Source organism: Phasianus colchicus, chromosome 8, assembly GCF_987193195.1.
Source record: "Phasianus colchicus chromosome 8, bPhaCol1.hap1.1, whole genome shotgun sequence".
Classification (NCBI taxonomy): domain Eukaryota; kingdom Metazoa; phylum Chordata; class Aves; order Galliformes; family Phasianidae; genus Phasianus; species Phasianus colchicus.
Genome location: NC_143443.1, coordinates 20,100,215 through 20,171,132, shown reverse-complemented (window position 1 = coordinate 20,171,132; position 70,918 = coordinate 20,100,215). Strand labels below are relative to the sequence as shown.

Below are 70,918 nucleotides of genomic sequence, written 5' to 3'. Positions count from 1 at the left end.
GTACTGATTGCATACTAATGTTTGTTTTTTGTCTGGGATAACATTTCTGTCTGTGGCTAATAGTTCATTAGTCTCCTTATGCTTCACAATCCATACTCCACTAATTCACTTACATGTATCAACTCTCTATATAGGCTGAATTTATGCAATTTTTGCTTTATGTCAAGATGAAATTGGCATGTCCTTACACAGTGATTAGCGCTCTGTATTTCAAATCCTGTCAGTAGGCAGTGGAAACCATCAGCTCATAAAGAAACCTGTCAGGCTGCTATTTGCTCCTGCACAAGGATGCGCCTTGTGGTCTGTGACAGAAAATTCCTGATAAATGCTGAAACTAAACAATTCCTGTGTTCAGAGTGGACTTTCCGTTACCTCTCAGGTACCTCTCAAAATAGATTTTATTCCTCAGCAGTTTGGGGAAGAATGAGAGTCCAGATTTGAGTTCAGCCTGTAAGTAAACATAAGATCATTTAATGTTGAACAGTGTTTTTTTCTCAGATCAAAAGTGGAGCATAGCATATGCTTGCATTAGTCCCCAGTTTTATGCCAAGAAATCCTGTGACCACTGAAGCAACCACTTCAGAGAAAATGCATGCCTAAGAGAAAGTACTCATTAAGCTCTTCATTGTTGCCGCCTTCTTTTTTTTCCAATAAAAGATTATTTCTGATGAAATTGGATCTTCCAGCCTCTACATCAGTCTATTTTCTCCAGCTCTATTATCTCTTCTATAACTAGAAAGATCATCCAAGCATGCTCACCACTGGCCTGTTTCTTCCTCAGAAAACTGGAAGAACAAGACAGGGTTGATAATCCATAATACATGGGATGGCACTTAGCCTCTAAATCCAGAAAGGCAGTTTCTAACACAAAGAAAATGGGAAGTCCTCTGCACGTCTTGGAATACATGTTTTTCTCTGGCTCATAAACTGCTAATGCAACCTGAAGCCACATGTAACTGTCTCCCATGGAGAAGCCACCTGGGTGAAGAAGGTGAGTTACATGTCATCACATCTTGGTCCTAACTAAGCCTCTGCTCTCTAGCACAGGTAAGAAACAGGAACAGACATGTGAGAGAAAAGTGCTAAAGATGAAACAGAAGTTTGAACGCTATTTTTTTACAACTTCTGAACATCTTTTTTTTTTTTTTTTTTTTTTTAGTTGGTTCACCTGTAATAGTGTGATAGCAGCTTTAAAGAGCTTCTTAAAGGTAAGCAGTGACTTGTCACTGGGGAAGTGATGAGTCTTCAGAATACGCTAAATAAACTTTATTAGCTCTCTTTATATTATACCTCTGGAAAGAATCTATGTAACCATGGGAAATGTGAAACAGGAAAAAACTCCTGCATCAGATGTTTCTTTAAGCCAAGCCAACATGCAGATCTTTATACAGTAAGTCACCCTGGGGAGCTGAGGAGCCAGGAGTGGTCACAGTCTAGATCAACGTGTCAGTATGCCTAACATGGAGGTCGTATGGATGGCTCTGCCTATCATTACTCAATTAACACGGTGCAGTAATTTAGCTTATTCATAAAATTTCTTGACTATTCATCTGTTCAGTTACATATCTGTAGGCTTACACTTAAAATCTCCAGAGACACCACACGGAGTGATTCCACACATCTGTAACTGCGTTATGAACATGGAGGCCATTTACAGAACTCAGGCTGAGAACCTAGAAGTTAACTGATTCCAAGCTGACACCTGAATTCTTTGCAATTTCTGATGGCTGCTTGGTTTTATTTTTAGTAACAAATGGGTACATTAGCCTCTGAGTGCATTAAAAACAGTCTTCAGAAATGTACATTCCACAGGAGTAATTCTGTGCCAATTCAATGGCTTTGGGGCAGTCTACTCATGCAAAATTCTTCTTTGTAAGAAAGATCAGCACCTCCCTGCAAGTACAGGACAAGTATGGGACTGCTTCAGAACTGCCCATCCCACTTGCCTTGGCATTTAAAAGTGGTAGAAATTATACCATTTTCCTGCTCAATCTGAAGTTCAAAACTTTCTTTTTTTAATCTTTTCTTAAAAAAATCTCCTGCAGCTGTGGATGAAACACTATCACTCTGGGAAAGCTGCTACCATGTGTCCCTACCATTGTTCTTAGATAATAACAAGCAAGAAAATGTTTGTTCTTTCCTCACTTCTGAAGGCTCCATTAATATGTACAAGTGACAACTCCCTCAGTAGCAATGAATCACATTAATTAATGAACACGTGAAAGAAAATACAAAGAAAATGTGCACTCAAGGGGACAACTTGTGTGTATGTGAGTACATGAGTCTCCAACGGAGACAAATGGGTGATGCACATACAGACAAAAGGGAGAATACATTCACCACAGTGGATGGAAAAAGGCCAGCACAGAACAGAATGGAATGCATACAGGGATTAATGCTGGATTACAGATGCCTGTGGCAACTGCTCTCAATAAATTATAGTTAGATCAAAGAAAAATAGAACCCTTTGATACGAGATTAACAAGTGCCATTCTCATATGTACAACTGTAATTAAAAACAACAACAGCAACACATTTTAACCCCTTACTTGATATACTAAGGTTTTGTTCCCCCCCCCCCCCCCCCCCCCGTATTATTTATGAGTTACTTCTGGCCATTCAGGAATAAAAACAACTTTTTCAGTGTCTTACTTCTGTTAAAACCAGCCACCAAATACACACACAACCATTATTTTTATGCATACACCAATATTTCTGTAATAAAGAAAAGCAAAATTGGATTTGGTTTCATCTATTTTCTACAGTCTTTTCTTGCCCTAGGATATAATGAACATATGCACACTACTGTTTACAGCTCAGTAGAAAAAAAAAAAGCAGTTTTTTGAAAGGTCAGTGGAAAATTAAGCAATCAAGTCAGAAGCTGCTACAAATGTGAATATCCTTCCATCATCTTATCTGAAATGTGAAGGCTGTTTTTTTGTTAACTTGTACCTTGTGTGAAAATATGCATTCTGACTTTTCCCTTCCAGCATCAGAAAAGTGGGTAATCCAACACTCATTCTTTAGCAACTCTTGGGCTGCAGTTTTTGCAGGTGCCTCCCGCAGAAAGGAAAAGACTGCTCCAAATCTGAGCATTTAATGCTGCAATCAATTAGCAATTCTATCTTTGGTAAAATAGTCTTCACACGATTATTCCACAATTCTGAAAAAATACACTCAGATAGTAAAACTCAAATCTTGTATTACAGCCTTATGAGTTCACATCCTTGAACTGCTTCATCTACACATTTCTCATCATAAGGTAAAACCTACTATCTTCTCCCACTTGTTCCTGGTTGTAGAAATCATAAGTAGAAAGTTAACTGCACTTGCAGAGTGTGTTTAATAGTTGACTTTACTTCTTAATCAACTGGCAGTAAGAGTTCTAAAATTTTACTTGTATTAAATTCACTTGGTTCAAGAGGCTGGAGGTCTGCTTGTCAGCTACATGTATTCCTGTAAGTGATATTGCAATGATCTGAGAGCTCATTTTATCAGACATTCATTTCCAACGAGAAGATGTTTTAATCTTGCCATCAACAGTTTATGGTTGATACAGTCGTGCTCTTCCTCCTTTAAAAAAACCCTTGTAAAAGCAGCACCATTTCCAACATTATTAGCATCAAGCTATAACATTTTCCATGAAATCTGAGGCATTAAACTGAGGGAGTGGAAGCATGTTTTGGGGATCCATTTCCTTAGATTACAGCTAGTACCACAAATTTTGTGCTTCTGGAAAGAAACAGCATTCAGCAGTGAACCTCTAAAATGAAATGACTATTGCAGTGAAACGCATGGAGCATACACCAAAAGCACTATAACTGCTGGGTAGAACTTCAACAGCATGTGGCTTTTTGTTTTGGCTCTTTTCAGAATGAATTAGCAACATTTTTCTCTAGTTGCTGATTGATCGCCTGACTTTCATCAAGAAAACTATTCTTACCATCTGTGCAGGTCTCTGGGTCAGCTGGTGATGACTTCTGAGAGGAGGTGACAAATATCAATTATTTTTAAAATGAAATCTTTCATCCCCACCTCAAAGGAGGGGTGGAGGAAATTCCTTTGCCTTCTATGATCCAGCACAAAACAAGGAAAGCCTAACAGGAAGTTGTGAGGACAATCACAAATTCATCTGTACAGAGATACAAACTCAGTGGTTAGGCATGCCAATAAAACATGTGCAAATATATGAGTTTGGCTGTGACCTTTTGAAAATAAGGCTCACGAACACTGGAAGTGTGAGAAAAGAATTTCCTAGATCTATTTGGGCTGGAAATCAGGCAAAGTTGGTCATCAGTCTGAGATTTCCTAAACTTCCTGGACACAGGAAGGCCAGGAGCCCAGTGGATGTGAAATGTTTCATTATTTCTCTTCCATTTCCTGCCTCAAATTGAGAAATGGAGAAAGATATTAGAAAAACAAAATCCAAACATACAATAACTCATCAAAGCTGGGCTACATGCACAAGCTGCAGTTTCTTGGCAATGGTCTGAATGATTTCTGATTTCCTCAAGCTCTCCCACTCCTGCTGCTGAATGGGGAAGTGATGCTCTTTCCTCTCTTTATAATATAATGGGATATAAAAGCACAGGATTACTCAGCAGGATTGAATGGCCACTCATTTAGCAAAAAGACAATGCTGTGATCTTGATCAGAGAATCAGAGACCTCTTCTTTCTGTTCTGATGGGAACACCACTGGTGGTCACCTGGTGAGAACCCTTGGTTATCTGACAAGGTGGGTGAGTCTGGAGAGACACACAAAAGCAAAGTTGATAGAAGTTTTGTATGTGGGATGTGTGTTAGATACAGGCAGAGTATGGGCCTAGATCAGGCTCATCAAGAGCTGGCTTGGCAGTGGCAAGTGACTTTTTGCATTCTTTAACAGACTTTAGTGAAATCTGGGGAACAAAGGCCTACAGCACATTCACCTTTTCCACCTGGCCCTGGTGTGAAGATGCCCCTGCTGAGAGAAAATTGCTGTCGGGGAAATATTTGGTATTTTCTCTTTTGAAATATCAACAAACTAAAAACAGTGCCTGCAGATTAATGCATTGCAGTTTCTAGGCCCAGAGAAACCAATTTAGATTAGTTATTCCTCTTTCTTCTTCTTTCACACATTCCCTACACTTTCTCTTGAAATGAAACAGAATACAGAAGTCCATCCCAAAGTGCCATAACAGATTCCTGTAATACTTTGATGCATGAGAGAGGGCACAGGGCTTTTTCCAAGTCCATCATCTGACAATTTTTTTTTTCTTTTGCTCCCAAGTTATTCCAAACAGCTGAAAATGATGAATAGAGATGATTAGAGGAAAACAGGGGAAAGGATTAATCAAAACTTAATCAAGAAAGAATTGGATCCCTTTAAATACAGTGAATGCCAATCTATGTGGTTGGGTGCAAAGCAGGCCTTGCTAAACAAGTCTCTTTCCACACCATGACAGGTTTTGTTGAGAGTAGCATGTGTGTTACTGCAGTATATCAGAGACTTGCCAAAGCATTTCACTCATAGCATGGGTTGGTATGATGAAAAAGCATGCATTATATGGAATTAAAAGGATGCACTCTGGAAGAACTAAGAGCTGGCTCCCTGACAGATTGCAGCTTGTCAGTCTCAGTGCAGAGAAAGCAAATGCGTGGAACTATTTCCAGCAGATTCCCACAAGGATCAGTTCCTGGTCCAACATTGTTTAGTATTTTCATCATGTGTCCAAACAATGGTGTAAAATCAGTCCCAAGATGGGTGGGAGCTGGAGGACTCACAGTGAAAGAAATGGCTGTAGGAACTGGGCTTGCTCAGCCTGAAGAAGAGAAAGTCCAAGGATATGTTGTAGCACCGTAAGAAGAGTTCATGAAGATAGTAGAGCCAGTTTGTTACAGACATCTACAGGAGGTGAAAGAGAGATCATGGACATAAGTTGAAATGGGGGAAGTTTCAACTGTATATAAGAAAAAAAAATTGCTATCGGGATACTCAGGCATTGGAGCAGGATGACCAGAGAGGTTATGAAATCTCTGTCCTTGGAGGCTTTCAGGAGCTGACCTTATCCATATTATGTTCTGGCCCTGTTTGGAGCAGAAGTGTGGAAAGAGATGATATCCCAAGGTCCTTCCTGCTATAGCATGTTATGACTAGCCTCGTGTATTCTGCCTAGAGAGACATTTACATTTGGGAATTCTGTTAGATAATAGCTTAAATGCATTCTGTAATGCAGTGCTACAGGGAAGTGCAGCACTTGGATGCAATACCTGGAAGTATTCAAGGAGAAATAGATGCTAGTAGAATGCTGTGCCCAAACATAAAACAGTAGAAACTCTGGAGAGCATTCAAAAGAGCACTGGCACATCTTCCTGAAGCACTTCAGAGAGATGTTTGTATCACCCAAAACTAGAGCATCCCCTTACGCTTACATAGAAAAAAAGGTATCATACTCAGGGACAGTGGTACTTACAAGGTCTCAGGCAAACATAGAGCAAGATTCAATATGGAAGGCTCTCATTTAAGACAGTGTAAAATTCAAAATAAAACACTGAGGGAAAGGCAGAAAATGTCACTTTGGAGTGAAGCTGAATTCTCCATTGCTAGTCAAAAGCACTAGATGTGCTTCACTGCAGAGCAGTTGCCAGCCTGGGTACCTGGTGGATTATCACCATGGCCGGGATTTCAAAGCACTCTCACGTTGTATAGATGAAAACTTGTTCCGCAGCCCTCCAGCTTTCCTTTTCTGACTGATTGAAGATGTTCTGCAGTATTTATGAATGGCATAAACCTTTTTTACAACTCCATATTGGCACAAACAAACCCTGTTGCCACAGCTGAGCACGTAAAAACGTAGTAAGATGTTACGTGAACATAAAATTGGCACAGGTTCTGGACACACAGAACTTGACCAACATTGCTGACTGAAGGCCGAGTGTGCAGCCAGCAGATAAGCCCTCTGACAGATAACTTTTCTGGTGCCTTAGGCTGCACTTTGCTGCTTAACTGAGAGCCATTCTGTTGAAATAGCCAGATTCACATGTACTGCACAAGTGCAATTGTGATAGAGCTCAAGGGTTCAGATACATTCCAATCCCTTGCTTTTAAATATAAATCACTGATTTTTTTTCAGATTGTGTGGAAATCCCAGCCCTAATGTCATCTGAGGAGGGTTTTTTTAAGCACTACAGTAAGTGATGCAATCAGTGACTCACTGCTGGTTTGGGTTTCACCAGAGCACTATGCAGCCCAGAGCAGCAACCTCCCAGACTGCAACTGCTTTGCTTTTTTAACAGCTAATATGAACAAGTTGAATTATAATCGCATCCCACTGTTAATTTATTAATTTCTTGTACTCTAATTTTGTAGTTAAAACAAACTTTGCATACCTTGGTGAAATCGATTTTGTTTGTTTTCCTGAGGAGACGGTTTGTTTCTCTTCAACATTTTACCCACAAACAGATACATTTATGAGAAGTCTCAAAATTGGTTTAAACAGGTGATATAATAATTCCCTGATCATTGAAATGAATCAAACATACATATGTACCAGAGTGCTGAAAAAGTGAGGGGATTGAGCGATATACCAAACTGCATGGTGACAATAAATATCAAAGAGTTAATTTGCTAGATAAATAAATTCATGCCTTTTATGGAAAACAAACAGTTAAAAGAGAGAAAGAAAAACAGTTACTGCAATATACTATGATTTAGTGCTCCACTGTGTATGAATACGCATAACGTATGGATGTGCACTCAGAGAAAGAAAAAAGCCATTGCAGACTGAAGGAGAAAGCTGTGGGTTACTGTCCTTAGGAGTACTTTTGGGTATGCATTACCCATGGCTGCACACTCACAGAACATGGGTTGCTGGATTCATGCCCTCTGCAGTGCACAAGCACGTCCCAGCCCCTGCTGCCTGCCTTGCCTATCTGGCAGCAGGAGATGCCAGAGACAGCCAGGCACCACACAGGGCAACACCTTGGGTGCAAGGGCAGAGCCAAGGGCAGGGGGCTGGGAGGTGCCTGTTGGCTGGGATAGCAGTGACAACACCAAAAACACGATGGTGATACACTTGACTGGAAGTGCTAATATTGTTTGTATCACACATAAAGTTTTCCCTCTACTATTAACAACTTTAAAAATTACTTACAAGCATTCTTTATACTGCTCTGACAACTTCTCCTTTGATATCTGGGAACGGGCCTGCTGCCTTTTTGAGTTTTCTTCTACAAAGTTCTTGTGGCAATATCAATTGCCTTCACCTTGCAGCTCATTGCAGATCCGTTAGCAGACCAGCAAGTGTTTTCCAGATTCCTGTTACACATCTGCCACTGACCATCTGCTATTACCACCTTAACAGAGATGCAAGAAATCACTTGTTGAAAGGGGATTAAGTGGTTACAGCCCAGCACAAGGCTGCTAGCTCATTATGCTACTTCACCTTCCAACATTAAGCGATAGCAATAAACAGCAGGGCTGGAGTCTTAGTAAAAATGCACAGATTCACATCAGCTATCTCAGAATAATTATCCTGGTTCACATGACATTCAGCTTAAGAGCATTGTGTTTGGTCAGTTTAGATTGTAACCTTTCGTTACAGCAGTTTTGTGCGTGGGTTTTTTTTGGTTTTGTTTTTTGTTTTGTTTTTAAACAGCAACTCAGGATTATCAAGGAAGATTCACTTTTATTCCTGGTTCTCTGTAGTCAGCAGAGACTGGATGCTTTAATTGTTACATGTGGCTGGGTTTTTTTTGGCAGCATGATGTGAGAAGTGGGTCTGCGTTTCCCTTTGGAACATTGAGGTGTAAAGCTCATGTGGGCTCTGGATTCACTGGCCATTTGCAGAGAAAGATCTACCCGCTTACACTGTCTTGGATACGTTTTGTTGGTCTAGTTTTATATACCAGGCTGTCAGTTCTCTGCTGTGATCTGTTACCACTAAACAAGAAGAGATCTTTTCAGCCACCCTACTAGGGTTGCGGATTTCAAAACAATCTCCCATAGAAGATTGACAGAATAATAAAGAGCAAGATAATCTGTTACTGCACATTTGCAGACAAGAAAAAGCTAAGCAGAGCTACCTCTGATCACAGACACACGTAGCAGGAGCACAATGCTGCTACAAGAAAGGGCCCTGCAATGATTCAGGACATACCACTCTCTGGGGATGATATCCTGACTCCACTTAGGTTTGGAAAAAAATGTTCCGAAAGTCTCTCGAGCTGCCACATACTCTATTTTAGTTCTGGGGCTCATCCTCTAATGTCATATATATTCTGAGTAGTTAGGGAACCACCTGATGTCCAGCTTCATTTCAGGGAAAGGGAGGGCATAGGTATGATGGGCACTAGAAGGCAAGTTTGGATGTACTCACATTACCGGTAAATAGTTCAGAGGAGAGACACCTTGAAAGGTCAGTGTCATGAACATAGCATGCTAATGATGCTAATGAGATAAACAGCACCCGAGATAGCTAGATCTTAATGTGGTGGAGCTCTAGGGACATGTTGCACTGGAAGCACCTGAGATGGACTCGTTTCAGCCAGGTGATTTGTCCGGCTTGTGCCCCGCCGGATGGAGTCTCTGAGCACTGCAGAACTGATTTCCTTGGCATTTATACACATTCTTAATGCTGAAATTAGTGCCTGAATCTGTTGTAAGATAGCTTTCTGCTGGTGTTTGTTGTCCTCCTTCCAGGCTATTCTGATTTATGACACAAGAAAACCTCTTTATTTTTTCCAAAGTATTCCATAACTCCTTGTACCCCAAACACACCCAACAACCATTTATTTCTGTAACCCATCCTAACCACCAAAACTGAACAAGTCCCTTTTGTGCACCTGTTCTCTTGCATTCAAATGAAGAACATGGTCTGAGAAAACAGCATTAGTTTTACTTTTTTGGTATATGACATAATCTATTATTTTGCTTACGATCACTGTCAGTGTCCCAGAAAAATGCAAAGTTTGCTGTTGCAACATGTTACACTGACTGTAACTTCTCACATCATAGGCCCTTTTAGCACCAGAGACATCATTTTGGTTTAGTAATCCTTTCAGAAATTTCCTCTCAACAAATATAGAAGACTGTCATCACGATGAGAAAAGTCCTTTCCCCTAAAACTGTTTATCATCCCAGAATAAATAGCAATGAAAAGAATGGCTTTCCAAGACTTAGGGGGTCACAATCCTCTTATCAGGAAGGTATGACTCCAAGTACTGTACATAAGCCACTTACCCTTCCCAGCACCCTGCAGTCATCTGAATGTCAGTTAAAAAAAAAAAAAAAAAAAAAGATGAATCTATAGCGCTACATCAACAGACAGCTGTCCCAGTGGGCACTGGGAACACAGGATGACTCGCATTGCTGAGCCATGCGGTCATGGCCAAAGGCACGATGAGCTCACATTTCATTCCGATGCACATACGCGGTGTGGTCAGACTGAGGGACTCGGCCGCCCTCACCCTCCTGACGCCCCCCGCCTGGTCTCGACACTAGATCTGGCTAGTTAACATGTCTGGAATGAGCGCAAGCCTACCTCCCAGCTGGCAAGTCTTCAGGCGTACTCGGATTCCAAGGTTGGAAGATTATCTCATTCAAGCATAGCTTTCCCAACGATATATAAGCAAAGCTAGCGTGGTGGTCCCAGCAGAGCCAGCTTGAGCATTGGGAGATTCATCCACAGGGGAGTACAGCCTTCAAACACTGGCAAACATGATGATGATGAAAGTAGAAGAGCTGGTAGGTACAACCTTCTTTCATTTATTTGTAATTACTTTCCTTTCTAGACTGTCATTGTACCAGCCTTTGTGGATCACTGAGGTGACAGAGCAGGTTACCAGCATGAAGTGCTCAAAACCTGCATGTGTTATAATTCGTTATCCTACTGTATTTCCATAACTTTTGCTAAGGAAGGGGGCTTGCCACTGGTACAACTACACAGTCATTTGAATTTTGCATCAGAACATAACTCACCAGGAAGTACAGAATGACCGAAATTTAGCTGTGTATTTTCCCTTGATCTTGATTGACATACATATACGTGTAGAGCTACTAACTTCACAATCCTAATTCAGTAAGTGACTAGGGAAAAGACAGCAATGCAGGGAAATCAAATTATTCTCCTTCCACTTTTAAACCAACAACAGGCATTACTAACAATTCCTATTTTCACTGCTGTTCATGGTACAACAAGTTTTGAAAGCCTCTATCTAAACCAGGTCTCAAGCAATAGAACTTTCCACTGCAGAGTTCAGACTAACAATGACCAACAGACTGGGGAAAGAGGAGTAATCCAGTAAAGCACTGGAACATTATACAAGAATTTTTTTTTTCTCCAGATGGCACAGTTAAGATGAAATTCACATACATTGACTAGTCAGTACCATCCTAAACTTTTGGCAAGGCCTTAACAATTTCTCTAGTATTAAACTCTATAACAAACACAACTTTACAAGGATGATTGAACAGAAATATAGTCTAGAAAGTATGCATTTACTGAACCACACTCAGAGTTCATCCTAAGTTCATCATCCACTAAGTTTAACAAGTTATCTCTTTGAACATACTTAATAAAGCATCCAAAATATTTCCAAAAGCTATGAAGAGCTGTGCTGCAGCACAGCATCATGCAGCTTCAGCACAGCAGCTACCTCACATTCATTTGCCAAGTGCTATAAATGGGGACTTCAGTACTGACAGCAATGGGTAAGATCAGCTTTGAAATTACTCAGCAACCTGATTTAACTGCACTGTTTCAGTCAGACTGTAAGGTCCCAAGGGGAAAGCATATCCTCTGGCATCTCATTTCCCTTGCTCATAGGGTGCTGGTGCCTGCTCAGGGTGGCTCCTTCCAGCAGAGCCTTTTACAGCTTTCTGATAGGTCTGAGACATGCTGGCAAGAGGAAACACAAGAAAATTCTGAACAAAAAGGATGTTGTTCACAATTCAACAGCTTTTGTCAGCACAGCAGCAGCTCAGTGCCAGTTGAGCAGTGAGTTACAGCAAGGTGGCCTTATGGACCCGACCCAAACCTCAAGGATGCCAGCAGGAGGTTGCTCTAGAGATGTGGAAGACCTGCCTGCAAGCAAGCCTGCCCCAGCTACCCACACATACACTACCCATCCAGGCACAGGCTGAATGAGGACTGCAGTCAATCTGACATGCACTGACCCATGTTCCCAGGGGGTGCCTGCTGCAATCATCAAACTGATGCTCATAACACGTTTTCTTTACAGGTGACCGGGAAGAAAACTGATGATAAAGATACCAGCAGCTTCCTCCCTGAGGACTTCAAAACTGGAGAGTATGAAGCTGCCGTAAAATTAGAGAAGCAAGATGACCTAAAGACAGCCTCTGATCACCTACCAACCCAAGTAGATATGGCTCCCGGGAAGCAGAAGAAGCATGAGGCAGAGGTAGGCTCTTGGATTTTGTACTTGGGCTTTTATCATCTTTCATACACTTTCTTCATGCTCCATGAAGTTTTGCCTCTTTCTAAGTTAGAAATACATGCATGGTAGGCCAGATAAACAAACCCCCAGGAAGTCACTGCCGAAGGAAGTCGGTCTAATGTCCTCCGAATGCAGAGATGTGCTGAATCCTGCAGGTGACTGATGCAGGCAGTAACTCTGAAGCAGACCCCATGAAACCCCATGAATGAAAGAATTCATTTGGGAAAAAAAAAAACATACCATGTGGCAGGACCTCACCAATTTATTTACCAATACATTATTTAAATATATATATTCAAAGGATAGAATTTGTCATGAGATAGTGCTTTATTTTGAATCACTTTTTCAAAGCCAAGGACACTGCATGGTACCTGAAATCTTATACTTCAGCAAAGACAACACACTTGTCACTGATGCTAGCAGTACCCCATATTCACTTCATGCAGGGATGCTTTAACAAAGAAGGCTTGAACAAGACTTAAACACTTATTGAATTGTCCCTTCAAGGACACCGGTGACATTCTTTCTAGTTTACCAAAATGCAGCACTTACTGATTGAAATGCTAAAATTGTTATAAATCACATACTTCATTTAAGGGTATGCGTGTTTTTTTAATATCAAAACGGATTAAGATAAATCAGTGGCTACCACATGAAAGTGGTTGAAGGCAAAATGATTTGTGGAAGTCAGTTAAACTTGCCTCCCAAAAGGGACTGCAGGGCTGCTTTGACTCCTAGCCTTGCACAGGCCAGAAAAATCTCATGATATCCCACAACATATGGCTGAAGAAACCGTTTAGGAAGAAGTAAAACGATGCACAAAAAAAACTGTAAGAGATACAGAATTTCTCATACACTTAGCAACTTAATCTAATGGTCCATTAGCCATAGCTCCAGTACAAATCAGAACAACAACTTATTTCAAAGTTAACTCTGTCTGAACTGGATTCAACTGAATGATAGTACCCACTGTCCTGCCACTCTGGAGGGAAGGTGTATTCAGTCCCAGCTCAAACTGTTGCCTCTCCTCAATTGTTTCAGTTGAAGATGAAAAAACTACAGGAGAGATCAAAACTCGAAAGCTTGGAGGACCTTGAAAAAATTATTCAGCTGAAGAAGAAGAAGAAATGCAGGAAAGTGAAAGCTCCCCTTTTAAAGGAACCCGAACCAGAAGTTATTGTAAGTTCTGCTGTGAGCTCCTTCGGGAAAGGACCAACGAGCTTTTGTGCCACTTGTATTCACCTCCTGTATATTTTTCTCCATTAGACAGGGCCAGTGGATATAGCCATGTTCTTCAGAGCTGCACTGGAGAATAAGTTGCCAGTAATTGAAAAATACTTGTCAGACAAAGGGGATCCCAATGTCTGTGATGAGGTATGTCCTTCCTTCTTACTTTGCAGCCTGCTGCACAAGAAAGTTTATTACAGAACAAAATTAACTTTCACTGTAGGTTTTATAGTATGCACAGTTTTGAGGAGAAAAGCATTGGGAGTGGGTTGAGGTAAATAAACCCTGGAATTTTAATGTATTATGTATTCCATTGATAAAGGGGCTGCTGGGATCCTCCTCAGTAACATTACTTTAAAAGAATCCTTAAATTTCAAAGAGATACTGGTGACCAGGAGACCCTGATTTTCTGTGACAGATGCTCTTCTAATGCTACAGATGAACAGACAAAAAATTTGTCTGCAGAAATGCGTGCACACAAAAAAGTGATGCTGCTGGCCCTTGTAACTCCATAATGCATAAGCTGCATTTGCAAAATATAGCATAGTGTGTTGGATGGAGGAATCAACAGGCATCATTTTAAATTTGAATGCCACACTGAAGATATTCCTCACACCCTTTTAAATGCTGGGTAGGCAGATCACTGCTATTAGCATGCTATTAAAATTTAGCAGATTTCAGGTCTGGAAAACATTAGCTCTTGAAAATGAATCAGCATAACACATAGATTTGCCATCATCCCAGAGAGACAGAGATGAAAGATTTAAAGAGATCCCTTTATGCCATATTTGATATCTGACTTGGTACTGTTTTAATTGACAGTACAAGCGTACTGCATTGCACAGGGCATGCTCTGAAGGACATCTAGAGGTGGTCAAGAAGTTGGTGGAAGCTGGAGCCCTCCTTGAACTGAAAGATATGGTATGTCCATTAACATGTACTTTAAAATTTGCTCAATGTCTTGTAACTGGTAAAACAAACGCACAAGAAAAGCGCTAGAAAGACTTTACACTGTCTTTCAAGTTTATCCTTAGAATAACACTGCTGAGGTTTCAGGAGGGGATGTCTGTCTTACTGGGCCAAAATGGTTGAAGGAAAACGCAGGAATTGGAGGAGCATGTTCACCAATAGACTGCCACAAACCATAAAGCCCTAAGAAGGGTAGAACAGCTGAGGTCAGGCTACCACATCGGGCTATGAGCAGGTACTGGAAGTAGCAGGGTCCCACATGTCTACTGAGGGCTCAGTGCAAAGTATACATTCTCCAGCAGGAAATCTTTGAGCTCAGGAGGGGCATCTGTTCTGCTGAACACTAACCGTGAGGGTTCTGCAGCTGTTTTTTCACTCCTTCACTTACAGCTCTTAGTTTGTTTGCTAAATAGATGGCATCAACCAGTCTTGCTCCCCTCACTCAACCAGCCATGCCCACAGTGCTGTAAGAAATCAGAGGAATGGCGAGCAGAGCAAGACTTGTAGGGAAGGGGCAGCCCTCCCTGCAGAGCTTCGCTGGGGGGAAATTGGTGTTGGAGAGGTGGAGGGCTAGATGACAGAGGCTAGGTTAATTGAAGTGGCTCAACAATCTCAGAGAAGTGCTTTAAGTTAAGTTGCATGAAAAATGATTTTGAATTCATTTAGAAGTTTGATCAAATTAGCTAAATTTCTTCTTTTTGTGCATTATGCTGAATTAAATTATTTGTGCTTTTTTTCTGCCATAGCTTGAATCTACTGCCCTGCACTGGGCATGCCGGGGAGGGAGCCTGGATATTGTGAAATTCTTACTGGACAAAGGAATAAACAGAAATGCAAGAGACAAGGTATGTTCCTCTGGGACTCAGCCACTTTTCAGAGACTGCAAGTCCCCCAAGGAGATAATTTTTGTGGCTGTTCTGGTACCATCTTTCTGTGCTCAATGTCACTGATGGCATTCATAGAATTATTCGAGTTGGAAAGGACCCCTAAAGGCCATCTAGTCCAACTTCCTGCAACGAACAGAGATGCCTACAGCTCCATCATGCTGCTCAGAGCCCAATCCTGTTTGACCTTAGATGTTTCCAGGGACAGGACATCTACTTCTCCAGGCAACTTGTGCCAATGCCTTACCATGCTTACTGTAAAAATCTTTTTCCTTATATCCAGTCTAAATCTCCCGTTTCTCCCCACTCAGCTGCGCAGCACCCCTCTGCACGTAGCTGTGAGAACAGGGCAGTACGACTGTGCTGAGCACCTCATTGCCTGCGAAGCAGACCTCAACGCCAGAGACAGAGTAAGTTCCACCAGATCCTTACCCTCAGCACTGGGCTGCTGCCTGTCCTCATGGCTCCACTTCCCTGTGAAAACCCGTGGTGACACGGCGTGGCCTGGTCCGTGGCACGGGCTGACCCATGTCTCCCCCCCTAGGAAGGTGACACGCCGATGCACGACGCTGTCAGGCTGAACCGCTACAAAATGGTCCGGCTTTTGATTCTCTACGGGGCAGATCTAACCATTAAGAATGGCGTAAGTAATTCAAAAGTTTTCCTTTGGAGCAGCTTCATGGGTTTTAAGGCTAGAAGAGAGACTATTGCGAACAGACTTAATTAAATCACTGTACAGTTAATTAAAGAACAGCTGACACAGGGAAAGGGCAACTTGGGGGAGGTCAGGGAACAGATAAAAAAAGCAATACCTACGCTAAAAGCACAATCTATCAGCTGCAACTTAAACAACCACCACAGCCTATTTTACTTACATATTATATTAAAAAGACCCATGCACACGGTTGCTGTCTGCACAGCTCCTGAGCTTCAGCCACCACTGAGATGCAACAGGAACCCCATGGCTTAAGAGATCTACTTTAGCCAGCACCAATCAATGCTTTTGATTAGCAATCAACTACACCTGGAGGAAGCAAGGGAGAAATCAGTCCTTGCCCCAACCTGCAAGGTCACTCCCTGTGTTACCCCTCACCTGGGTATGAAAATGAGGAAGAACACAGCCCAAAAGGCACAAAGTGTGCTCGCTCAGGCTTTGTTTGCGCAATGAAGTTGCTCCTGTTTAATTTACATGTTGTCTATAATTTAATTAAACCCGCCCACACTCTTATCTGAATTTTCAAACAGAAGAGCTTACTGAGGTTTCACCTAAACATATCTGTAATCAGATTAGACTGGACCCGAAGAAACAGTGGCATGCTCTGCTAGTCATGCAGTTTGCTAACACAGCGTAGACCCACTCACATACATGGAAATTTCATCAGGAGGCTGAACAGTCAGGGAATAGATAGGAGAGCAAAATAACTCATCTCAGGAATGAGAGTACCTGATCCTGTGCACGTAGAACGGTTTCACATCAGATGCACTGTACAAATATTTAGGGAAGAATAAAGGAATAAATTCACCAGCTGAAATTAGATCTTGCTTTCTATCTTAATCAGGATGGAAAAACCCCTATGGACCTCGTTCTTCAGTGGCAGAATGGCACCAAAGAGCTGTTCAACAATCTGAAGAACAACTCCTATAAGAGCACCCATCTAAACAAGTTTTGAAGAGACAAAATCCAGACTGCTCTCTTTTTGCTGCTTTTAAATGCTTCGCATGATCCTGGGGGAAAATAGCCCTGAACATACTATATTTATTGAAGATATTTATTGTATTAAATTATTTGAAATGCCTTCACTGAAAACCATAAATCAGGCAGATGGAGCATTAAGTTTCCACAGGTTTTAAAGTAGCTGTATTTATTCCTATTCATTTTAAAGGTAATTTTTAATGATTCTCAGTTTTTTTTGTTTTTTTTTTTTTAATAGTTTTAAATTGCAATGCAATCTTTGTCAGCAACATGAGCCCTGTTGTCTTGATAGCACTATTACCAACCTTCCATCAAACCTTCCCACAGTTCTCAATAGCTAATATTTGCAATTGCTGCCATGTCTCTGCAAAATTCTCACTTTCAGAAAACTATGTTACATGAGTGGTGATATGTGGAAGAGAAAAAGAATAATGGAAGAAGGTCTGCTGAGATCCCAAGTGGATTTAAAGGAATAGTTAAGTAATGGGGTTTACACGTGCTATAGTGATGTGGCTGATAAAGAGCTCATGGACAGAACTCCATCATAGCCATATAGACTGCAGGATTCAGATGCAACGTGATGAAGGTGCGAGGAGACGGTATTGGGAATGTGGATTTCTTACAGCTGGACTACTACAAAGCCTGATGATCGAAGAATGTAAAAACAGATGATGTATATTTGTAAATTTGTACTGCTTTTTCTGTACATTTTGTACTGACTTATCTCAGATTAAATAAACAGAGTGGTTCTTTGTACTTGCTAGAGTGTATTATGGAACAGTAAGCATGCACCAGACAGTTCTATCTCTCAGTTCAGACTTTAGCCTCTAAAATTTATACTCAAAAAAAGTCTCAGTTGCCTAAAGCAGACAGCTCTTGAGCTACTTTCCTGCCCCATTAGATAAATACTGTCTCTTTTTTTCCATTATGCAGAAACACACATACAGAAGCCGAAAGCCAGTACTTCAGTGGCTAGTAAGATACAAAACTACAGTTTTATCACTGAATTTGATTTAAAATCCCCTTTTCTCAGCAATCAGTACCTAATGCATGGAGCACACAAGACAGCTTCAATTGTCCCAGTCAAGGAAGATGTGGAATCCTGCTAGGAAAGAAACGTATCTTCCCCTTTGCTTTAGTAGAGGCAGAACAATGTTAATAGGCTTGTCAGCAGAGCCATTGATGTGCAATTTCACTAGGACATCACATGCCATGTTCAGTTAAAATCTGAACATCCCATGGAGCAGCCTCCCAGTGAAATACGCCACAGGCTCCCACGAAGATTCACCAGTCAGTAAAGCTGGCTTCGAGCCAGCAGACTTTACAGTGTGGCCAAAACAAAGTCCTGGGCAATGGAACGATGGACAGTGATGAGTATTTGTTAGTGGAATGCCAATCTTGGAAATGAATTTACAGAAACCCCATAAGGAGCAGGCAGAACAAATGCCTATTCAATCTGCAACCAACTACCCTGTGCTGAAGCAACAGATTTAGACAGATGAGACTTTTCACACAACAAGCACCGTAATTTGTGTCACCTGAGAACACATTTTTTTTCCATAAGAACCACGGTATGTCTCTGCTTGCAATCCTCCTCTGCAAGCTATTATTTCTGTACTTGTTTCTGCACAATCATCTGGACATTGGGAGCATATCTTCCAGGAAACAGGAATTACATCAGTGCTGGCTAACTCATCTTGACTACCTTAATAACTGAGCAGCAGTTCAGTGCTCCTGGAAACTGGAGACAAATAAACTTTCCACACAGTTCCAAAAGCACTGTACCTACTTAAAGAGCAAAGATGCAGATGTTACATTTTCTGGATGAGGTCAAACAAGTGACAAAGAGGATATCTTGCATTCAAAAGCTTCCTTCTGCATGCTAGTTACAAAACAACTCTCCTCATGAGTCTCTGGCCAAGGCATCGTAGTACAAAACTCATAAAAGTTACACTGAACAGGCACATTTCCAGTGCTTCTTTATTTGGTTAGAACCTTACTTTGGAGGCAAGTCCATAAATAAAAAGTCACTACATATAATATCAATTATATCGGTATTATATCTCAATACCAATAATAAAACACTCATATCATGATGTCAGCCAGTAAAATAAAACTAAAGGACATCTATTTTATTGCTTGATGAATGATGCAAAAACTATTGTGACTTACACCAGCATTTTATAAAACCATGACCCTACTGAGAGCTCTGTCAGCTACTAAGAGCTCAGAGATAACTCACCGCAAGGTTTCTGCGGTACTTTACACGTCACAACTTGTGCTTCTCAGCTTGTTGTCAGATAGGAATGAGAATCGCAGAATCATTAAGGTTGGAAAAAATCGCTAAGATCTGGTCCAACCATCCCTCAACACCAAGCCCACTAACCACACCACACCTATGATTTTCTTGAACATGTCCAGGGACAGTGAATCCATCACCTCCTGGGCAGCCTATGCCAGTGCATCACCATTGCTTCTGAGAAGAAATTTTTCCTAATATCCAATCTGAACCTCTCCTGCTGCAAATTGAGGCCATTACCTCTCATTCTACCACTGTTACCTGGGAGAAGAGGCTGACCACCACCTCACTATAACCTCCTTTCAGGGACTTGTAGGGAACAATAAGGTCTTTCTGGAGCCTCGTCTTCTCCAGACTGAACAATCCCAGTTCCCTCAGCCCATATTACCTGTGTTCCAGATCCTTCACAGCTTTGTTGCCCTTCTCTGGACATGCTCCAAGGCTTCAGTATCTTTCTTGGAGTAGCATGAAATTGAAATATTGGAATATTCAGAGTAAAGGTGGCACAAAAGCATCTCAAGTACAGCATCTTAAGTAATTTTTATATTGGTCAAAAGAGAAATTTCAGTCAACAGTTGGAAGATGTCTGAAAATGCCTCAATGATTAGAAATCTGTTATGACTGCTTTTTTGGATTAGATTTACTGAAGCACTAACAGGAAGGAAAGCTGCAAAGTCAGGAGGCAGCAAAACAATCTGGACATAAAAGACATGATACAGTAAAAGTTGTGTGACATGGAGACTGCTCAGGCCTAGGTGAGACAGCTGTTATGCTGCAACTGCACACCATGCTGAGTACACATTCAGGATAACCTTGGGCTCTTCCTTCCAATCCGTGGCAAATGTCTCATGTTACTGTTTGGCTTTATGTTGGGATGGTTTGATTCCAAGGACAGAGATAACCTTTGTGCTGTGTGTCTAACAGGTTGATTTAGTCGCTGTTCCTGTGATACAAACTTGTGATTTCTCCTAGCAAACAACAGATGCTGGGATTGTTATAGTTATTGATCACAAAACAGAATAGAGAGCAGATAAAGTTTTTACTGCACAATTATTCTCTCAAGCCATTTAAGGTAAACTTTACTGACTCGTGGTTCTAAGGTTTTAAAATATGTCTCTGTACTAAACTTTAGGTACTATAGGAGTGAGTCTTTATAGTCATGCTTTCTTGAAAACATTTTTAATTAAAAAAAAAAAAAAAGGAGTGCAGTTGACACAATGTTTCTGCCTTAGGGGTACTTTCTATTGTGCAAGTTCACTGATTCCAGAAGACCTAGGACAAGGTGACAAGGGGGAGTGATTCCCTCCTGCCCTTGTCCAAAAGCCCAGCAATAGGATTCCCACAGAATTCCTCACTTGAAAACCAGAAAAATAATTCTTCTTCAGGCTAAAAAAATCAGTAAGTGAGGAACCAAGCCAGCTGGAGGGTGAAGGAAGACTCAGCCACTGGTTGAAGACTGTATGGAGGCTCCTGTTGACAACTGGCTCAAGCTTGAGTCTTAGCCTTTTTGCAGGCTGGCACTGTTTCTTCCTCCTCAATCTTGTGAAGCTTCTTCACTGTGTATACTACCCCACAGGCACTCTTCCGAGTTTCTGGAATATACAAACAAAACTGAATTACCTCAAATAAACCGACACTAATGCACTTAATGCATTGCTCACTGCAATTCAGCATGTTTCACAGCCAGCCACGCAGCACACACAGCAGGTAAGCAACCTGCATGGGCAGAACATAGGACACACTCAGGAAACTATGGTTTCCATGTAGGACATATGAGGTTGGGTGCAGAAATAGAGCAAGAATGAGGGAAAACTGAGGTCTGCTGGGACTCGGGGGGAGAGAGGGTGGGGAGGACATGCTTGAAACCAAAGGAAAGCAGGCTTCATTAGTTCCATATTCACAGAAAGACATGTTCTTGAACACATGTCAAAAAAGCATTTCACTATTTCTGAGCAAAACAGTGTTCTCAAATAAAATAAACAAACATTCACATACTTCAGGGTTCTTAAAAAGGCTACACTGGCACAGCTATACTGGCAGAGGCTCACATATACATACCAAATAAGTGGCTTCATAGCATTCAACCATATTTTATTTACAGAACTCTTGGCATTACCATATCATGCTGCTACTCATACGTTTGCCAAACACCCAGTAAAACCAGTCCAATTTCAGAACCACTAGTATAAGGCTTCTCTGCAAACACTGCAGATTTGAGGTAGACAAGGCTACTAATAAATACTCTTGCTAGCAAAGTGACTTTGTAAGAAACTTGCCTAAATATACTGATCACCTGCTCTACTATTCTTTGGGGCACAGGAAAATTACATCTGTTTTTTTTTTGTTTTTTTTTTGTTTTTTTTTTTAAACTTCACAGGTAAGAATAATGAAGGTCTTGAGAAATTCCACATAAACTGGAGAGAAAATCTTCCAACACACTGTCACTATGTAGATGAGTAGTGTAGCAGGCTGGATGACCCTGTTCATAGAAATGCACTCTTGAAAAGATTAAAGCTACTCACTGTGAATTACAGCACATTAAAACTGCAATTCTACTGAAATAACAGATACCAACCAAATTCTACTATGAGTTTGCAACTTAGACAACAGAAGTTGTTAAGACGACTAGAACCTTCCTATCCAACAAATCTTAGAAGAAGCAAAAATTAACAGCTAGATACAAGTACTTGGTGACAAAATTAAATTGCTATTAGAATTCAGAGCAAAAATCTAGGAACACCAAGAGCCAGCAAATAAGCACGTGAAAGTGAGGTTAGAGAAGGTGAATGGAAGGGCCACAGAGCAAAGTGAGGGTCTATATTAATTGCTAGAACACGAACTGCTATCAGGACATAAAATAAAACCTTCTGATTTCTGTAGGGGGGCAAAAAGCTAAATTTCTACTTTCTTTACTATTAAAATGGACAAGTATAGAAGAAGAAAGCTACTGCAAACTTCCTCTGCTGAGTATAAGGAAGCAAGTTTTGTTTCACCAAAACTTAAAGTCGTGGTACATCATATGAAACATCTCCTCCTAAGCATCAGGCACATGGGACTTCAGATTTTGCATCAAGTTTGAAATGGTCCACACCAAAAAGTGAGCTAGTCAGAAGTAGACCACATAATGAAGTATCAGAGAAACAGCAATGACTGCTTCTGTGGTCATGCTGCAAGAGGGTAAATGCAAGAAAATCTGGATGAATGTGTTCTGAAGTCACTGATGTAGTTTCTGCTGCTGTCACAGATATGAGCATTCAACTCTTTCTGAAACAAACGGTATTTTCAAAATGCAGGAGAACAGGCAGATCTGTGTTATAGCTAAACAATTTACATATCTTTTTAATGTGGTTAAGCAAGTACTCCAGTACAGACAGCACTACAATTCAGCCAGTGATTTGCTAGCACAGCAATCATCTCTTGCTACAGAAGTTCCTTTTCACACACTGAACAAGGGAGGAAAAACCCCAAGCTGACTTGCTCTCTGTGGTCTCAGACCTTTTGGAAAACATGCACCGGCATGAACTTATCTTAACAAATGCAAGAACTGTTTAAGTTTGCACATGCTTTTCACTTACCTCCATGAAGCATGGTGGCTCTGCAATTGGTGGACACGGCTGCCTTGGCTTCGCCTTCTGACAGGCCAAACAGCAAACCTCTGTCACCTTTGTTCAGGATCAAAGTGCACAGGAAGGAAAAAAAGAACAAGGAAGACTGTATGACAGATTTGCTTACTCTACAAGTAATTGGGAATTAGCAGCGCTGTAACTCGGAGTGACATTTTGCATAAGGTTACCCAGAGGCAGAGACCTGAGGCACACAAATCTCCCGGCTGCAGTTCCCCAGGAGCCCTCCTGGAAGGCTCCTGTCAATGCTGCTTTTTTCCAGACAAGCAGCTTTCATTTGAAAACAAAGGTCTGTCAACACAGGAATCTTTTTATTTAGAACGTAGAATCAAATAAAAAGCTACCCCCTTGAAAAATTCAGCTTTGTGGGAAAGGGCACTGTCTGATACAAAAGCATTGTGTTGCAAAATTCCCAGCCACCTTGAATAGGGATGACACCAAAATAGGTATGTCAATTTGAGTTAAGCCTCACTGCTCTTTTTAAGAGGGAAGGAGATGTTACACACAAAATCCAGCCCGTAAACCCTCCCACACGGTTCTCACGACTCAGAGCGCACACGTTCCCTTTGAGAGGCAGTCTGGACACACACCTGGGGGCGGGGAGGGGGAAAAACACATGTGAATTCCTGAAAGAAAGGGAGAAATGATGCTCTCTATCAAAAACACAGTCCTTTACTTGACTGTACATATGGAACTAAGGACTGAAAAATTAAGAACCAAAAGTAACTAGTATTAAGATAGGAACCTTTTTTTCCTAAATAAAAACATGATTTTATGGCTTCTTCTATCAAAGATTGAGTGCCTTTGAGATCAGAATTAATTTCTGGTTTGGTCCACAGTGCTCGCCAACTTCAAAGTTTTCTTATTCTAAGATCTACGATTATGGGTTTTTTACTCTTTTTCCCCACTTACACTCAAGACAAATACCAACACATATCACAATACAGAATTCACCTGTAACCATTCCCAAACATCACTATTTACAGCAACAGATCATGTCGCTCCATGACCAAGAATCTGTGTTGCTCCTTCCACACCCACGCTGCACTCTGATTCATTGAATTAGTCACCAACAAGCATCACTGGGTAAAGTTCAAGGAGAGCAATGGATGGAAAATCTCAAAACCAATTAAGTTTTGCATGTTACTATTAACTACCATTTCTGACTTGGAAAAAGGATACAGATTAGCCACATCGTAAGGACCTCGTAATTCCAGAGGCTAAAACAAAACAAAGAAGGTTGGAGGCTGGCAGAACGTGAGCACGTAGGATAGAGCTATTTACAGAAGCAGCCATTCAGGAAGGCAAAATTAAATGCTACATAATAGCAAGCTGCTGAAGATGCACTACAACAATCAGGAAAATACCAGTATTTTGCAAAACAGAGTCCCTCCCTGTGAAGAAGACCGTCACAGAAAATACCATAGCAACAAAAGCAAAGCAAAACAAACAGACTAAAAAAAAAACAACCACACAATTCTTTAGTAAAACAATTGATTAAAAACATACAAGGTAGAAATCTTAAAACTTTAGTTATATATTAACATGTAAAAATTGTCATTTTAAGTATTTTGAGCTGAAAATAAATGCTCAAATTGTTTCCACTTGAACAAAAATTCAGGACTTACTCTTTCAGCTGCACTAGATATAACGATGTTCTGGAAAACACAAGAGAATAAAAGAACAAACATTCATCTGTCAGACAGCATCAAGACATGGAAAACTTGCAAGCAGCAACAACTTCATGAGCGTTGGCTAAGTTCAGGGTGACAACACAATTAACTGTGAGTGTCCAGTGCACTCAGATGAACAGAACTCCAGCCACATATATAGACATTAGTTTGAGGAAACAAATAAACCCAAGCTATCTCCCCAGTATCTACAGAGAGAGAGCCACAGGGACAAGTTCTTTTTTGTAGCTATAATCCTCACCACAAAGAGGTCTGAGCTGAATGAGCACTGCACCTTTTAGAGGCCTACAGCCAAGAAGTATAAATCTTAGTGATGATATTAAACAAATGTATCTCTTATAGGGGACTTTAAAGGGACTTGAAGGGAAAAGAAGAAATGCAGAGTTGTGCACACTGTTAAGTTAAATACTACTGCCTTTGGTGACTGTAGCTGAAAGGGACAGGGAGCAGTCAGGCACAGGGTGAATGCTGAGCATTATACTAAGGCAGGCATGGATGAACTTGTAAGAGAATCCCAGGATCCATCCCCCAGATGCAGCTTACAAACCACGGCTCTAGGCAGTCCGACTCCCAAATTTTCAACCTACTATTTGCGTTGCAGTAAAACCCAACCCTATCATGTTAGCCTTAATCAAACTCATGCTGATGGAGCAAACCAGTCTGCAGTCAGGTAAAGGCAGCCAATTTACACCATACATCGAGTTTTCTCAAACCTGCATCCCCATGGAAAGCACCAGGCAGAAAGACACCCTCCTCCCTTCACTCCCAAATGCTTTCTACAGAACAGGTACATGACTGCTCAGGGGCTGGCAGATAGCACAGCTCAGCTGCCAGTGCTCTTCTAACGTTAAACCTCTAAGGATGCTCACTCAAGGGAAGATTGTTTAGTGCAGGTGGAAACTGCAGCAGAAAAAAGATTCCACACACTTTTTAAAAAATATATATATATCAAATAAAAGCTTTGGGGATTCCTGCTTGAGTGGGCGACAATGAAATTGGTACTGAGGCAGCAGAAGACTTTCCCTCTCTGACGTCAGTACCACCAACACACCACACCACCTCCAGTTACATGGTAGGGCTTATGATCCCTTTCCAAAGTACTGCTTCACTCGTCCTACTGTCCCCCCAGCAAAGAGCAGGACAGATGTTGGAAGAAAATGCTCTGTGCACAGCTAGAATTCAAACCATGAACGAGCTATTTGTATGGAAATGACTGCACTGTGCACACTGTGCCCAAGTTTCCTTATGTGTTGAGAAGGAAAAGAAGGGGCTGAGAACGCTGCACAAGCATAAGGAAAGCCAGAAGCAGAAGCAATTCGTACATCAAAGTGAGTTAACAGTAAAGAGCCTAAGACATTTCCTTCTGTGTAGTTCACCTTTAGAGTGACTGTACTACAGACCTCAAGGGTGCTTTTGAGCTTCATTGGTGCTGACTGTGAGAGTTCACTGTGAAAATATAAGTCTGCTGCTCTTAGCTGTAAAAACCAATTCCTGTCTTCTTGACTCAGAAAAGCTCCCAGAGCAGCTATGCCATCTTGAACCCATCCCTGCAGGACTGTGGTTCACTGCTGTGTACTGGAGACATGCCCTGGATGATTCAAAGCTAACCGACTTCCAGTTAGAAGTTAGGATTGGTAAGAAGGGAGGAGACAAGCAGACGAGAAAAATACAGCTAGCAAACAGAGGAGAAGCAGGCAAAGGCAAATCCAAGGAAAGGGCTAAGGGAAAAACTCAAAGGCAAACCATTATTTCCTCAGGTAAAAAAGAAAACAGCTGTTCAGCACACTGCTCTGGATGCAGTAAATAACGCTGCTACCAAAACACAGAATGTGAAGGACTGTGGCTATATACACCTTCTGTCTGACAGGGCAAGCAGGTCCCTCCCACATTCCCTGCACATTTTAAAATATTCTAGGGACTCTGCTGAACATCAGCTCCTTGGCCAGTAAGTTCCCAAAAGTTTCTCTGTGCTACTGTAATAGGAAAAACAAAAGGATCCAAAAGCTGCTACAAGCTCAGCAACTGTAAAAAAGTGTACAAAAAGATGTACAAAAAGCTGTATAAAAGATGACTGATGTGCAAAAGTGCCAATGAAAGCAGCCCATGGAACAACCTCACCACATCTTGGTAAAAAGAGCCTTTACATAACTGACAGAGAAACTGCCAGCAAGCACTAATAGCCTTCTCTGCTGACCCACAAGGTAATAAGCCCAGAAACAAAAAAAATAGGCAAGAAACAGTGACAAACTAGTCATCCATTTCTAGCTCTTCCAATGGCTTACAACAAATCACGGTGTCCAGCGTCAGTTTACCTCCCACACACAAATGGTGTATTAAATAGACACGTGCAGAAAGAAAAGGCTCTCGTACACAGACCAAATGTCTCACTCGCTCTGTGATGCTAACTCAACCTGTGCAATACAAATCAGCAACTGAGTGAGAAACATATCTTCAGCTGCACATAGGAAAGAGGAGAACTGGCAAGGAGGAGTTCTACATGTTTCTGCGTGCACGCACCTTTTGTTTAAGTCAGTATTTTGTGTGATTAACCTCCAGAGCTAGGCTTCTCAGGAAAGAGCACGTTAAGTGCTCATTTTTTCTGTAGCTTAACTCATCTGTTTAGAGACTCCTGTCCTATAAGATAGGTCATCACTCCCAGGGGGAACTGCAATACTGACGATTCTGCTTTTAATTGGCCTCCCAAGCTCTATATCCTACTTCAGACTGCATCTGCAGGGTAATACCAGTCTTGGCTTCTCTAGACTAGCTAGGTACAGCAAAAGCCCTTCCTAGTAAGAATGATGGGACTTACAATCTCTTTTAACTCCAATATGTACTACTATACGCTTCCCTTTTAAAAGCACGCAGCCTGAGAGGACCCACATAGCAGGCAGCTTAGACTGATGGCCTGAGAGGAGGTGAGGTATGAAAGCAATGGAGTACTGGCATCTCAGCTGCAAGGATTACTTCTTCCCTCGGTTTCAGTAGCAGGGAAGAATGCAGTTGATCTGATTTCAGCAAAACCTTGGCTTAGAGCCAGCAAGCTGTTGGATCTGTTCTCTACACTGGGGATTTCCTAGCAGTTAAACAAACAGGATTTCTACCTTTTTTTTTCCCCCATGTTCAAGGTATGTTTTCAAAAAAAGTGCTTTTGGTGAATCAGAACTTTGAAGCGGGGGATTTTAAAGAGATGCGTGGATTTCAGTTCTAGTGCAAACTTTTTCCCTTTTGTTCTGGGTATTACATACCAAAATAACAGATAGGTTATTTTGAAAAGAAGAACCAAGTAGTTTGACAACTTAAGAGGACAGCATGCAGAAGTGCATGGCTGGAAGTATCTGGAGCCAGAATAATCGTGTTCTTGTATTAGTAGTCAAAGATTCAGTCAGGCTTCAGAAACCCTATCATCAACACTCATTTAAAATGGCTCAGTCTCTGCAACTCCAGAAGAATTTGAACCGAATTAATTAACTTGCTTTCACTTTGAGAGCTTACCTTTCCTTTGCAGATCTGCATCAGGCTGATTGCATTTGAAATTGTGTATCTTCTCATTGTGGAGTCTTTGATGGCAGGCGTGTAAAGAAGTTCAAAGTAAATGCCTCGATCTATTGCCTTCACATGAAAGAAAGTGAACAAAAATCAAAAGGAGAGAAGCAAAACAATCTAACAACCACTGACTGTTATTGATGCAATTTATTCACAGTTTAACTGTGTTACGAAAAAAATGAAGGAGAAACTGTTCCAGCAGGAATACAGCATCATGTGAAATGCAGGGAGAAAAAATTTCACTGTACACCAGTTGTGTGTCTTGGGAGGATAGAAAGATGAGGTTTAATGAGCAAAGAAATAACACCTATTTAATAGTTGTAATTGGCTTTCCACTGTCTCAGAGAGGAGAAGCAAGTAACTACTGCTGATCATAAACAGCTGATCCCAGAAACTTCCAGGACTCTCCTCCTCCTGTTCCACTGCTGGCGATAAGCAATAACACTGCTTTCCACAGCAACCACATCTTGCAGATGAGGAATTCGTCCTTGCACAAATGTAGCAGTGAGGTCCTATCTCCTCTCTCTCTCACAGCACTGTGCTGCTATTTGTGATCATTTTAAAGAACAGCAGGTCACAGTAAAGTTTCCAAATAGCAGAACTTAGTGTATATTCAGTTGCTTTAACATTCTTTGCTGTCCGTGAAAGTACCTCACCAAAGCCCTTGTATTCTTGTTTTCTCAAACATACAGAGAAAGGCTGAACAACTTCCTGCAGGATACACAGGGTAAAGACAATGCCAAGCTAGGAGCTCCTCATTCCATGGCCTATAATACATTTGCACAAAATGCTACTTTGTGCTTCCACTCATATGATAAAACATTACAATGCTAATACAGTAAGAGAGTCCAGTAATTGAATACAGATGGAATTAACCCAGCCGTAACAGCTGCATGGAAGCTGAGTAGAAGGTATGTGCATTTTAAATGTTTTACACAGAGCTAGTCCAACATCTGCAAACAAGAAGAAAAGACTGCATTTATCAAAACCAAAACGGGTAATGGCAATACATCCATCAATTTCAAGATAAGGATACCTTTAACCTCATCCCTGCTCCTCCAGCTGCCAATCAGTCTGCCTGTCTGGCATCAAAACAACCAAATCTCACTGCCTGAGGATGCACAGAACCAATGTGAGAGACTGCCTTGAAGCTTGGAGAGTGGAAGATGAGAAACAGCTTGTGAGGAAAGTATCTCCTCACCTGGGTCAGCTCCTAGAGTTTCAGGCAGCGAGGGTACTTTCAGACAACATTTCATACATTTTTATTCCAAATGGAATACTATAATACAGACAGGGAATCGCTACTTTTGTTCTGTTTCAGGATTGATTCTGGTTTATTCTAGGTCAAAGTTTCTCTAAAAGACAGAAGCAGGATTTCTAACCAGTTCCAGCGTTAAATCCTAAAGCACTAAGGACTATACCAGCCAAGAATGTCCAAGCAGAACAAACCTTAACATAAACTTAAAGGAAAACACTGGTTCAAGCAACCACATGTTCAGATTAAATTTTCTGCCAAATCACCTACAGTAGGCAGAATTATATTAATAAAATACTTGATACGGACAGTTAGCTTGAATCCCACAGCAGGTATTGAGCAGTCCCACATTTGGTTTACTTCCCAAGACATTCCTTTGACTAAGTAGGGATTCAATACACCACCCTCTGAATATCTAACACAACATCCTTCTCCACTGTCATTCACATTCTCCCATCTTTTAAATTACAAGACTGTTTATCTGACACAGCTGTATCCCTTCTGGTTTGGGAGGCAGCTTTGTCAGCAATCACACTACATCTCACCGGCTAGCACAGCAGTAGACATAAGGTTCTGTTTCCACTCCTTGGAAACACCCTTTCTGTCTTCAGAAGCAGAGGACAGAAAGGAAAAAGAACAAATACACATCACTGCATATTAAATACTGCAAGTGGAGGCCTTGAAGTGAAGGACATCTAAAACAATACATTATGCAAGAAAATAAAAAGAACCACTTGAATGGGAATGGTGAAAAGGAAACTGTAGGGAATTCAATTCAGACTGACATTTAATAGAAAAAAACCAATATAGTTGTCAATTTACCATATTTACAGGAGGCCTTCGGAAGTAAAACGGAAGCTTCTCTGTTACATTTATACAGACCAGATCCACATCAAGAGTTGTGCAAGCAATCTAGAGCAAAGAAACAGGAACAGATTATTAGATGCGCCATTTCGTAACACAAGAAATGTCTCTCCAGAGGCAGTTCAGTTTTGAAATGAAGTACAACACCTTGTAGGTGTGCCAACAAAACAGCAGTGCTCAAAGCACACAGCCAGAGCACATGGGGCTAAAAGTCACAACCCTCTTCTCACTTACAGAAGAGCTTTTCCAATAAAATAATGATCAACTCAAAGGCAAAACTTACTCTTTATTCTTATCTGACATGGGACATACAGAAGCAATGCTGTTTTTTGGTAAAAGAGCTCACAGCTAATAAAGGACCCATCATTCTCTAATCCCATCATTCTCCCAGTGTTGCAGCTGTTTAAGTACTTTTACCAGCAGCAACCAAGAAAAGACTGAAACAGGAGAAGAATTTTAGAAGTGATGAGTTATGCCACTTGCCCAGTACTGGGTCCATGCCATGGTGCCTCACTTTCCTGTCTGGATAAGAAAGACAACTTTCTGAAAACCAAGCCTCTGGAGGAGTCTCAAGATGGCACCTGAGCTCATGGTTTAAATACTTGGCTTTGAGGTCACACCACAAATCATATCCTGTATTAATAGAGAAGGAATGAACAAAGGGTGGAAAATCTCCACACTGACACATACAGAAAATTAAATGGACATAAAAGCTAACTCTTGATTTACATATAATCTCATGCACACAAGAGTTGTAGGAATTATATATGTCAACCCTGTAAAGATGATTACACAGGACCAGATTAACGCCTGTAAGCAGCGTTGTAACAAAGAAGATAAAGCATGTTGAACATGCTCAAAAGGAATTTCCAATGTATAGAGGAACTCTCCATACTCAGAAACTTGACATCCACTGCTTCAAATACACCTGGGCCAGGTGCCAGTTCTTCCTCCCTCCTCGCACCTGCATGAAAGCAGTGGGGCTGCAGTCCCACGGCAGGGCTGCAAGACTGTGACACTCCACTCTAGCACAGAGCTCTGCAAACTTAACTTTCCATGGTCTGTTCATGAAATCTGCACAGACAGGAGAGCGGAGGTCCAGCTTTAGGAATGTTTCTTACCTTAACTGTTGATACAACTTCCTTTAAACTGAACTTTATCTTCACACCCTAACTTTATCGACTCTTCGGCAGAATACAGGTTGAATATACTACAAATACAAATCTGAAATGCAAGTTTAGCTGCACAATAGCCAGTTTTAATCTTATCCTTATGTGAAGTACAAACTACCACCTAAATAGAGGTGATTTACAGGAGCTTGCTCAAAGCAGATAGCTCTGAATCATATCCTAGAAAACATGCCAGTGAGACCATAGAAAATTCAGGAAGAGAGAAATCCAAGAAAAATGGAGAGCAAGAATACATACTAGAAGCAGGCAAGCTGCCCTGTGTGATGAGAAAACAAGCCCTCCTAATCAGTTCCAGAAACAGTGGAAAACACTTTTCCATTTTAAAAATTATGTGCAATGGAAAAGGAAGTGATCCAAATGCCAGGATATCTACAGGATTCCAGGGACAAGAAGAACTCAGAAAACACCACTGAGAAAAAAAATAATAATAATCAAGAGTCACAATTTCACATAAGGAGGAATTTCTGAACTGCACAGGAAGTTGTAGAGGAGATTTTTCTAAACATCCCAAATCCAGCCCAGATTTGGCTCCTGGACAAGTCACACTTGCAGGTAGTTTAAGGTTATCCAGCCTCCTAAAAGGATCTGAACAAAAACTTCATCCAGAAAATGCCATGCAGCAGTTGGACAGCCCAGCACCTGCCTGGCCTCACCACAGGCAAGAGCCCCATCTGCTGGGAAACCACAGCCAGCCAGAGACAAACTCACCGGTGCTTGGATGGCCTCAAGACAGACAGGTTTGCTTTGGCAAACATTTTACAAATAAACTCTGAAATTTGGCTTTGCAGTATATCCTCAGACTTGCATAAGCAAGATTTTGTAGATACTGGTGAATCACTAATTTCCTACAAACAATAGGCAGAACTAATATTTTAAAGATTTGTTTCATTCATATTTTCTTTTTAAAAGCAACAGGCCAGACCTCAATAACAGCACAGAGCAGGCATCCCAGTTGCAGCCAAAACCAATTCTCCGTGGGAACCTTAAATTAAGAGCATGTCCTACAATTATCTCGGCAAACACAACTTCCTCGTAACCCCAAGGATACAAATTATTTGTAGAATTTGAGCACATTTTTCAGCACATATCACTACCTGTCTCAGTAACAGGAAAGCTTCCTTTGCGTGTGAGAAGAGGGAACTGACTATTTGTAGGCTGTGCTAAAACTAAGCCCCAACTACAATGGTCACATATGTCTTCTATAAACACATGAAAAATCCTGTCCTATGGAGAACAAACTAAGTGCCAAATCATTGGTAAGAAAGATGATGCTACTGAGGCAATACAGTTACCAACAGCCAATTTTAAAATAAAATTTGTGGTGCAAGACTCAGCCTAGGAGGTTTTATCCTTAAGAATGAAAGATTCAGGTCATGAGGAGCCATACATGCATCCTGAGACTCCATGTGCTTGATGTTCCCTGTTGATACCTCTACAAACCTCTCCACACATACTTAGAAAACTTAAATCTTTAAACAAAAGACAAACATACAAATCTGTTCTGTACGTGAACGTATAAGGAAGATGTCCTTCACCTTATGCTGTTTGAAAGAAACACATCTGGCTTCCTCCCCAGGTAAGAGAGTTTTTAGCATGACAAAAATTAAGATAGTCTCATTACAATCCTGCTTTCTTCCTATTATGCTGTGTTCCATCCTTACATCCCCCAACTTGCACTGACAGTGGAGGTTGCCACGACCCAGGTGCGAGACCATGTGCTTGGATTTGCTAAACCTCATGAGGTCCACCTGGGCCCAATGCTCAGTCTGCCTAGGTCTTTCTAGATTGCATCTAGGCCTTAATGAAGTCCAGACAGATAACAGCAGTGGCTCTTCCCTCATTCACTGATGCACTTATATCACCATAAAAAACAACAAGGTTGATCAGGCAAGATCTGCATGCTAGTTATCCCATATTACCTCTCCTTCTCTTGTATGTCCCTTACCATAGCTTCCAGGAGGATCTGCTGCATGACCTTCTCAGCACAGAGGTGAGGCTGACAGGTCAGTAGCTCCCTGAGTCATTCTTTCTACCCTTTTTAAAAATGGGTGTGACATGCCTTTTTCCAGTCACCTCAGAACTTCACCTGACTGTCACAACTTTTCAAATATCTTTGAGAGTGGCTTGGCAACTATGCCAGCCAATTACCTCAGGACTCTTGGATGCATCTGGAATAAATCACAATAATTTTATGCTGTTAGCAGAGCCCAAAAGAAAATGATGGAGAGAAGTGAAAAGTCTCTTGGAAGTCTTTTGACTCTTGCACATCCTCAGGAGTCCAGAGTCTTGCAAGAGAAAAAAAAAATCAGTCAGAAATGAGTTTCATTAAGTTGTCACTGTTACAATTAATGCTTAAGTTCTGCTTCTTTAAAAGCTCACCTCCTTTTATAGCCTCTTGCCTTATACTTTACAAGTTTTCAAAAAGGAGAGGAAATAATTTAAAAAAAAATCAGAAAAATATAGTTTTAATGTTTCAAAAATAGGCATTCAGCAGAACCAGAAAGTAGCTTTAGCCTAACTGAAAAACAAACTCAGCTTCTTGACAACCTCTCTTTGAAAGTAAATTCTGGCATTCCTCCAAAGAGATTCCCGTTTGCAGTTGGTGTCCCAGTGCCTTTTTCAAATTGCACATCTGCTTACTGCCTGCCAAAGGCAATACAGACAGATCACCTCTACCAACTCTTCCAATTCACCCTTAAAGATATGACTTAGGAGCTTGCAATAGGTCAGATGTGTCACAGTCTTGATTATTGTTTTTTCCCCTTTTGCAAGAAAAGCACTTTGACAAGAAATTGAGCTGAGCATTTGAAAGCAAGTCAATCAGATCACTTGCAGATGTTTAGGACCAACTACTCACATCAAGGCCCTTAACCCTCCTAGGATTTCTCCCAGTCTTTCAGTCTGTCCACTAACCACCAGAGAACCTACGTCATTTAATTAGCTCCATGGCATGGCTATATAAAATGGAAAACAAAATCAAAACAAAGAATGCACTCAAGCTATTCCAAGACACTGATTGTTAGTGCCAGTTCCAAAGCAACTTACAGATAGTACTTACATGGAACAATTTCTCCGTCTTTGGGAATACAGCTATGATGTCATACAATCTTATATTTGTAGATGTAGATCTCTACAAAAGGAGGAAATGATTACTACCTTGACTTCTGGCGGGCAACAAATGTATATACAAAGATTATAACCAAAATAATAATAAGAAAATCCCCTCACCATTTTCAAGCACTAAAACAAAGCCAATAATCTAATTAAATAGTAGGTCTCTACTGTGAGCAATTCTCTGAAGTCATTTTGAGGCCTTTCCCATCCACTTACACATATCTTTTGTCTCAAGCACAGCCCCACAAATAGACACAGGGCTCACTCCTGGTATTCTAGTGTTCATACAGAAGTCCAGAATTCAAATAAAAGAATAAAGGAACAGAACTATTACCCCATACTAACAAGTGATCAGCACAATCACATCCAGTTTCATAAACCCACATCCCCTCATGATGCTTCAGATTCTAAAGATCTGATCTGAGGAATCAGTACTGAGTATCCTATGAAATCCATTAAATCCTTCCCTACACCATTCCCAAAGTGACATTCTTTCATTGAGAAAAGGAAATTAAAAAAAAAAAAAAAAAAAAAGGAAAAACAGATACACTGAAGGTACTTACCAAGAGATTACAGTGGGAAGGATCAGAAACAACAAGTGTCAGACGGGTTAAGACTTTAAGTCTTTTAGATGTCCCCTATGATGGAAAAATAATACAAGATTAAAAAAGCTACAAAGCAAAACTTCGTGGCAACTTTCACCCTCTCTACTATAAAAAGAAAGTTGTGCCTTGCACCAATTCTTGCCTATAATAATTTTCTGGAAGTCTGTAGGTATTTTTCCCTAATATACAAAAAACACACATTCTTTATATTGATCTTTTGGGTATTGTATCTGTCCTTCAGAAAGAAAGGCTCACTGTGTATCTCTGAGGAATGGATCAATTGAAAGGAGAAAAATTGAAAGGAGGAAGAAAGAAAAAAACAAAACACCATATGGAACATACGAGCATGCTTTATTAATACCACTCTGGTTTTCCAGGGAGGCCACGACTGCAAGCAAAAGCATTTCCTTAATTAACATACATCAGAGTTGGTTCACTACATCCAAATCTTGTTCATCAAATCCAGGAAGTAATTTCCAAACTTCAGGCTCAAGTTCAGAGAATTACACTGCAATTATTCAACTACAAGATTATTCAGAATTCATGAACAGCAATTATAAAGAATAATTTTTGAAATAAAGAACAGAGCCTCCTCCAACATGAGTGTTAACATTCTTCCAATGTTGGGAGTTTTAAGAAACAAGCAGTGGACAAATTTCTCATTTTTTAACAGGCGATGAAAAAAATATCATGTGTAAACACGCAAAGGAAAAAATGCAGCTCAGTAAAACAACTGGAACCCAATAAACACACCTGTACAATAGGCAAAGACGGAAACAGCTCCGATGGAGATACCGGCTTGGCTATTTCCTTAAAAAATAAACAAAAAAAAAAAGTTATCCAAAATATAATGGGATGTTTAGAATGTACACAGAAGTTGTGTTCCAACTCCAAAAATAAGTTTGCCATGCTAACAAAAGTATTTCCTAGGGACAATTCACAGACCATAGTAAAAATTAACTCCAGGGCAGTAATACAGACTTATAAAAATCGGAGTTCTGTTATAAATAAAAATACAAATACACTTCATTTAAGTGAGTATGTAAAAACAAAGGGAGGAGGAGCAGCACACAGATTTATGAGAGCAAATGCATCACCAACAAAGAAGCTGAACTGAAATTACCTGTTTCTTTTCTTTAAAATCGATGATGTGATTAAGAGCGACTGCAGAATATCCCACTAAAGAAGTGAACACATTGTGAGCCTGCTTTGTTCAGCAAGTAATGGAAAGAGACAAGCAGAAAACTGTCACACGCTCATTATTTAAATATCTCAAAATTAATAACGATGTGCACATTTACCTTTCACGGTGAACTTTTCTGAACGTTAACTCACCAAAGATGTGTCTTAAGAGCACAAATTTCTTTTAACACAACCCAGCCTCGACAACGCGTCCTCACTGACTGACAGCGACGGGGGCAGGGACCGCACGGCCAGCGCTAGGGCACACACGGGGATGCACAGCTCCCAACGGGAGCAGCTGGGCAGGCTGAGGTGTGCTTGGGAGCCTGGTGGGCAGTGGGGTAAGCCAAAGGCTGCCAGGTCCCGGCTCTGCATCGATAATAAAGCTGCGCCTTGCAACAGCAGCAGATTGGAAGGTGCTTTACGAGGGGAGACGTGACCACGTCCTGTCCGTGGTGGACAGGACTAGAGGAAGCCGTGAAACCTGTGCTGAAGACCAGCAACCCTGGAAGAGGATCTCTCCGCAGAGACTGTAGAGTAACCGAGATGTTAAAAGCGCTGTTCAGACACGGCACGGCACGGCACATACCCCGCGCCCTACGAGGGGCAGAGCAGGACCGGCGCACGCCCCGTCCAACCCCGCTTCTCCAGCCTTCACGCCGCTGCCGCAGACCTCAGCCAGCGCCGTCCCCCAGCACAGCACAGCCCCACCACTCCGGCCTCAACAACACAACCACCCGCTCCCAGCCCGGCTCCCGCCCCGACTCACGGTGCGCCGCGGCCTCCAGCAGGCTCTGCACGGCCTTCCTGTCCGCGCCGTGCGGCACGTTCAGATCAGCGAAGCCGGCCATGCTGCGCGGCGCAGGGCGGAATCAGGGATGTGGGCGCGGCCGGCACCGCCCCCGGCGGCCCGGAGCAACATGGGGCTCGTAGTTCTGCTGAGGGGAGCAGGATAGGCGCCGGCCCGGCAGGCGGGGCTCTGGGTGAGATGGGTGTGAGCTTTCCGGAGCGCCTGAACGTGTCCGTGAACGCTGCGCTGCGAGCGGAGCAGGCGGGCGCTCGGGATGCGCGTGCTGCCCAGCAGGGGGAGCCGCGCTTCTGCTCCTCCAGCGGCCGGATCGCCTCCTGCCGAGCGCTGCTCCTGCGTGCCGGGAGAGGAACCGTTCCTAGTTAAGGCCGTAATTTTCCTGCGTTAACTAAAAAATGTGAAATAAAGTCCTAGGCTGATGCGTCCCTAGATTCCCGAGAGATATTCCCTAAAATGCAGAAGCGCTGAACAGTTCTAGTGGACCGCAACTCACATACGCTTTGACTTCGTAGCGCTGTTGCAAAACTCACTCATCTCATGTTATTGCTGCTAATCAGTACGGCACGTGTGAAATACGGGTGGTAATGACCGCCTTTTGTTGTTGTTTGGGACAGGCCAAAGAGTTTATAAGCTCCCTTTAATCATTGGAAGGCTGCAATGAGATCTCCTTGAAACCTTCTCTTCTCCAGACTGAACGAGCCTACCTCCAGAGAAGTGCTCCAGCTCTCTGAGCGCCTTCATGGCCATCCTTCTGACCCACTCCAACAGCTCCACATCACTCCTGTGCTGGGGGCCCAGGCTTGGACACAGGGCTCCATATGGCGCCTCACAAGGGCAGGGCAGAGGGGAACAGTCACCTCCCTCTCCCTGCTGCCACCCCTCTTTTGATGCAGCCCAGGATAGAGTTGGACTATGGGCTGCAAGAGCACACTGCTCATATCCAACTTTTTGTCCATCAAGACTCCGAGTCTTCCTCTGCAAGGCTGCTCTCAGTGAGTTTATCTCCCAGTCTGAATGTCTGGGGTTGCCCCAGCTCAAATACAACACTTTGAATTTTGGCCATGTTGAACCTCACTAAGTTTTTGTGGGCCCATTTTTCAAGCCTGTCCAGGTCTCTCTGGAAGGTGTCCCTTCTATGTTTCAGCAAAGGAGTTCTGCTTTGGCCTACCTGTGCCCGTAACATGTTTCCCATTGGGACAGCCAGAGCTGCTTCTCTGCCATTTATCTGAAGACACAGCCCAAATGGTCTTCTCAAGGCTTTTCTGTTAAGTGTGTGAACATGAGAGAGCCCAAAGCATCATTTCGAGTCTTCTTTGACAGTGTATGATAGAAATTGATTTAATTTGTCTAAATAAATGCAAGAAGAAATCCATAAACATGTATCAATTATTTTTTGAATGGCCCTATTGGACTAATGTTCAGAGACATTAAACAAGATTAAGCAGCATTTGTGTCTGGCAACAGACAATCAAAACAAACCTTTCCTCGAGGCACTTAAAATGGAGAGCACTTAAACAGATCTTCATCAATCCTTCAGAACTCTATCTCTGTGATGGCCCTCCCAGCATCGCATACCATCAGTTACTTATGCACATCATTGTGCAACCTTATTTCCTCCATTAGCTACTTGGATGTTAACATTTTTGTTTAGACCAGCCCCAGTGAACTACTTAAAACATAGCTGTGATCCTCACTGTCAGTCACAAACTTCGAACATGCTTTGTTTCACCTGTATCCTGAAGTCCTCCTAAGGCAGCCAGTTTTTCTCCCCTCTGGCTATGTTTTTCACACCATATTTAAATTTTAGGGAAGAACTTCTCAAGTCTTATGAAGTGATATTCTTCTAATGTGCCTCCAGTGGGCATTCCAGGGTAGCAGCTGTCATATAAATATATGTATATATATATGTTTCTTTGGCTTTAGTTCTGCATTTAGCATTTTAGGGGAGCTGAAGATATTTGGCATCACTTATCTTAGCAACTCAGTAGCTTGAATCTCAGAGTCACTTTATTCATAACCTTCACAGTTTTCTTCATAAAGCTGCAGGCTGAAGTTTCAGGGATGAGAACTGTTTTTCAGAGTGATCAAGAATTTCTAGAATAAATTTCATTGCAATTGTTTTTCTTCTTTTCAGCTGGCAGCTTGCTGCTCAATTTGCTGGTTCCAAAAAAGGAAGACATCACTTCACATTTATTTTGCTCGCACAGGTGCGAGTATTTATTTTGACAATGATAAGAAAAGCCAAAGATGTGAATGGTTACCTCTCTATTTCACTGCCACAGAGTGGGGATGATTTATTTTCACAAAGGCAAGAAAAGACAGAAAAGAAACTGCAGCTGCAACATCTTTGCTAGAAGTTGGACAAGAGCGTTATTTGTTAACTACATGCTGGGAATAAAAATCAAGGTTCCAATAATATTTGTCCATGGAATTTTACCCAGCCTGTGATAAAATATTCTAAATATTTTGACAGTGTAGTTCCCCAAGGTAGAAGAAATGTGTACCTATATTTTATTTATTATTCCCAACAGCAGGTCTTCACCAGACCTATATTGGTTTCCAGGAAAAGAAGATGAAAAGGAAAGAAAAAAATATACAACAGGCAAATGAAAATGACAGTTTATGAAGACAGACTGGATCAGGCAAGGAAGGACAACAAGGGAGATGATAAAAAAAGAAGGGAAAATAGCAAGAAGAAAAACCCTCTTTATTACATTTCATACTCATGCTGTGGGATGAAAAGGATCCAGAATTAAATTGCTTAAGAAGGAAAATGTAGCAACACCTTTAAGATTTTATGTTAAGATGAGCACAGATCTTGTTTTCCAGATACAGTTTGTGTGGGGGAAAGAGTTACTAAGCTGGGCTGTCAGTGCTTTCTCCTCTGCTCGTGGAGTTCTGCATGCTGCAGTCCTGGACCCACTTCAGGCAGTGGGCCATGAGCTAGCAAGACTGCTGTTCCAATGGACTCTGTGAGCAGCATACCCTCAGAAGAGGGATGAAGCATCCCGAATATAGTGTGAGTTCTTTTGTCACAGGCACTTTCATAGAAACAGACTGGCCTCACCAAATCAACATGTGCTGGTGACATTTTATTTCCTTTATTTCCTCCAAACGTGTATCTTATCTTAACTTACCAACACGGCAAATAATTGGTATAAATACCTACTGTTGTATTTTATGCTCTGTATGAGTCTTAAATTCTGGAGATGTTCTGTGGCTTTTTAATATATTTCCCTCCTCTGGTGGAGAAAAAAAATATATATTATTTTTGGAGGGAAAAGAAATTTTAAAAAAAAAGCTTTAAAAATCAAAGAAAAACTTCAAAGAAAAATCAAGAGCAATGTCAATAAGTGCATGAAAAATGGTGGATGAGAGCCCTACAACAGAGTTGGGAGTACACAGAAATATGAAGAGGATTTTATAGGTAAGCAGCCTAAAGTACTCAAAGGATAGTAAGCTAAGCTGTGACAAATGGATTTTTTTTTTTTTTTTTTTTTTTGAAGCCTAATTTTAGTGAAGAGCTAATATCCTGAAAGGGGAGAGAGGTTTCACAAATGTCAGCTTGTTCATGACAGCAGTCAGCCAACCATAGGTTTAATTTCTGTATGTTGTTTGGTACAACAGTCAGAATTTTTATTTAGGATCACTGAAGACAAAAGCAGAATGTTGACTTGGAAGGATCAACTTCTAATGCTGTATGTGACTGATTTTAAATTCATGGAACAGATGTAGTCCCATGGAATGAGGAATGCTCTCTGCTGCCACAGGCACTGGGGATGGGAAAGCCTCTGAAGCACACAGGGAAAGCAGTTCACCAGAGTCAATCCTGGAAACTTGGATGGTTTTTCTAAGTGTGCCCCAGTGAAAAGATTTCAAGGAAAAGATTTTAGAGAGGCACCGCAGCTTCATCTTGCCAGTGTTTTGCCTTTTTCTGTGATAGTACATTACTTCCCTTTCTGTTATAGGATATAAATCTCTTTGACTTCAGTTGGCTCGTCTTTTCAAAGATAAGATTAAGAGAGTAAACACAAAGAATGACTGCATGTAACCTTTGAGAAGGAAAGAAATCAAGCAATTAACTTCTAATGTATTGTATGGGGACTTGATACAGAATAAAAGATGAGACTTTTACCCCCTTTTAGGTTGAGGTGGGTACGTATAACACGCAAATGATTGTGTGTATATTCCTCTGAGTAAACTTTCCAGAGTCATGTTCCAGAAGGAATCCATGAAGGGCTGTCAAAAGGAATGAGTGTTTAATGAATTGTGTCAACACATTTGCAGGAAGCCCCAGATTATAATTTGCTCTGTAAAGTGACATTTTAAGTAACTGAAAAATTGCCTTACAGCAAGTATTAAACTGCATGATGTTATCAGTCCCTATGATATGAATCTATTTTAAACAAAATTTTCCCAGTTCCGATCTCAGATACTATTTTAGAAAAATGTATTCTCACAATGAGGAAATAATCTCCTTTCTCCACACTGCCTTAACGCATTAACTTATTTTGATGTGTCTTTGCCATTACCAAAGATTCATTTTCCTCTTACTATTTGCTTAGCAGGGGAGGAAGGACAGAGGCTCTATCACCTGAAAGGTAAGTCATCTGCAGCTCTAGGTTCAGGAATATGCTGTGGGCAGTTAAACAGGGAAGGATTTTATTGCGAGCGGAGACAGTAAGGCAGCTAACACTGAAGTGCTGGAAAAGTCTGAACAGGAAAACACTTTTAGCTTTGTAATAGTCAAAGAGTTGCCCAGTAAGATCTCACAACTTGAAACTTGCTTATTTTATGATCCTACTCAAATCAAGATGTGGGGGCAGCAGGGAAAGCATGCATCTGAGCTGCCCAGTGCTGCTCACTGCTTGAGAGATACTCTGACCCTGGGGAGCTGCCTGCACTCACACTGTGCCACGGCAGCTTCTCCCCTCACCTGCCCCCCAGCCCTTGGTGGGGCTCACAGGAGTGGGGCCAACACACTGCCACACATGTTGAAAGACCTGTTCTGAGGTTAAGGCGATGCTGACAGAATGGAAGATTTCATTAAAACTGAGAATGAGAAGTTTGCTGTGGATCTGTGGTAGGAGTGTCAGATGAATTTTATCAGATAGCTGAGTAGTTACCAGGTCTTTCTTCAAAGCAGGATTTATGGCTGCATGATGTCAGCTCATTCTTACTGCTGGGCCACACAAACGGTTCTTCTCTCTCTGTTTGCATGCTAAAAATAGTGCTGCTGTGCCATTACCTCCAAGAACTCCTCTCAGATAACAATGACATTGGTCAATGGTTATGATCCATCTGAGGGCTGCTGTGTCCTCTGTGTTGTCTAGCTCCTGTCTTGGGTTAGAAATATATAAGAAGCAGGTGTGTTTCATGCTTTTGCTACTTATTGTCTAGCATGACAGCACACCAACAAGCATGATTCTCTGTGGGCACCCTACTGAAGACTCAGTCCTTGTTGTGCTTGGAGGCGGGGAAGTAACCTCCAAAACTGAAAAAGCTCTGGAGTCCCAGGAATGGGATCATGAGTCCGAGTTCTTGGATCTCTGCAGTACCAACGGTAGTTCAAAGAAATGGTTTGGTTGGTGCTGGTTTTTGCTTTTTTTTTTTTTTTTTAACTTTACTGAAAGGATTACAAGTGGGGTAGTGAATGAGATGAAAACAATGTAATATAAGTAATAAAAAAGGAAACGCGGGTACTGGAATTCACATTGATAGAATAATAAGGAAGAAATCTGAATCCTGAAGATCCGTAAGCCCGCAGACACGCGTGCTTGGGAGAGCACCACGAAGCGCCGCGGTCCCCTCTCCCCGCAGCGGCCGGTGCACCCCTCGCAGCTCGCACCGTCCCGCAGGGCTCGGCACTCCCGCGCCCTGCCGCTGCTGCATCCGCCGCACTCTCCGCGAGCCGTCCCGGCCGGAGCAGCGCTGCCCCGCTCCCATGCCGCCGCACACCGCGGCCGTCCCGCCGCCCGCGGGAGGAGGGAGCGGGGGCGGAGCGGCGGCCGCCCCGCTCCCGGCTCCCCGCGCCGCGCTCCCCGCCGCCGTCGGAGCACGCCGCCGCCGCCGCCGCTCGGGCCGGACCGGAGGCGCGCAAGGGATGGCGCGGTGCCCGCCCCGCAGCAGCCCGGGGAGCGTCGCGGGAGAGTGCGGCCGCTCCGGGGGAAGTTGAGGGCCGCTCCGGCGGCTGCGAGGGGGCGGGCGGCGCCGGGCGGCCGAGGAGGAGCCGGAGCATCCCGGGCAGCGCGGTGAGCCGGGCGGCGGGGCTCGATGGGCAGCTCGCGCCGCCATGGTCATCGCCCTCAACGGCAGCCACCTCTACGGTAACCTCCGGCCCTTCGCGCTGGAGGAGCCGCGGGCGCTGGGCGGCGGGAGGATGATCGCCGGCTCGTGGCCCCCGCGCAGCCTGGCCAAGCTCGGCCCTGGCGGCACTCCCCCGCCGCTGCCCGCCGCCAGCCCCGCGCCCGGGAACGACTCGCAATGCGGGGAGCAGATCCTCAGCTACGGCAACGTGGAGAAAGTTGTCATCGGGGCCGTGCTCAGCCTCATCACGCTGCTGACTGTCGCCGGCAACTGCCTGGTGGTCATCTCCGTCTGCTTCGTGAAGAAGCTGCGGCAGCCCTCCAACTATCTCATCGTTTCGCTGGCCCTGGCCGACCTCTCGGTGGCCCTGGCCGTCATGCCCTTCGTCAGCGTGACTGATCTCATCGGTGGCGAGTGGATCTTCGGGCGCCTTTTCTGCAACGTCTTCATCGCCATGGATGTCATGTGCTGCACGGCCTCTATCATGACCCTCTGTGTGATCAGCATCGACAGGTGAGCGACCTCTGCTCCAGCCATGCTGGGGACCCTCTGCCCCCCACTTTTTCCTGAGGAAGGAAGAGGCTCTTGATGGGCTTGAAGTGCAGTGCGAGCCCTGCAGCCTCTTGTTTGAAGGAGCTGAGTTCCACGTTAGCCCCCAGTTAGCCATTCTGCTCTTCCCACAGAGCCCAGGAGGTCACAGCTTTACAGCTGTGTGCGGTTTCTGTGGCTGCCTACAAATAAAGCAAGTGGGTATTTATTGCTGCTTTGACATGTGCAACGTGTGTCTTCAACTGCATTATAGCAAGGCTGGAGCTGAGCTGTTTCTGAGGTTGGTGCTGCTATGACTCACTGGGGTTTGGTGGAGTTTCACCAGGTCAGAGCTTGCTCAGGAATTACAGCTCATTAGGTTTTTATCATTATTCTGGTACAACCTGGGAATAGCTGAGTTTCAAGTAGGAGAACCATCTTGGACAAGTAATCTTATGACTGAAAGAAAAATTGCTTTGAGGTATTTGCCTCTCTGTATATATATCTTCAGTTCACCTTAAAACAACAAACAGGATATCCTCACGGACAGCCAGCTTCTTCCAAAAACTAGTCCAGGCAAGCACTGGGGCACTAAGAAGGTGTAGAAAGGCTGCAGGAGGAACTTAGGTATTTCTGATGTTAAGGCCGTCCCTGAGATCTCACGTATACCCATGTCTAAGCTCTCCTCTGCAGAGGAAGGCTAACATATTCCTTTAATCCCTGCAGGTCCAATCTGAAATCAGATGCAGCCAGTAACTTCCCTTTTGCACAGCTTAAATCCTATGCCAGGCATCTTAGCATCTAGAGGGAGACTGTTTTCCTTACAACTCAGCACAGCTAGCAGAAAGCAAAGAACTTCCTAACTATGTTGTAGGAGTTTATCAGAGTCCAATATCAAACAGTTGCCTTGACTCTTGTCTACTTCAGAAAGTTTTTGGAAAGGACTCTGCACTGAGTTTATGCAGAGAAACAGTCTTTCAGCAGACCCCAACAATAACCAGAGGTTGTTTCATTCATTTCAGGTCAGTTTCTATTCATTTCAAGACTTTAATTTCTTTGCAAGCATTCCCTGCTCTGATATTCTCTACTTTGTGAATTCTGCTTGGCTAGCAGTTATGTGAATGCCGCAAAACATCTTGTAGCAATGAAATCTACAGACAGACTCTGACAGCATCAAAGGATTTTGTTACTGTTATTTTTGCTTTGATATTTGTCATCTTTTAATTTAATTCCAGTATTGTAAGAAAATACAAGTAGACTTATCTTCCTTCCCAGCATTGTTCTATTTTTCTCACCTTGTCATTTTTGAGACAGGTCATTTCGTTTTTCCACACTTGCAGCATAAAATATTTTCATTCATTGATCGTTCTTGATGTTCATGACTGAGCTCTCCATCTCTATTTATAATAACCTTCTTAAGACAGGTTAACATAATTAATCTCTCTTAGCCAAATAAGGATGTGTGACTGATTCACTTAGTAGCAATGGAATAAGTCATTTTTCTTTCTTGTCACTGCTTCGCTTAATATTTGAGCTGACTGCTGTGTGCTGAGCAAAGGTTCGGCTGGGCTGATCATGGGGATGAGAAGGTCTCTCACTTTTTCCTTTCCTTTATATTCCTCCTCTCAAATAAAAACTTACAAGAGATAGAGCTGTGTATTTTGAACAGAACATAGCCTATTATGAATGACTGGTTTTCATTTACTGGTTTAAACTAGAATCATTCTCTTCTTGTTTATTCCTACCTATATTACTGAATGTTTGTTTAACATGATGTCTTCATAATTCATTATACCCTTATCTACTTCCTACTTGAAATTAAAATTCTATCAGTCCATCAGGATGCTCTAACCTCTGTAACTCACATCCATTGGATAGTTAAGATAGGTAATACTGTAAAGAGAAAAGCCAGCAATTCTCACAGCAAAATGTCTTCACCATTTGGCAATAAAGAATTTTAAAATTCCATGATTTGCAATCCTATTTAAAAATAAATAATCTTAAACTGCTGTGAGAGTGCTCAGACAGACTAAAGATGAACTGGAGAGGTTAAGTAGTCTTTGAATGGTAAGTATGTGGAAAATATGCAAACCAAGGAGTATTGATGAAAAATAAATGTGAACGATAAAGTGTCACCACTGTAAGTTAGTGGTTCCAGCCTACCTGCTGTTCGCACATTTATGTAATTAGGAAATTTTTAACAAACCAGGAGACATACTTCTGAAAAACAGAGTACTTCTAGATAAAGTAGTAGGACAGGAGCTAGCAAACCACAATGCGTGAGGTACATCAGAGGCCACTTTCCACAGGTATGATGGAAATACTTGCATGTTTTACGTTACCTAGGAGAAGAAGATCTCTGGTGATAAAGCCCTTATAATGCTACTGCAAAGAATAAAAATATGAGATGAACCAGGAAATCCAGAAGCAGGGGACAAGCGAATAAAATTCACCATGGTTTCAACATAGCCACTGTCTTGTGTGCTGTTAGATACACTTAAACCTAGCAGCACAATTTAGTAGTCCTGTTGTCCCCTGCTTAGAGAGAAGGGACAAGATCTGTTAAAACTGAACTTTTTTTTTCCGAATAACTAGGCTCATTGGGATAGTTTGGGAAGCCTTTGTCATCTGGTAGCATCTCTCCTGAAAGGAAGGATACAGCTGTTTTAGGCAGTGCAGAGTCAGCAGACAAGTTGAATGTTTTCAAGTTTTCATTATTAAACCCCTAGGTTATTCCCAAAGCAGATATCACTCAAAAGTAAACAGCTGAAAGAATGTTACTATTGAATTAATCTAAATAAAAGCTTGATTACAAACTGTTAGGCAAAGTTTTTGTGGAGAGGTAGTAGAATTTGTTGTATCCAAAGAGGATAAAATAAGTAAATTCCAGAGGCTTTTTGATTTGTTTTACTTGCAGGGATATAAGCTATTGGCTCATGTCTCTGAATGCCTGCAGCTGGCAGGCCTACTGCATGCACAAAGATTGTGCTGCACAGCCCTCGGGCACAGGTGCATTTGTCACCTGAATTTGCAGGAAGATGCAGATTAACATGGAGACTACAAGTGGACAGGTTTGAGTCTGTTGCCTGGTCAGACACGTCCCACGTGGCCTGTTCCAAAGGAGCGTGTCACTGCCTGAAATTTTACAGAAAGGTCTCAAAGGATGCCTTGAACTGTTCTTTCCTTTCCCTCCTGCTTTTATTTATTTATTTATATTTGTAGCAGAGTGTCAGCAAAATGTATCACTTGTGTTTATAAGCAGCTGGTTGACAGAGGCCTGCAGGACAGCAAATGCAAGGCTCACCTTTCCTTTTACAGCAGCAGCATAGTGCCAGGTCTAGGCACCACATCAAGTTTTTCACCTTCTCTATGTTTAAACACGGGTTCCTGAATAAGATACATATTTGAGAAGAGTGCTATTGATGGCAAGGGTTTGAGATTCAAATACAACCTATCTTTCGTCTGAATAGAGCTGCTTGTGCTTTTTTAGGTTGCTTCTGCTCTAAGCTATATAAATGTTAAGACTGCAAACATGCTAATACGTAGATCTCTGACTTTGTACAGCATGCACAAGGAGTGGCCAGTCTGAACAGCTCATACTGTTATCTACAGAGAACTGAACTGTGGGGTGATCATGAGAGAAAGTCCATAACAATGTCAAGTTATGGACTATTAGGGTTTTTTATCTCCCTTTTATTTCACAACACAGGTCTTTATTACGGTGACCTGACATTAACATATTTTTCAGGAATCTGTGCCTCATTTAAGTCACTTTGGGAAGGAAGCTATCTGCTTACAGGCAGAAGTAAGACCAGACATGACATAGACAAGTGTATTTCCACCTTTCCAAATTTCGTAAAGATTAAACAAATAAGGCAGCTTGTTACCTCCACCATCACTATCACCTTTGCAATACTCTGTCTATGATGTGAGTGGTAGCTCTGGAGAAAGGTAGGAGTTACTGAGACAGGTGAGATATTTGTGCCTCAATGAATAGTAAACTACTTAAAGCATTTCTTAGTGGGTTTTTGTTGTTGTTGTTGCTTGGTTGGTTTTTTTCCTTTTAAAGCTCCACTTTTCCGTCTCTGAATCAAATTATATTACATTTAGATTTCTTTACATTTTAGAGAGCTTGAACATCAGCAGGGAATCACAAGGGAAAATACAAAGCCTGTCTTAGTGGGTGAATGAACATCAAAAAGGAATTAATTGAATTTAATCTGGTGTTGTTTGCCTGCTGATTCATCATGTTATTCTGACCCAAGATAACTACAAAAATCCTGTTTTGGAGAGTATCCTCTGAACAATTGCATCAGTAGCAATTTTTAATTCAATTTAAAAATAACTCTTTGCCTTAGAAAGCAACATAACTATAGAAGAAGAGTTATAACACTTGCTCCATGCCCACATAAGTAATGAAACACTTTTGGGGGAACTTTACCAGTTTGTATCCTAGCCAACAATGTATGACAATTCCAGACTTCCTTTAAATTGATGAGGATTTTCAATTCTCATGCAAACAGTCTAGTAATGTGGCTTTTTGTTGTTCCTGAGATGTTTATACTCAAGGAATGCTTCTCTTTCCCCTCTCTGTATGATATCTTTTACGATGCTCCATGTAATCATGAATAATTATGCTTTACCTTAGCATATGTATGCCCCTAAGTTCTCACCCATTTCATGTTTCCTGGAAGGCGGCTGGGAGTGCTCACAGGAAGAACTTGTACATAACTTGTAAATAAAGTCTTCAGCACTTTAAATAGCATCCAGGTGTCTACACTCTGCCTACATCCAAAACTGATTACCTGACCTGAAAACGTTGTCAGCAATATCCTAAGCCTAATGACACCTAGAAGCTCTGTGTGGCTTCTGTTCAGAATAGAACTCTTTTGCCTCTAGCCCACAGGTGAAAATGCTGCAGGCTGTTTTGCTAACATTGCTCATTTTCTTCAGAATATATGTGTAGACAGGTATGCACAGTCAGATACCAAAAAGTCCTGTATGTAATTTATTTTGGATCTAGAATATACATAGGCACTGACATGCAATGTCCCCAGCTCCAAGGCATTTTGTTCAGTATACAGAATGGAACAAGGTATACAGCAGAAATCATTGCTTTAGGCAGTTCTTGTCCTTGCAGTCCTATGGACTAGCACCAGCCAGATCTGTGCTGCTTGCTAGGGATTTGGCTTGAGTAGGGTCTCTTCTGAGGCCCCCTGCTCTATTTAGGGAACCTTCGTATGGGATGGATACGAGAAACAAAAGTACTGCAACATAAGGGCTTTCTTCAAACACAGACTGTGGGCAGTGAGTCTTCTAACTTTCAGTTCTTTAATCACAAAGTGTGTTCCTTTGTGTCTTTGCAAGGTGTAGGCTGTCAAATCCTGCAAGGAGTGGAGGTCCTGAAGTCACTGAAGGCTTCAGAAAAGTAGAAAGCTTTGATTCACCTAAAAATAACTAAAGAGAGAAACAAACAAACAAACAAACAAAACAGAAGGAATTACAGGAAAAGTATGTGATGGAGTCACTACAATTAAAGTCTATATTACAGAAAAAAGCTACCAATATGGCAGCAAATTCCTAAATGGCAGAGTCTTTCTTTCCATTGCTCAACCCAACAAGCAATGGTGTTCTTTGTGAGTCTGTAAATAATTTATCTAGCTCAGAAAAGGTATGGGCAATATTGATGCACTAAAATAAAAATCAAAAGAAAAAAGCAAAGCAGATGTTTTTTATTCCTTTCCATGTAGATTTTCTAATTTAGACAACTTGAAGAAGAGTTACTCACATTGTAACTTATTCTTGGCCGTAGGGATTGTTCTATTACATCTTTGCAGAGATATTAGGCTTCATAACTAACCTTGTCAAACACAGTAAAGAATGGGAGGTAGCAAATAAAAGGTGTTCTAACAAACAGGCCTTGTGCTACCAAAGCATGGAAGTTGTGTCATTCTAGAGTGGGAAGAGATGTAAGATCTGAAGTTTGGCAGGAGTCTTGTGACTGTGTTGGAGAGGATGAAAAACAGTTCCAGGGAAGCTGGAAGACATTCTTTTGCTGTTATGTGTGCATTTAAAAAGGGAACCATGAAGTGTGTAGATGTAGGATAACCTGGAGGTGCCGGGTAAAGATAACTGCAATTGATCATGATCTAACATATATATTAATGGAGAATAATAGTTCAATAAGTAGCAGGAGATTTCCAATTACACCACGTTTACTGAATGCCTTTTATTGAAACTGGCATTTTTCCCCCACATTGCAAACTATCTTCTGTTTGCTCCTACCAAAGCTTATCACTATATGAGCTTTCAGAAGTTATTTTGGGGTCTCTTAATTCTTGGGGTATCATCCAGATATTTCAAAGGAGCCCTATATCCAGAGATAAGGTAATTTTAATTTATATTTTTGCCAAACAGGGCATTGTGGAGACATTTGAATAGTGTATTTCTTTCTGTCAAGAACACAAAAAGAGTTTCCATAAGTGAGATTGAATTCACTTCAAGATTCACAGGAATAATACAATGCTGGAAACACTTCTCTGTTTTTGAAGGGGACTTTCAGAAATATCTTGTAACATAAATCACAAAAATGCAAATATCAGACTATCAGACAGGTGTGACAGTATAGTGTAGCCTATGTACACTGATACCAAATTCTATTTGCCCAGAGTATATTTTCTTGAACTGAACAAGGAAGTATTTGTGGTCATTGTACTGCACTTAAAGCAAAACTACTCATATTGCTGGTAATGTGTTTTCACAATTTTCTAAAGAAGCAGAAATTAACCAAAGATTGTCTTTGAATTTTCTGGAATAATTTTCTCAGAAAAAAAAATATTTTTTATTTATAGAAATCCTTGTTAATTGCATAAGGGAAGTATCTTGTTTCTTGAAAAGAAATCCAATATTATTTTTTAATATTGCTCTTAAGTTTGGAACACTTTATCAGAAACATTTGTGCCAACTTTTTATACAGAACGTCTGACTTAATCGGCAGTTGATAGTGTACATATGTCTCTTTCTGCTACAAACTCCTCATACAACTAAGACCAAGGACTGGAATTGCACAGTCCGATATCTAAGTCTACAACATGTGAGCATCATAAAGCAGTTCTCGGTACAGTTTTTTTGCAGATGGTTACTAGTATTTGTAAGGAGAGGATAACTTCTTCTGGCTGGAAGGCCGAGATCTTGGTTTTTCATGTTGCATTGGGAAGGCAGTTTCTTCAGAAGGATTGTACTACTTTTGCCAAGCTTGACACACTCAGACTGGCAAGATTTCTTATTTAGGTTGACTCAGTTACACTGAGAAATTTGATTCCTAGTAGTATCATTGCAGAACTTGATGGGGAGGTTGCTGCTGGTAATGCAGTGGGCACGCTTCAAATCCAAACCGTATGTCTAGGGAGAAAGGAGGAGAGAGCTACCTGCTTTTAAATGAATCTGAGCATTGAGTCAGCCAGTAGAGATGCTGATAACACACTTTGTTTCTGCAGCTCAATCTGAAGCTTGAGTTCAAACTGGTGTCAGGCCACAAACTTGAGGCAGTATTTGCTCTCATAATAAATATTGTACGTTATGGCTCTAAGAAAGAGAACTAGACCAATTTATCATCCAAATACAAAAAACAAAACAAAACAAAACAAAACAACAAAAAAACAGGCAGAAGTGGAAGGATCTCCCTTTCAGTCCTGTGATTCTATAGACTCTTATGAAATGAGTCTAAGGATGTTAATGCAGAAATATCTTTCTTGAAATTCTGAAGTTGCCTTTCTTGGCCATAGGTAACAACATACGATGAAAATGATGAAACTATTTGAAATCATTCATGAAGAATGTGAATGTACAGAACTGAACCTTTTGCAAGGATAAGGGTAAAAGTCTTCAGTTACAGAGTTAAAGTCACAATGGCTTTTATAGCTCTTTGCCACTAGTCACATGCTCTTCTCTTTACTGACTTCACTACAAGATTTGTATGTATCTGAATAAAACTTGGTTTTATTCTGTTTGAAGTACTATAACAAAATTAAAGAATGAATGCAGCAGCTTTGATTTTTCTCTTCTACCTTGCTGTTCCATCAGAAGGCTTTATATAGAACATCTTGATTATCTGATACATATGGGTGGTTCCATAAATATTAGCTCATATGTAAATGAGATAGTGATTCACATCTAGCAGTAAACAAGTTTTCTGGGCAATGTGCATAGAGGAATGAAAATTCTAATAGTGCCAGCTGTTCTAGTAGCATGCAGACCTGAGACATGCAGGGAAATTAAGTCAGTACTGAATATGTTCTTTCTGTCTTTATGGCCTCTGCTATCAAACTGTGAGCTAGCACAAGAGATCACCAAGGGGGTTAATACCACCACGTACAGTAATTTGCTCTATGTAAAGCAAAATGATCATGATTTATGTAAAGACAAAAGCAAGAAGGGACATTACAAAAATAACTTTTTTTAAAGTAATGAGAAACCCGGGTGAAGTCTATTCTTAGAGGTTCATTGTGTCTCAATGAAAAAGCTGGCAACAGTTTTTTCCTGAGATATTTCAAGGAAATGGGTGGTTTTGGGTACTGTCAATAACTCGAAATCAAGTTTTTTAGCTTATAGAAGTATAAATTAAAAATATAACCACAAGGAGAGTTACTTGTCCATTTTCGCTCACAAATTTTTATGTTCCTTTAAGGAATCATTGGGAAGTGAAATTTGAGCCATGTGAAAGGATAACACTTTTTCTCAGACCATTCCCACAATGCCCACTAGCCATGTCCCACATCTATGCTGTTCTGGAACACCTTCAGGAACCACGACTTCACCACATCCCTAGGCAGCCTGTTCTAGTGCCTGACCACTCTACCAGACAAGTTTTTCCTGACAGTCAACCTGAAAAGCTGGGGAGCTGTTCGTCCTGCAGGGTATGCCAGGTTGGGGAGCCTGAACAGAGGAGCAGGCAGCAGTTAGCTTTGCCTTAAGGGTGGTGGAAAACTTCTCAGGGACCAAAGGAAGAATTTGTTGTATTCTCAGACATTCAATGAGTTCAAAAGCAGAACTGGAATCAAAAGCTTTACTGCAAGGGGACAGTTCTTGTGGGAGAACTGCATACAAATCTTACTTCTAACTCTCCACATGGTGAGTTTTCTGTAACACATAAGTATACTAATTTTCATTTAAATAACTTTTGACTTCTCTAAGTTAGAAACACACCAGTCTTTTGGGTTGAACTTGTTTTTGTAGAAGATGTAGCTCACCATGAGGTCTCCACCCAACAGCCTTATATCCAGTTCTGCTGCCCTTACTCACATTGAAGAACATAGATCAGCAACCTTACCGGCAATGGAATCATCATTTCTCATCAGCTGAGTCTTAAGTACCTTCAGTCAGAGATACGGCCTGATACCATTGCAAGGGAAATGCAACCCCAGAGACAGAGCTTTCTTTAAGTGCATTATTTATAATTTGACTCCTTTTCATTAGAGAGGCATTAGAAGGTAGGGTCACTGGATTTCAGCATATGGTTTGCACATCTCTGGAGACAGATACAAAACGTAAATGCAGAAAAGAGAAGTCCGTCTGTAGTGTGTTTTTACTAGTTAGAGGACTAGGAAATGTAGGGATTTGTGAATCAAAGCAAAGAATGCTAATAGATTTACTCCAGTATCCGTTTATTTAGAAATTGGCAACAGGCATAAAAATTAGAAGGAAGAAGTGGAAGTAATAAGCACACATAACAGAAGTATATGCTATTATCCAAACTTATAGTACAATTTGCAACATAACTGTCATCATGAATACAAGCTATGAAAATATGTTGTTGCCATGAAATAGTTCAGATACACAGACATTTACCAGAATAATTTTCTATAAACAGTTCTTCATGTGGGTTGCTAAATTTTGTTTATTTGCTGTAGAAGTAGACATTTAACAAATATTTGAAATTTGAAATCCCTGAACAAAGTCAGCATGTGTTGTCTGGCCACAAGTTACTTGGAAGCATTTCTATGTGTGGCCCAAAGCAGCTGCTGGCAAGATGCAAAGCTTTTATTTAATAGCCTAGTAAGATGTTTTGATCTAAAAATAATACAGCTAAAGATTTTATTTTTGCACTGTTGTGTACTTGTAGTTCAGTTTCCCTTTTACCTTAAGAGTATGCATTTGGAGACCCACTTTGCAGCACAAGCAGTTTTATCAACAATGCTAATTGTAGTCTCTCAAGAGTCTATTGTCCTATATTAAAAAGCTATTTTTGCTAAACGAGTCTGATCATTAGCAGAACACAAACTTCTCTTTTATCCAAAAATAATCCAAATTAAAATGGCATGGTAGGCTGCTTGCCTGTAAATTAAACAATATAAAAGGAGGCTTAACATTTCTGAAGCCTGGTACTTGACATTAAGCCTTTGCATTGCTGCCTAGGTGGTGAAATGAAGGCAGCATGTTATCAGGTAACCAAAACACCTGCAGATCTTGGTGAGCTCCCCGAGATCTCTATAGGCTAAGCTGTGGTGATTCATCCCACAATGAGAACAAAGTTCTGCTCCTAAGTTCAAGTACCTGTTTGAAGATGTTAGCCTGGCACATGAGAGCTGCGATTATTGGAAACTGTAGGTTCAGCAATACATCTTGGGTGTTTTGGTCTTTATTCAAACACGGTTGATGCCTCCACACCTCAAAAGGCAACCTTGGAGTTGCCTGCCTACTGCTGATATAAGCAATGGGAAGATGTACTCACCAAGAGGTGAGAAGAAGGGCTTCCTTCTGCTGATCCCACTTATTTGCACATGTGTTGAGAGGATCCTTGATAATCTGAAAATTCTGCTGTCATTAAAGACTGGAAGAGGAGATGGTCTATCATGAGCTGTACCTATTTCTGCTTTAGCATAAAGTTATAGGTCTAGATTCTGGAATGTAAAAGGGCATTTTAAAAGAACTGTGATCATGAAACACAATATGGCTCTTCACAGCAGTGTGGGATAGATACCTGTCAGTATGTGACTTCAAGCAAAGGCAGCTTATTCTTCCAGCATTTTGACCTGGATGACTGAGTTTCTTATAATCTGGAAATTTATCACAAACTCTTTGTCTCAGCCTTGCAAGCAAGATTTGCTTGCTGCTGTTCACAAGTAGAGCATCACTGATCTCAGTCAGACAGAATACATTTATGCTGGAGGAGACGCAGCGTCTTTTTAATCTCACATGTTTTTATGAAACTGAGTTACTTAGCTACTTTGGCTCTTTCGGTACCTCCATTGCAGTCCCAAAGTTGCCATTTCCCTCTTTTATTCTGTTTGTGGGTTTCCATCTTTCTTTCAGCCCTAAGTGCATTGATAGTTGCTTTGTAAGAGGGTGACATCAACAAAAAGTTTGTTTTATACTGAAAGATGATGACAATATTTTAAAAGCACTTTTCAAGAAATGACTATAATTAAAACTCACTGTGCTCACTTTCTAGGAACAGTAGGTAAATGCGGCTAGCATTTCCACAGCAGGTACCTTAGAGAAACCCAGACAACGTACTGGCGCTGCAAAAGATGCCTTGTGCCTTAGACTTAGATTTTCCTGCGTATGCTAACAGTATCTATTCATATACTGTGTTTTTCTTTCTTAATTTTTATGTACCTGACCCAAATAAATGTATTAAATCTTCCTGGATTTTTTTTTTTTTTTAAACAAATTCAGATCTGCCTTCAGGCAAATACTGCTATGGGCAAAGCAAAGCAAAAAGTGTCCAAGTAAATCAGTTCTAGATTGAGATTCACCCATATTGGGGTTCAGTAGGGCACTTGAAAAATTGTCAGAAGAAGCAAAGAAGATAATTTGGATCATATCCCTCCAACATTTTTTCTGTCTCTAAAGAAACAGGAATTTGTCTCTATAGAGACAGGAAGAGAAAGAAAGAGGAGGAGGAGGGAAGAAATATGCTGGAAGGGGTTCTTCCTTAAGTGCTTTGTCTGGGAAATTATGTTTAAATTGTTTGTATTCAAGGAAGGAAAAGAGGGGACATAAATATCAGCACATTTAAATAAAGCTATTCCCCGAAGATACTTTGTTTTAGTAGGGTGGTATTATCGGTTCAATGGACTGTGATTTTTCATTTCATTCATCACTTATTTATACTATTGAAGTTTCTGAAATGCTTCATTTAATTGCACTGAAGAGATCAGTCATGATTTTCTAGTTGGAGTTGTAGGAGGCTTTCATTTTGAAACACCATTATAACTTTCAAAATAATTCCTTTTAAGCTGATGTTTAGTGTCAACCCAAGTGTGACTCATGCAGTGAAGCTGGAGAAAATCACCTTAGCCATTTTTACATTATTAGAATCTAACAAGGATTAAAAAAAAAAAACAAAACACAGCTTTCATAGCTCTGAAACCAAGACCCCACACATTTTCATTGAAGATACCTGCTAACTTTCCTCAAGCAAAACAAAAAAACCCCTCTTCCTGAGAACGATTTAATGGCCTGGCACCCTACCTATACCAATAATCCTGAGGGACTCTCCAGGCTGCATTAGCTGCATCCCACTTAGGCACCATCCTACATGCTGACCACAGGCCCTTCAACCTTCTCTGAGACCCTCCTACACCTTGCTGGGCTTTTCACTTTTCTGTAGCATGTACATCTTGGGACCCACCTAGCTACCATACACAAGGGAGTCATCTGGTATGCATGTTCCCACATATCTGTGGGAGAAGATGGATAGTGACACATTGGCCAGAATGTGTCACAGGCACCGTGGGCATCAGCATGTTTCATTGCTCACTTAAGGTATGCTTGTGTTGGTCTTTGTGTGTTAGTCTGTAGAACTGAGAGAAAACACTGGCGTTTTCATTACAGCCTCCATGAATGCTTGCACAGAGCAGGAGAGCCCCAGGCCTGAGGCATGTCTGGTGGTTGTCTCCTGGCACATCTCCTACACCCTGGCTGAAGCCGGCAGGTTGGCCAGGAGTCATGAGCACTCATCTTTGCCACAGGACAAAACCAGCCAGGATATGGGAGGGAAAGATGTGTGTTCCTTTAATACGTTGTGAGTTTGAGAAATAAAACTTTTTCTGAAGTCAGTAAAGAAGGGGGAAATAATAGTTGATGTAGAATCAACTCTGCCAAGAACCTGAAATCTTCATTGGCTTTGATGATGGCCTTGGGCATGAGGGATCCAAATGACAGTAACCTTGAAGAGGAAAGTATGGATTTGGTACCTTTTTCAGTTCCTAATCTGCAAAACTTACTCTTTTAATTCCTCTTTGTTCTTTTGCTCAGGAACTGGCTCTGTACAGCAAAGTAGGCACTGCATCTCAATTGATTCTTCAAGTTACTCTGCCTCGCTCTTTACAATGGCAAAGCAGCAAATAGAACTTTCCCTACCAGCAACTATTCCCAGTCTCTACTGTACTGTTTCTGCCTATCAACTGGACAACTTCTGTTAGCCTGCTGACATCCAACTCATGTTTTTCAGTGCTGGCCTGCCCATAGGATCAAATTAAGTTCAGGAGCTTGAACCTTACCTTCAGTCATATAACTGGCTGAGGCCAATGAGTAAATAGATCATCTAAAGCTTTAGATCCTCTAATCATTCAGGCATTAAGCAAAAGATAGTGGTTAATGCCCATCTTCTGACAGACTATGTAATTGCAAAAACAATAAAGTGTATTGTGTAGGAGATAGAAATGCTTGGTGATAAGAATCAGAATGTAAGATTAACTCCTGAGGAACTAAGGGCCATCATAAGGATGGCTCTGAGTGCTAAAACATTCCTCCTGAATTTCTTTATTACAGCAAAGAAAGAATGGAGCTGCATCCTTTCTCTCCCAGTCTCTTACCAGCATCCAGTAGTCCAGTCCTTCATTCCATCCTTCCACCTGCTATTTCCGGTTCTTTAGTCTGTCTGGTAAGAGAAGAATAAACATAAGTAAAGCCCACCACATCCCTACCTTTTCTGCCACTTGAGTTCCATGTAACCATGCAGTGACACTTCAAGTCAAGCCTCATCCCTCCTCAGCGGCTTTTGAATCATATGCATTCATGCCTGAAGTCTTTGCTAACGCTCCTCAAACTCGGTGCTGGAGCTGCTACCTTCAGCCATGGCACATCAGTTACAAACCAGAACAAGTGAGTGTGCTTTCCTTTAAATTCTTTTTCTGGAAAAGCTTTCTCTACTTCTGGTCTCCTCCAGTAGTATCTGAGGGCTAAAACATATTCTTTATCCTCACAAAAAGGGTCCAAACATCTTGTGATAATTGATAAAATACCTCATCATAGATGAGGAAGAATGAATAGTCACATAGACCCAGAACTCTATGTACAATTAGATGCTTAGATGTTACATTTGACAATGGCAAGTTGCACTGCATTTTTTTCTAATCTTCTAAAATACTTCTGAGCAATAAAAGGGCACTAAATTTATGGTTAACAGAAATATGAATTTTAAAAAAAATATCGTCTTCTGATACAAATTAAATACAGTTCAAAACAGCAATTTTGTAGGTTTTTGATGTTTTTTTTTCCTCCTTGAGGGAGGAATGACTTATCAAACAGCATAAATCATACTGTGTATGTATACATGCATCTGTAAAGCCATATATAATCAATGAATATAAAGATGTTATAATTATGAAACAAACCAGAGTTTGACTGAGCAGATTATAATAACAAAAAGAGAATAGATAGAATGCTTACCCACATCCTGGGCTCACTGCAAAACTCCAGAGGAGGGATCTCCAGAAGAGATCCTACCCTACTGGTAGTCAGCTCTTAAATGGGACTAGGAGAGGTGGAGCCAGGCTCCACCCCTTTCAGCAGCACAGGTGAATTGCCTTCACCTGTGCTCCGATGGCTGACTTATTGCTCGCCTCAGGTGATTGAGCAGAGGTTCAGGCCACGATTCAGCAGTTCCCATACAAGCCATAAGAGCGTACCAGGGCCCAGCTGTCTGGACCTGTGAAACACTTTGCATGTAAACTGCAATGAAGCGCATGAGGAATTTCAGTGAAATGAGGCATTGCTTTAAAAAACCCGAGAAACATTTCTGTGAGGAACATTTCTGAAATATCTGCAGTGTATGTTGTAATTTGTACTTGATCATGTATTCTGATTATACATTTTTCCACTTTTTGAAGGGAAGTGCAATTTAAGAAAAGCCCTTTATCCCTTTTCCCACTTCTCCTTTCACTCTTGCTTGCTTGTTCTCACTGGAGAAAAATTGAGAACAATGTTACTAAAAGGGAACTTGCAGATCTCTGAGAGATTGAAAGGTCAGAAGTATACAGAGTGCCCTATGATACATTTATAGAGTTTTTTTTAGGAAAGTGTGAAATTATTTTTTTTCTCCCTTCAACCTTGTAAATGCTCAAACAGTATAAAGAAAAATGGGATTCTGCCCGTGCGTGGCTTGCCCACTTCTAGAGTTTCTGAAGGGCTAGATATTATTTATTAAGTAGTGGGGTGTGAAGCGCTTTTGAGCTCTCTATACTACTACAGTCAATAAGCAAATCACACATGTATGCAGGAGACCAGAGATGAAGAAACCCAGAAAGCGAGTTGAGATGCTTTGAAAACAATTACAAATGAGAAGTCTTTCATTACAGTGTACCATACCACTTCATTATATAATTCTTTGCCAATACTCTTCAGTTTTCAAATTAGTTTATATTCTAGGAGGCTGCTGCAGGATGCAGAGAACTGAAATCCATTTCCCTTCTTATCTCCTATATTTACATCATTGGTGAAGATACAAGAAAGGAAAGTACACAGATACTATGTTAAACAAGAATATTTGCTGAAAACAGTTTATTCCTTAATAGTATTTAGTCTATAATATGAAGTATTTATTTGGGTAATTACATAATACTGGTCAGAAAGTGTGTGTTTATGTGTTGTCTAATATTTAGGCAGTGTTGAAATATAAACATCATGTTTAGATCTTTTCTTCCATCCAACATATCATTAGCAGGGGAAAACCAAAGGCTGCTAAAGGGGTTGTCAGGTAGCTAAGAACAAGGCAGTGGCTGGTGACAAATACTGTGATAACCATGCAGGCGGAAAATGAAAGGCAAAGGGTAAGGTCATCTGTAAGAAATTTGCTTAGGCCTAAGGGAAAGAAGAATATTGTTTCAGAAATTGTGGCTAAGATAAGAAACAAAAAGATGCTGCAGATATCTTTCTGAAAATACAGCTGTTACACATTTGTTAGAATGAAGGCAGACACATCCCCCCCATCTGTAGAACAGAAGTCCTAGATGAGTAGGGAAAAATTAAGAAGAAAATATACAGGGCTAAGAGAGAAATGGAAATAAGGCACAAAAAGAAAGTGAAATAAAAATAGAATGAGGAGAACAAAAGAATGAAAACGAACTAATGTAAATAAAGTAGAAAGTCCATGAAAATACAGGAAAACTGGAAAAGTGTAAGGGAGGAGAACATAATCTACTATGCAAATTATATCCCTTTTGAATGAACAGATGTTTAGTTTGATTGATTTGAATCTTCTCCCACTACCAGGAAAGTGTACATTTCTTGAGTTCCATCAAAAATAAGCAATTATTTTTCAGAAAAAGAAAAATCATATCAGAACACGTACTGTGTACAATAGCAGTACAGTGCTGCATTTAGCCTCCAACAGCGGGAATGAATGTCTTCCTTTTGTAAAGAGTTTATTTATAGGAAATGTATTTAAGTGAGAGCAAGAGAAGGAATTATGGAAAATAGGTTTTTTTTTGCTCAAAACCTAACAAATATTTCATTCTAATTCTTTCAAGCATCAAAATTTAAGTATTGCTATTTCAATAATTAAAATAACAATGGAATAAGTAACCATCTAACATTACAGATACAAAAGCATTCATCTAATATCTTTCTTAAGATCATGTTATAGCATTCAAAACTGACTAAGAAGGAGAAATTAGAGCCTTATCCATTTCTAGCAAATGTGATTAGGAAGCAGAATGTGGTGACTGTGCTGAGACTTTCTATAGCTACATACTAATTCCCTACATGGAAAAGATACAGTGATGGAGCTAGGTGAGGGATACTAGATGGAGCACAGTAGTTAAACATCATCTTTTTTTTTCCCCTCAGTAAGGGTTTAGTTTTGTTAGCCGTTGTCTCACTCTGAAATTGCACAACACTTATGTTTAGGTTTTAAATACATACTCTGTAAGCTGTCATACATAAAATGAAATCAGTAACTTTGTTCACTTCTGGGAAGTAGAAAAGTATTTATTTTACTGCCTCTGAAATACATGCTCTTCATGAACAATACTCTGTCAGTTATCGTGAAGAGATTATGCAGCAAAAAAGCTACCAGTAACATCCCACAAAAATTAGCAAGGTCACTTTTCACATTGTAACTCTAGTCATGCACTTTAATGCTCATGTCTCACCATTTATGTTTTTGTGTGTTTGCCCCTTTGCTTCCATCTCAGTTACTTAAATATGTGATGAGAATAATGTTTTCCTCATCATTATTTAAATGCAATTCTCTAATACAAAGCTTCTCCTGTTTAGTGTGTACACAGTAAAAAGACAATTTTTGTTGTGGGGTATGATGCAGCTTTAACAGAAATAATACACTGTATTATTGTTTCAGCATCTTATAATTAAGTTGCCATCTAATATATCAAAATATAAGCACAAAAAAAATAATTCCAGGTAGATCCAGATAGATTCTGGAGTCATTTCTGGATGCTTTCAAGAATGACATTGTGCTTCTAATCTTGCTATCTCTTAATGGTACATTGAATGGAGGGAAGAATTATGGAAGATCATGAAAGAATCACAGACGCTACAGAAAGAGCAGTCAATTTGGATCATTCTTCAGAATAAGTTATTATTGCAGGTGAATTGAATTGTTAGACAGGGCTGCATAGGTGTGGGTTGGCAAAGAAGCAAATACAAGGAGCTATGAATTGAAGCTGGGAAGCTGCTGGACTGAAAAAAAAAAGAGTACAAAAGCAAGCAAGCATTTTTGTGCCTTTAAAAAAGAATAAAAGTTTTGTGACTTAAAAAAAAAAAAATGGGAACTTTGCATTAAGCTCAACTTTAATTCCAATAGGAAGTGATAGAGATTCTCAATAGAAATAGGTGTAATATGAATCTATATAATTTCCACTACAGCTTTTCCAGTTGTGCTCCATAGTAATCCAATCTGCTTCATGAAAATAAGGTCAGACAGTGACAGGTGCTAAGCTGATTCTGGAGCAGTCTGGTAGACTGGGTAAGTGACAGTGACTAACCCAGCCAGAGAAATTCTTAGAAACCATTGTGCACTAATTGAAATGGAACAACATCTCCCTATAAAGTCCTATAGTCTCCCTATAGAGACTATAGACAAAAGAATTACATGTGTGGGCTTCAGAAAAAGCATAAGTGATCCCTATGTGGTGGTCCATTCAATCTTTTATTGGGTTGCATTGGAGGCTTTAAGACAGTTTTAATGCTCTCAGCTGTTAGATTTTCTGCTACTCTTTCACTGTCCTTTCACAGCCAAATAACAGAGTAAAAATGTGCCATCCTATTTCTATTTTCTTTCTCTTATTGATGCTGATATAGTTATTAAGACTCAGTTTGCCTTCTAAGGATTTCAGAAGGTTGGGGGAATAGACCCATCTCAAAATTTCCCTGCAGTTACAAACACTTCACCATTTTACAGCCTAAATATAACAGCTGTATTTAGCTTTCTCAGGTGGGAACAAAGGAAAGGAAATGGATTTTCTGTTGCTGAAAAAAAGAAACTGAAACCTCAGGTTGAAGCCACAAGAAGTAAATGTTATGCTTGGTTAACATGGTAATGCTACCATACCTGGCACTGCTCTCTATTATTTGAGAAAGATTTACTATCTTCTGTATCTATATAATTGCTAATCACTTCAGTCACAAGTGGAGATTAATTTACATGCAGATTATAAAAAGGATCTCTCTGAAAAGTTTTTCTTGTAATGAGGAGATGCCTATGCAAACTCACTTCAAAGAAGTGTAGGTAAAGAAAATTTCTTTTCACTGTTTTCTAAGTTAAAGAATTATATATATGTATTTAAGAGAAAATAAATTGCATCAAACATTTCATCAATTTTCATAATACAACATTAAATGCCATGCAGTGGCCGTTCAGTTTTTTGCTCTGATAATCATTGTGCCAGCAGTAACATAAGTAAGCCATCAGAGCAAGCAAATAGCTTTGAAGAGAACGAATGGGAAGAAGGAATACAAAGAAAAAACGATGTGCCAGAAATGGAAACCAGGATCTGTGGTTTTCTGTTCCTTCTGTGATATGCTCTCTGCCCTCTGTTTATGTTACAGCCTAACACTTGCTGTAGCATTTGGGATATTGAGCACACTAATAAGAAATAGCTGTGTGATCTGCAGTTCAAATGACAACAGTGTCTGTGTAATCCCTGGTGGATAAAAACTATTCTAATGCATTGTTGTAATGCACTGACACCAAAAAAGCCATAAAGAAAAAACAATAATAGCAATAATAATAATAATAATAATAATTAAAAAAAAAAAAATCCCGAAAAACCCCACAAACTGAGTGCTCTCAGGGAAAAAGGACTTACTCATTTACCTCTTCTGCTGTTGGTATTCAGCAGGTAAAAGTGGCAAACGGCCGTTGTTCATAGTAGCTGATGGCAGCTCTCCAAGGAGGAGAGGGCTCTGCTCCTACATTTGAGCAGAATCACAAAGAGGGGATGGCAGGTGATGGCCATTCCTCCTGGTCTGGGCACCCACACCACAAGAGGCTGTTCCTGATCCTCCAACAGGGAAGAGGAGAGACTGAAGAGATCAAAGGAAATTAGCTCAGAACTGGGGATGTGCTCATTCATTTAAAAAGAAATTTACTCTGCCCCTATTTCCCTTCATTGGATCTATGTGGTCTGCTCTTACTTTGAGCTATCTGAGCATGGGACCGTCTTCCAGATGTCAGTGATGTAGTACAAGAAAAGTTCCCATAGTCTTTCTGTCATTGTATCCACTAGATATTAGCAACAGGTTGTCCAAGACACTTCCTTCTTGTGTGGATGGCTGAGATATATGAAATGGGCTTTTTAGGGAATTTGACTTCATTCTTTCCCAGCAGTAATGCCTCAAGGTGTTAGATATTTATGGAATGATACTGTAAGTTCAGCTGATTCACCTGTAGTAATCTTTGGAAGAGAGTAACTAAAGATTAAGCATTAAAAAGTGTATTTTTGCAATGCATTACATAATACTTTTGAAGCTCAGGAATGTGTTAAGTTTTGGACACTCTCTTGTGTATTAGACAGCAGAAGTGATTTACATTATTTTGAAGTTGCAAGTAAGTTTTCAAGGGTAATGGATTTCATATAGAGATGAAAAGATAAAGTTCCTTCACTTATGCCTGCTGACTTTTTTGTTCCTATCATACTACATTTAGTAAAATGAGTAAGACAGAAAGGATGCTGATGTATTTTTATGTTAATTAATGTATTCTAATTTCAAGTAGCATTTTTGAAGCTCAGATAGCTTCCAAAAAAAAAAAAAAAGTGGTGCCAGGACAAAACTAATGCATTTTAATTCTTTTCAGTATACTTATGCTTTCATGAATTCTTTTTGTTATATTCTGATGCATCAGAAGACATCAGTGGGCATTTAGTGTGTGCAGCCTACAGATCTGATTTTTACAGAAATCTACTTTAACTATTTTGACTACATAATAAAATTCACCTCATGTTATAACATAATTACATAATTACATAAAAAACACGTTATTTTTAATGACCAATCATATACTAGCTGGAAAAATACATACCTCAGGAAGTGGATCAACTGTTAATGATTTTTTTTTAAGCACTGCACTGTAAGTGACACTTAAGGCTTTCTGTACAAAGGATGCAGTTAACTCTTGTGCAGCTCACTCATGCTATGCTCAGACAAATGTGAAGGATGTGTCAGTGCTGTCCCAGAAGGGCTTCTGCTGCTGCTGTAGTTACATTACTTTTAAGGGTCTAGCCCTTAGATAGGTGAACTCTAGAACTTCACCCAGTTAACTCTGCTCTCCTCCATCTTGGACCACCTTAGACAAGTTCCCCTCCTTAGCACTGCAAGGAGTTTTGGCCATGATTGTGAAAAATAGAACTCTCCATGGCACCTACCAGCCCACTGGCACTGGAGTGATGGCTGTGTTCTAACACTGATGGAGACATGAACAAGAAACAGTCTTTTTTAACACCACGATCAATGTTCAATTGCTTTAATTGCAGCCAGTTTTAATACTCCTAGCTCACAGCACCACTGGACACAGCTTCACTGGCACAGCACTGGGCTGTTGGAGTTTGCTCACGCATGCTGTCAAGAGTAGGACATAATAAGTTAGTTCTCTTCTTTGTATAAAACTTGCCATGTCAGTAATGTAAATGATAGTGACATCGTCAAGAGTGAATGTTATTACTCATCAAAACAGATCATGAAATGATGCATCCTTTTGCTTCCAAAACTGTAGCATACCTGGGTCCTTCTATAAAGCAGCAGCACTGGCCATAATTTACTGCATTGCAGTAAAATCAACAATGCAGCATTCTGCAGAGCTATGGATATACTCATATTTTGATTTGCTAGGTGAGCAGAGAGAAAAAGTGCTCTGAAAAAAACATTTGTACTCTCATCATTATGTTTCTTATTTGTAACCTTCCAGAACCTTCACTGTATAACTAAACACTGGTACCTCTTGAAGCCAAAACCTTGTGAAACATTTATTTTAGGAGAAATGAATTGCATAGATTTTCTTCAAAATTCATCCTTTTGGGGAGGAGGAAGAAGAAAAAGAACAATGAGAGAAGTTTATGGGAATTCATTGGTAATTTCCAGCAGAGCAGAAACCTAATTTCAAAGTATAAATGTTTAGGGGAGGGAAGGAGAAAAGGACAAAAAAAAGCAAGCATCAAATTCCGTATAAGAGAAAGATCCTTTCATTAGAAAGAACATAAATATATCTTATGCAGTTGTGAGTTAATAGGCTTAGGATACTAGTGTCCAGCTACATAAGGCAATAGTAAGAAATGTTTTATTAGAAAAAAATATGTGGCTTAAGCTCTCACAGCCTAGGAAATGTAGCTGTCAGCAGGCTTCACATTTTTCTATGGAAACTTGACACACTATAGAGATGTTTCTTATCTGTTTGAAATTATTTACCATTCTAAACTTAGCTTCTGGTAAAATGTTTTTTTCTCCAGGTCTTCCTGAATCAGCACTATAGTGGATTGTTATTCTGTTCAGTAGAAGATAGCATGATAAATGAACATCATTTCTAATTAAATGATATAAAAAGAATTACTGTAGTACTGAAATAATCTAAGTTTACAGTTTGTAATTCCTGCCTGAAACATGAAGGTAAGATCAGTTTAGATCTTCATAACTTATTAATGCATAAGGTGAATGAAGGTTAAGATGAATGCATCTTTCTTTTAACTTAAGCATTCACTCAAAAAAATACACTATCTCCTTTGTGTATGAAACACTCTCCTGAACATTATTTATTTCATAAACTAGCCAAATAAATTTGGTTTTCAGAATTTCCTTAATAACAACAACAAAAGAATTATCTATATGAAGACTGTACAAATGCATTAAAATCCCAGTCCCTTATGGCTAGAGATTTCCCTCTAGAAAAGAGCTGTTATGCACTATAAATCTTAAAGTGAAAGATGCATATGAACTCACAAATTTGAAATATGTGCATTGAAAAGGGTAAAATAGAAACCTTAGCGAAAGGTGTTAAATTTAATGGCAGACTATGTGAAATAACTTTTAGCACTTAATCACTGCACTGCATAATAACTCTGTGTTGTCATTTTAGGTACCTGGGAATAACAAGACCGCTCACATATCCTGTGAGGCAGAATGGGAAGTGTATGGCCAAAATGATCCTGTGCGTGTGGCTCTTATCTGCCTCTATCACCATACCCCCACTCTTTGGTTGGGCCCAAAATGTGAATGATGAAAAGGTCTGTTTGATCAGCCAAGACTTCGGCTACACAATTTACTCCACGGCAGTTGCATTTTATATCCCAATGTCAGTGATGCTTTTCATGTATTATCAGATTTACAAGGCTGCCAAAAGGAGTGCTGCTAAACACAAATTCGCCAGTTTTCCCAGGCCAGAAGAAATGGAAGGGATTTCTATGAATGGAGTGGTAAAACTGCACAAAGAATCTGAAGAATGTACTAATTTTTCACGACTCCTGAAGAATGACAAGAAAAACATTTCCATTTTTAAGAGAGAGCAGAAAGCTGCCACTACTCTTGGGATTATTGTTGGGGCTTTCACTGTGTGCTGGCTGCCATTTTTCCTCCTCTCGACTGCCAGACCCTTCATCTGCGGTACAGCATGCAGTTGTATCCCACTGTGGGTTGAGAGAACCTTTCTATGGTTGGGTTATGCAAACTCTCTCATTAACCCTTTTATATATGCCTTCTTCAATCGGGACCTGAGGACAACTTACCGCAACCTCCTGCAATGCAGATATAGGAATATCAACCGGAAACTATCGGCTGCAGGGATGCATGAGGCTCTGAAGCTTGCAGAAAAGCCAGAACTTGTTCTGTAAGGTCACTTATCTTTTGCTATGATCATTTATTGTTTTATCACATTAGCTTTTCCCCTCAGATTTGAAAGAAGAGCAGAAGGGAAGAAGCAGGCATCTCGAGCACTGTGAATCCAGTCACTGAGAAACTGGGAGGTGGCATGGTTCTTTCCTTCACAGCCCACCAGTCCTAGTGAACCTGGAAAAATGAGAAAGTGACATAAAGAAGTTGGGTTCAAGGGAAAAGAGCTGAAGTGCTAGATAGCAGAAAAGGGAGGACAAATGGAAGGACAAGTTTTTTGGGCTGCTAGTAAGGAAAGAGCAAAGTTGCTCAAACCAACCCTTTCTTTGGTTTTTGGCCTTGAAATTTTTGCTGTAATAAAGACTATGGTGAAAAGTTCAGTATAATTAATTGCTTTCCACTTTGTTAATATTAAAATAAAACATTTAAGATGAATCTGAATCAGAGAAGTTGTATTGCTGAGAAATACTGTTTATTAAAAAGATAAAAATCTCCTCTAAGCTTTAATCTATTGGATTGCCTGGGAATAAAGTACATTGTGAAATCTAATGCTGCCTTTGCGCAGCAACTGTGACACTGAAGGGACACATCACACTTTGAAGGTGAATATTAGTTTAAGTAAATTGACATGGACTACAGTTACTGCTGCCATGTAGCATGATTAGCTGCATTGCTTCTGTGGCAGGTGAAGACCTTGTCCTGTATTGCCAACAGAACAAATGTCTGATTTCCATTTGTTTCAGTAGGTGTCTGGTCTTTGTCTATCTTTGCTTTCTTAAACTCTTCTTTTTGTGAGTTGAACCCTTCTCTAGAGAGAAACAACTATCTATGCTCAAGGCTTGGTTTCTATTTATCTATGGCTAGTCCTTGTTCCAGTACAATAGTAAATTTACTGTCTGGGAGCACTTCTTTTTTCTTGGGATTACTTTCCTTCCTGAAGTCACTAAGAAGATGACATTAGGACATCTAGATTTTATTCCTACAAACTGATTTTGGTCATCACTTCGCTTAAAGTGGTTAAAACTTCTTACGTAAGAACCAAGGACATTTACAATTTCTAATTCTCATTTTGTTCTACCACTGCAGCCCAAGTATTTGATTCTATATTCTCCTGGTCCTGAAATTGGTAAGAAAACTCTTCCCTCAGTGGAATGGTATCAGATATAAAACCAAATTCCCTCAGAAGCAGAACACCCTTTGGGCTAACTAACTTCTGTCCCCACTTTCTCAAGTATTAAGCCAAAATATTTCAGTCTGAATTAATATTTCTGAATTATTTTTAATAGTGATAATTTTGTGCTAGAGTCCTAGTTCAGAGCCTACACTACAAACACCTGGGCTTGTAAATAATATTTACTAGATAAATTAGACCTGGATTGACGTGCTGAGCTGTGCACATCAAGACAAGCTTAAGCCATTTTGGATAGCAGCGTAGCTTTAAATTTATACAGTATGACACATACTGTCAAATGTATATTTTGGTCTTGTTTTTAGAGAAGGTTAATCATTTTGTAACAGTATATGATATGTTGTATCTCAGCTTCAAAAAGTTTTTCTAAAAAAGTTTGAAATTAAGAGGAAATGTTCCAATTGTTTTAAATATTCCAGGAGCGTTGTGCGGACAAGAGAAGATCTTGGCAACAATATCCAGAAGCTCTGTTGTATAGAGCAGAACTCATGTTTATTCAACCATTTTTTTTCATACTCAGCATGAAATTATGATGTTTCTGACTCTGTTACTATCAGAGAAGTTTTTTTATTTTTTTAGTTCTTAGCATGAGTTTTCACACTTTCTGTATTTTTTTTTCCCCTGTGTGAGAATACAGAGGTAAGAGCATCTGTACAGATTTTGTGCTGGATTTTAAAATTCTAATGCTGATTTAAGAATTATGAACAGAAGGTTCATCTGCTGTTCTGAAGGAAAGTTTGAGAAGTTGTAGTTGTTCCAAATAAGATTTTATTATTATTATTATTATTTAATATAGAAGTGTCTCAGGAATCACAAATTGATATTTGCCCAACTGTCACTAAAGGCAATTGCTTTCCTTGGGGAAAGTGTCCTGCAGGACTCCTCCTCTCCTCTACCATCTGTTTCAGGTAACAGACCCCAGGAAAGAACAGGAATCCTTAAGGGTTATGTCAGTCCCTGAAGTTTTGGAGATAAACAGCCATCTTTCATCTGGTTAAAAAGAGAATTGTATTCAGTGGGAAAAGTTAAGACATTGAGAAACTTACAACACCACATTTCCCAAGCACATGGCTAGCACAATGTTGAGAAGAGGAGAAAGTATTGAGACAGAACTATCCCTGAGAAAGGCTCAATTAAGAAGCATAGATAATTCTTAGGAACAAGAACAAGCCCTTATACTTAAAAAATAAATGGAACTGCAGCATAACATCTAACTTCAGCAGTCATTTGTTCTTGCTGTGATACTGCTCTGTTCTTCTGACCAAATGTAATGTGTCCATAGGTGAGAGAGAAGTTACTGTGTGCCTGGCGTGTGCTGATACCAAAGCCTGGTAGAGATTGCACCTTTAGGCTGCGTGTCCTTCCATGTGTTTCTAGGAGAAAGAGAATAACACAGATAGGGGTGGGAGATAAACAGTGATATAAATCCCCCAGAACAAATTAGAGTTTGGGATGACCAGCATAGGACAGAACAAAGAAAGTGAAAGGCAAGGCATGGGCAGCCAGGCTTGGGAGCACTTCTAGGTCTCTCCGTGTGACTGGCTGTCTTGTGAAAATGTGCCAATACATAGAGGGGACAAGGGTACATATTCAAGACTTTGAGGGTGAAGACACCAACCTGACGTATGTTATATAGCTCCAGTGGAAAAACTGCTTTAACATCATTTGCTTAAAGGGCATCTGGGCTCTGCAGTTCAGGGCTGCTCCAGAGTGACAGAAGTGTTTTCTTGCTTTTTGGTTGGTTTTAATACCAGCATGAAGCGAATCTCAAATTTAGCTAGTGAATCTCAAATTTAGCTAACAGCTGTTCAGATATAAAAACTATGAAATCTGATCCAAAATCTTTTTTTAAAGATTTTTTTGTTTAAATCTCTAAACTGTAGTCACAGATGAACGTGGGCAGCTGTGACAGCTAACACTGTGACCCCACACCTGGGAGTCTGGAAAATT

General features: G+C 40.6%; 3 protein-coding genes and 1 long non-coding RNA gene across 8 annotated transcripts; 2 read left to right on the top strand and 2 right to left on the bottom strand.

Moving 5' to 3' along the window:
• Positions 1-10,673: 10,673 nt before the first annotated feature.
• Positions 10,674-17,950, top strand: ANKRD1 (ankyrin repeat domain 1). Its single transcript, XM_031610386.2, has 9 exons — positions 10,674-10,724; positions 12,221-12,400; positions 13,478-13,615; positions 13,703-13,810; positions 14,486-14,584; positions 15,379-15,477; positions 15,828-15,926; positions 16,061-16,159; positions 17,076-17,950. Exons 1-9 carry the CDS (start codon positions 10,698-10,700, stop codon positions 17,184-17,186), a joined length of 960 nt encoding a protein of 319 aa, XP_031466246.1. The 5' UTR covers positions 10,674-10,697; the 3' UTR covers positions 17,187-17,950.
• A 1,194-nt stretch (positions 17,951-19,144) lies between these two features.
• Positions 19,145-37,548, bottom strand: RPP30 (ribonuclease P/MRP subunit p30). 2 transcript variants are annotated; one of them, XM_031610382.2, is made up of 11 exons: positions 37,348-37,528; positions 36,520-36,575; positions 36,150-36,206; positions 35,355-35,429; positions 34,736-34,807; positions 30,446-30,535; positions 28,318-28,434; positions 24,760-24,789; positions 24,314-24,351; positions 23,084-23,163; positions 19,148-21,100 (listed from the first exon to the last, which is right to left on the bottom strand). In XM_031610382.2, the coding sequence occupies exons 1-11, from the start codon at positions 37,427-37,429 to the stop codon at positions 20,994-20,996; spliced, it is 804 nt and encodes a 267-aa protein (XP_031466242.1). In that variant the 5' UTR covers positions 37,430-37,528; the 3' UTR covers positions 19,148-20,993. The 2 variants fall into 2 exon arrangements, with proteins under 2 accessions (XP_090001335.1, XP_031466242.1); XM_090145209.1 differs by lacking the exons at positions 24,314-24,351; positions 24,760-24,789 and having other exon boundaries at positions 19,145-21,100; positions 23,084-23,170; positions 37,348-37,548.
• Positions 37,549-43,467: 5,919 nt separating this feature from the next.
• HTR7 (5-hydroxytryptamine receptor 7) lies at positions 43,468-68,256 on the top strand. 3 transcript variants are annotated; one of them, XM_090145208.1, is made up of 3 exons: positions 43,468-44,205; positions 57,997-58,103; positions 67,030-68,256. In XM_090145208.1, the coding sequence occupies exons 1-3, from the start codon at positions 43,679-43,681 to the stop codon at positions 67,779-67,781; spliced, it is 1,386 nt and encodes a 461-aa protein (XP_090001334.1). In that variant the 5' UTR covers positions 43,468-43,678; the 3' UTR covers positions 67,782-68,256. The 3 variants fall into 3 exon arrangements, with proteins under 3 accessions (XP_090001334.1, XP_090001333.1, XP_031466244.1); XM_090145207.1 differs by lacking the exon at positions 57,997-58,103 and having other exon boundaries at positions 43,475-44,205; positions 67,031-67,178; positions 67,275-68,254; XM_031610384.2 differs by lacking the exon at positions 57,997-58,103 and having other exon boundaries at positions 43,475-44,205; positions 67,031-68,254.
• LOC149917060 (uncharacterized) lies at positions 49,151-59,045 on the bottom strand. Of its 2 annotated transcripts, none has more exons than XR_016468804.1 (3): positions 58,897-59,045; positions 58,041-58,105; positions 49,151-49,677 (listed from the first exon to the last, which is right to left on the bottom strand). It is a non-coding gene; the product is annotated as an uncharacterized LOC149917060 (long non-coding RNA). The 2 variants fall into 2 exon arrangements; XR_016468805.1 differs by lacking the exon at positions 49,151-49,677 and adding an exon at positions 57,203-57,391.
• Positions 68,257-70,918: the final 2,662 nt, after the last annotated feature.

What these genes read in the sequence shown, in the direction of transcription:
- ANKRD1 (XM_031610386.2), top strand. Translation starts at nt 10,698, where the DNA reads ATGATGATGATGAAAGTAGAAGAGCTG. An exon ending in AGAAGAAGCATGAGGCAGAG is followed by an intron (nt 12,401 to 13,477) that starts GTAGGCTCTTGG and finishes CAATTGTTTCAG; the next exon opens with TTGAAGATGAAAAAACTACA. An exon ending in ATCCCAATGTCTGTGATGAG is followed by an intron (nt 13,811 to 14,485) that starts GTATGTCCTTCC and finishes TTTAATTGACAG; the next exon opens with TACAAGCGTACTGCATTGCA.
- RPP30 (XM_031610382.2), bottom strand. Translation starts at nt 37,429, where the DNA reads ATGGCCGGCTTCGCTGATCTGAACGTGCCGCACGGCGCGGACAGGAAG. An exon ending in CTTCCCACTGTAATCTCTTG is followed by an intron (nt 34,808 to 35,354) that starts GTAAGTACCTTC and finishes CTCCTTTTGTAG; the next exon opens with AGATCTACATCTACAAATAT. An exon ending in TATCTAGTGCAGCTGAAAGA is followed by an intron (nt 24,352 to 24,759) that starts GTAAGTCCTGAA and finishes GTTTTGTTTTAG; the next exon opens with CCTCTGGAATTACGAGGTCC.
- HTR7 (XM_090145208.1), top strand. Translation starts at nt 43,679, where the DNA reads ATGGTCATCGCCCTCAACGGCAGCCACCTCTACGGTAACCTCCGGCCC. An exon ending in TGTGTGATCAGCATCGACAG is followed by an intron (nt 44,206 to 57,996) that starts GTGAGCGACCTC and finishes TCTTTATTACAG; the next exon opens with CAAAGAAAGAATGGAGCTGC. An exon ending in TATTTCCGGTTCTTTAGTCT is followed by an intron (nt 58,104 to 67,029) that starts GTCTGGTAAGAG and finishes GTTGTCATTTTA; the next exon opens with GGTACCTGGGAATAACAAGA.